Raw genomic sequence first — 72,089 nt, forward strand, 5'->3', positions numbered from 1 at the left:
AAGGAGGAATCAGACAACACTCTACTTATGTGACCACTTTCAGGGAGCTATAAACTTGAACTCCAAGATCCCTCTGTACATCAATATTGTTCAGGACACTGTCATTAACTGTATACTTTTCCTTAACATTTGACCTCCCCGAGTACAGCACTTCACACTTCCATGGATTAAACTCCACCTGCCATTTCTCTGCCCATATCTGCAACTAACAACCTTCCACACTATCCACACCTTCACCAATCTGTTATTTCCTTCACAGATGCTGCCAGACCTGCTGAGCTTTTCCAGCAACTTTGTTTTTGTTCACTGATCTTCGTCTCATCCGCAAACATACATACCCACACATCTCCATCTATATCCAAGTCATTTAGACATATCATAAGCAGCAGAGGACCCAGTACAGATCTGTACAGAACACCACTAGTCACAGAACCTCCAGCCTGAAAAACAACCCTCCACCATTTCCTGACGAAGGGTCACTGGATCCGAAACATTAACTCTGATTTTTTTTTCTATGCAGATGCTGCGACAGCCACTGAGATTCTCCAGAAATTTCTGTTTTTGTCCTTCCAGCATTACACTTTGTCTTCTGTGGACAAGCCAATTCTGAATCCATGTGTCCAAGTCACCGTGGATCTCATGCATCTGTACCTTCTGGGTGAGCCCAGCATGAGGGACCTTGTTGAAAGCCTCACTAAAATCCATGTAGACAATACACACTGCTCTACCTTCATCAATCACCTTTATCACCTCCTCGCAAAATTCAACCAAGTTAACAAGACATGACATGCACTGCAGAAAGCCATGCTGACCGTCCCTAACTGTCCATGTTTATTCAAATGTGTGTAAATCCTATCCTAAGAATTATCTCCAAGAGCTTCCCAACCACTGACGTGAGACTCACCAGGCGGTATGTTCCTGGATTATCCCTATTTGTCTTGAAGAGAGGAACAACATTAATCCTCACCAGTCCCTTGGGACCTCTCCAGTGGCGAGCGAGGACGCAAAGATATTGGTCAAGACTCTAGCGATCTCCTCTCTAAACTCTCTCAACAACTTGCGGTAGATGCCATTGGATCTGGAGACTTATCCACTTTAATGCTCTTGAAAAGGCCCAACATCACTTCTTTCTTCATCTCAAAATGCCTGAGCATATTATCATGCTCCACAAAATGCTCACTATCATAGAATCCCTACATTGTGGAAACACTCCCTTTGGCCCAACAAGCCCACACTGACCCTCAAAGCATTTCACCCAGATCCATCCTCCGATAACTCACCTAACCTACATGTCCCTGAGCACTATGGGCAATTTAACATGGCCAATCCATCTCGGCTGCACATCATTAGACTGTAGGAGGAAAGCAGAGCACTCAGAGGAAACCTGCACTGACACGGGGAGTACATGCAAAGTACACACAGACAATTGTTCAGGGGTGAAATCAAACGTGTTCCACACACACTCCATCACACATACACTCTCCATCTCTCTCACACACACACATACTCTCCATCTCTCTCTCTCTCTCTCACTCACACACACACACTCCATCTCTCTCTCTCTAACACACGCACACCCTCCATCTCTCTCTCTCACACACACACACAGACACACACTCCATCACACATACACTCTCCATCTCTCTCTCTCTCACACACACACACACAGACACACACTCCATCACACATACACTCTCCATCTCTCTCTCACACACACACAGACACACACTCCATCACACATACACTCTCCATCTCTCTCTCTCTCACACACACAGACACACGCACACCCTCCATCTCTCTCCAACACACACACATGGTACTGTGAGGCAGCAGTGGTAACCACTGAGCCACCGTGCCACACTGCCCTCCATATCCTTCTCCTGCATGAAGTACTCATTTATGTTATCACCTACATCCTCCACCTCCCATCACAAGTTCCCTCCTTTATCCTTGAGTGGCCCTACCTTCTCCCGATTTTTTTAAATGTATGTATAGAACGCCTTAGCATTCCGCTTCAACTTCCAGCAGAGATACCGCCAGGGATACTAGACTGCTGTCTGATCTCCAACAGCAGGCAGGAGGAGCACACCACTGCCCTAACTGCTAGCTCAACCTCTTTTCACTGAGAAAAAGAATCCTACCATGCTCGGCTTATTCACTGACACCCAGTATTCACCTGAGGCTGCACGAATACTAACTGAACTTAAAATGTAATCTTTACAAACTGACCAAATACTCTGTCGGCTACAACAAACCTCCTAACAGCCTGTCTGAATATCTCTCTCCACTTTCTTTTGGTTTTAGGTGGGAAGGATGGAAACACTGCAGGAATGTATGGAGCTTACGTCTCCCAGCATGCTTCTCAGCAAAGTCTCTCTGGTGTCCTCTATTGCTATCTTCTATCTGTGTCTCTTTCTGTCTGTCTGTCTCTCTCTCTCTCATGCAATCTGTCTCTCCATTGATGCTGTCACACATACTGACTTCTCTCTCAGACGATTTTCGTTCTTGTTTCAGAATTCCAGGATATGTGGTTGTCATTTTTCCCATCAAGGGGGACATTCTGGCTGCCTCAAATGTCAAACCGACCGCTTCCTTAGCTGGGAGCACAGTGAGTGACTCAGAGGTTGGGTGCCTGAGTTCTTCTCAGTTATTGATTCGTGGGAGGCAAAGGGCAGGTTTGGGTTTAAAGGACATGGTCACAGCCAAATGAAAGGGACCAGGTGGACGGGCGGTGGGTGAAGACTCGTGATAACTTCACCCCTGGTGTTACCCAGACTCCTGCATTTGACAGGTGACGGCTGTGACCAGAGCTTCCCCCTTGCCACAACCATCTTCGGTTTGGAAGCATGGGACATCGCATTGGGAAGCCAAGTGTGCCACTGTCTTGTGAATTATCGAGGAGAAGCTGCTAATGGGGAAGAGGAGATTAGATCACAATGGTTCCCAGATCCAAACCCTAACCAATGCATCAAAAAAGAAACCCAAGGCAAAATCAGACAGGGATTCAGCCATTTGGACCCTCTCAAACCAACCACATCATTCAATTGGATCATAATCGATCTTGCTCGGGGGGTCTCGACCAGAGAGATGCTGAGAGCTTGAGAAGCTGTGAGATGGAGACCCAGTTTCTGAATCAGGCATCTCCCACCGTGACCGAATTCCAGATTTCAACCCAAGTATGAACGGATCAATTAAATAGAGGAACTGTGGGGATATGATGTGGGAAAATGGAGTTGCAGTGGTAAGCGAATGCTCCAGTGGCATGGGATCAAATCTCAACATGGGCTTTAGAATGGAATTTGAAGGCAGTGCATAAATCTGCAATATAAACCAAGCCTTAACAACGATGACTGTTCAACTAATCATTGATTGGTATAAAATCTAAACCGGGTTCACTCATATCCCTGCAGGAAAAGAAATCTGCTATTGGTCCTTGGTTTGGCCTACATGTGACCCCAGACTGCCCACTCTGCGATGAACGGACATTTTTCTCTTAATCCCAGTGACATGTGTCAGTGGAATTCTTTCCCTGGGATAGCAGTTGTTTGAGGAGGGGAGAGACAAAAGTCATGATCTGGCCAAAACTTGGAGAAAACTCAAGGAGTATCATAGAGGGGTGCAGCACAGGAAAAGACCATTCAGCCCATTGTGTCTGTGCTGCTGTGAGTTCCAGGCAGTGAGTTCCAAATCCCCATCATCCTCTGGGTGAAAACATTTTTCTTCACATTTCCTAAAAAACCTTGTGCACATTCTCTTAAATGTTTGCACTCCACACACCCTGGTACTTGATCCTTCCATCAAGAGAAAATGTTTCTTCCAATCTCCCCTATCTCTACCCTGCACTATTTGATACAGCTTAATCATGTACCCTCTCAATATCCTCTGTCCTATGGAAAACAACCTCAATCTGTCTTCAATAACTGGATCTGTCTATCCCAGGCAAAATCCTGGTAAATCTCCTTTACACCTTCTCTAGGGCAATCACATCCCTCCTATAATGTGTATTATGGGACTGCTACTCTTGCTGTGTGTCCCTGAACAATGTTTTTTCACAATTCTACCATAACCTCCCTGCCCTTAAACTCAATGCCTTAGCAAACAAAACCAAGTCTATTGTATGCCTTGTTAACCACTTCATCTCCTTCTCCCATTCTCTAAATAGACTGAAGGACATGCACGCAAGCTCCGTCTGATTCTCAGCGCTTCACAGCATCCCACCATCCATCCCGTGTTTCCTTGCCTGTCCTTCTGCCCAAGTGCAACACTCCACACCGACTAGATAGAGCAAGTGTTCTGAAGGCTGTAGTGGAGAAACTACCAGGAGCCGCGGAGAATTCTTCAGGAAGTTAAACTTTTATTTGTAAACCAAAGCTGTGACAATCAGAAAATGGTTTCCCGATTGCCCCCGAATCCCGGGGTCCATTATTCTTTACACTTTTTAGTTATCATACTTTCTTCAAAGATTATCAGCATAACCAGTTGTTATCTCTCCAAAGCTATGCAGCAGATCAATTATGTTAGCTCGTGTTATCTCTCTAAAGCTATTCGTCTTCTGAACCACTTTCTGCTAAAGCAGTTCTCTACTTTCTGCCACAGTGGTTTTCTACTTTTTAGACTTAACCTATTCCATCCTGATCATCTCCTGCCACAATGGTCTTCTACTTTGTACCTAATCTATAAGACAGTTACTAAGTCCAATGATATTAACTGGTAAACAACTTATTTCACCACACTCAGATCACTTTTTTATCTTACGACAGAGAGCCACTGCACCTGCACTTGAAGGTCAGTTAGAGCGGTTAGTACTCCTCTATCTTATCAGGTTACTGCTGTATTCTGAAAGGCGCATTGTCTACTATCTTCCTTTGCAGCAGTCTGAGGGTTAGTGATTTATGTAGCTCTAGCAGAATTAATAAAGTTTGCAGCCTAGAAGCCATTTTGTTGCTAAATTACAACGAGAAGCCATCTTGTGCCTTGTTCCAAGTTTCTTATTTATTACTACATCTGCCACAATGGTCCTTTGCCTCGGGTTGACCCCATTACATCATGCTAGTCCTTAGTTCGATGTTACATGCTTTAATTAACCTAATTAAGCTGCTGTTAATAGCTAACCTAGGTGTCCTTCCTTTGTTTTACACTCCCTTGAACTATGCTCAAGCACTTCATTCTGTTAAGGTACAGCATTCCATTGACTATTGTAACACTCCATAAATCAGTACATCATCCTGCTGTAAGATTTAACCCTTCATCTGCCCCTATAATTTTAATTTCCATCAAGGCCAGCTTCAGAGTTCATGGATCTCAGTGACCAGACCTGCACAGTGCACACCAGCAAATTCCCAGACAGTGTCTCTCTACTGAGGAAGGCCATGACCCCTGTGGAGGATTGAGACACCTGCCGCGTGTGCCCTTGACAGAATATCACACACCCAAATAATGGATGGATCCTAAAAATTGGAGCTATTAAGGATGGAATCCACAAAAGCACTTGAATCTGACCGCTCGACACAAATGTCAATCATGCAGCAAAAAATATCAGCCTGTTGTCTATTGCAGAGCTCTGACATGCAGAGAGATCTCAGAGTCGTAGTGCTTCAGACCAGAAGACATAGCAGCAGAAATTAGGCCATTCAGCCCACATCGAGTCTGCTCCACAATTCAATTATGCCTGACAAGTTTCTCAATCCCATTTTCCAGCTTTCTCTCTGTACCCCTTGATGCCCTTGACAATCAAGAACATATCGAACTGCCTTAAATATGGTCAATGATTCACGATTCTCTGTATGAAAAAGTTTCTCCTTATTTCTGTTTTAAAGGAGCTTCCCTTTACTCTCAGGCTGTGCCCTCAGATGCAAGGTTTTCCTGCCAATGCCAACATCCTCCGAACGTTAACTCTCTCCAGGCTGTTCAGTATTCTGAAGTTCCAATTAGGACGCCTCTTATCCTTCGAAACTCCACCCAGTACAGACACAGAGTGCTCAAATGTTCTCATATGTTTAACCTTTCATTCATGGAATCATTCTCGTGAACCTCCTCTGGACCGTCTCCAAGCCTGATACATCCTTCTTGAGGTATGAGGCCCAAAATTGCACACAATACTCTCCATGTGCTCTGACCAGACCTTTATAAAGCCTCAGAGATACATCCCTGCTTTTGTATTCTAGTCCTCTCTAAATAAATGCTAAAATTGTATTTGCTTTCCTAACTACCGACCGAACATGCAAGTTCACCTTAAGAAACTCCCACGTCCTTTTGCACTTTAGATTTCTGAATTTTCTCCCCATTTAGAACTGCCTATGCCCCTATTCTTGCTACCAAAGTGTACAGGCTCACACTTTGCCATGTTGTATTCCATCTGCCAATTCTTTGGCCACTCTCCAAACCTGTCAATCCTTCAGCAGCTTTCCCTCCCCTTCAATACTACCTGTTGTTCTTCCTGTCTTTATATCATCAGCAAACGTTGCCAGAATGCCCTCAGTTCCTTCATCTGAATCAATACTGTATAAAGTGAAAGGCTGTGGTCCCTGCACTGACCCTTATGGAATACAACTTGCTGCTGGCTGCCATCCTGAGAAAGACCCTTTTATCCCACTCCCTGCTTTCTGCCAGATAACCAATCTGCTCTCCATGCTATCACCTTGCCTCTAACACCATGGGCCAGTGTTGCGTGACTTGTGTTCATCCTAGTTCAACACTGGCAACTCTACGTCATGTTCAAAATGAACAGGAGAAGTTTGAAATAGAAGTTGAATTTGAGAAAATGTGAAGTTGTTCTCTTTGGAAGTGACAGCAACAGAACAGAGTATTATTTTAAGGAGAAAGACTGTAGATGGCTTGAATACAAGGGGACTTGCGGGGACATGTGCACAAAATGCAGAAAGCTAGCAGGTAATCATAACAACTAATGGAATGTTGGCCTTTACTTCAAGAGGGTTGAAGCATTAGAGGAGGGAAGTCTTTTCTGCAAATGTGAAAGCTGCTGCTGAGATAAGAAGAGATAACATTTCATTGGAGGCAGATCAGAAATGTTCACAAGGATGATCCAAGTGTAGAAGAATTGGCTATGGAGCAAAGATTAAACAGATTGCGACTGTGCTCACTGGAATTTAGAGGAATGAGAGACAATCACATGAAGAGTGTTGACAGTGTAATGCACAGAGAATGTTACCCCTCACGGGAGAGTCCAAGAATAAAGGGCTTGGTCTCATAATGAAGGGGTACCAATTGAAGACTGAGATGAGGGGAAATTTCTTCTCTCAGAGGGTGGTGTTTCTTTGGTACTCATTGTCACAGAGAGCTGTGGGGGCTGAACCCTTGTGTATATTTAATGCTGAAATAGCTTTTAGTACATATGGGAATCAAGGTATGAGAATCAAGGCAGGACAGTGGATATGTAGTATCAGAGATAATGGGAACTGCAGATGCTGGAGAATTCCAAGATAATAAAATGTGAGGCTGGATGAACACAGCAGGCCAAGCAGCATCTCAGGAGCACAAGGGTCTCGGCCCGAAACGTCAGCTTTTGTGCTCCTGAGATGCTGCTTGGCCTGCTGTGTTCATCCAGCCTCACATTTTATTATCTTACAGTGGATATGTATACAGGTTTGGCCCCATTACCTAATGTTGAGGGAGACTGAAGTATCTGGAGTTAGATGAATTCAGTCATATTCAAGAAAATTCCAAAATGCTTAAACGATCGACAGTAAGTGCAGGAAGGATATTTCTCTGGCCCTGTGGGTGAGTACCGGAGAACCTTCTCAGAATAAAGGACGATCCATTTAGGACTGCGATGAGGAGGAACCTCTTCACTGAGAGGATGATGAATTTTTGAAATGCTGTGCCCCAGGCAACTTGTGGAAACTCCACCATCAAGGCAGAGATTGGTAGATTTCAAGTTACTGATGACATCAAAGCACATGGAAATGTACATGAATGGCCATGATTTGGAACTGCGGAGATGGTTTGATAAGGGTGGAGGTGTGGTGGGGTAGGTTCTGTGCTGAAGGAGGCTAAACAGACTAGACATCTCCTTGCCGTCTGAACAACTGCTCACCACTTTATTTTCATCAGCTCACCCAGTGTGTCATGCTTCAGGCTTCCCCTGTCACCTTACACTATGGCTTTCAATTCATGCTCTGACCTGAAATTACATGGTCCATTCACTCCCTCTCTTAAACAGAGATCAACATTTGTCATGCTCAGACTCTAGCCACAAATCCCATTTTACAGCCTGTACATTCATTAATGACATCACTTTTTCCTCAGCTAACCTCTGAAATCACCTGGGTAATTACATCGTGTTTCTCCGGCACACAGGAGACAGGATGGAAAGAGTAACTGTTTGTTTAATAACTGTCACTAATGTGAGTCCCCATGGATCCTAATTGTGTTGCTGCAGGGTGTACTACATCTACTTAGAAGGAGCATTGATCAATTTGACCTCTCAGAGTCAGTGGGAGAGACAGCCGTGACACTGACAGAGATCTGGGACACCAGTGAGAGAGAGAGAGAGAGAGAGAGAGGACAGATCACAGTTTACAACCGGAGAGTAATAGATTAGAATGATGCAACAATGTATTGGAATCTGGCAATGATGGATTGGAACAATACAACACTGGATCTGAATCTAAGAACAAATGAATGGAATGTTACAACAACAGATTGGAATGTTTTGTCAATGGTTGAAAATGTGAGAACAGTCGATGGGAATGGGAAAACATTGGGAAGGGGTTTCATTGAGATGTTGAATTCTCTTTCTGCTACTTTTGATCGGAAGCCACTGAAAATCCGCATTCTAATGGTCCTTCGGATTGTGCAATTCATTTATTATCCAATTCTCGCAATTGTTGCTGTGCCTGGTAAGTCTTTTGTATTTCTATAAATTGTGGTGTTTTGCTGCTTTTATTTTCCTTCCTCTGTCTTGTTCATTCTGCCAACCGTAGATAAGGGCGTTACTGTGCTTGAAATTTACTCTCCCATCTTTACTGCTTCTTGCTTTTGTTAGGTCCAGCTGTTAGATCTGTAACCCTGGCTACCTTGGTGTCTTTCTGAGTGTTCACTGACTCAGTATCCATTCCTCCACTACCTCATCTCTATTCATTCAAGGTATTTGATCGATTAATACTAGAATCCTTGCTTGCATTGACAAACACCATTGTTTGACAATTGGTTCCATCATGTGTTTACATGAGGGCAGCATCTCTTAGATCTTACCCATTTCCAAAATTCATTTACAGTCAATTCAAGCTACATTTCTGTGATTTCCATTGTGGGGCATAATGTATTGTAACAGTCATGAACAAATCAGTTCAAAGCAATTTTTACCTCATCTTATATTTCCATTACATGGTCAATTTATGCAATAACAATCGTTGCATCCACCAAATAAACTGAACACTGATGCAAACTTCTGTGACAGGAACGGATGGAAAATGCCATTTGTACATCTCAATCAATAAAACTGGTAACATTGTTCCAAGCACAAACTATAACTTCATTGTTTGCTTTCCTCACAGCCAACGTAATAACAATTGTGATCCTGTCCCAGGAAAAGTGTGGTCTCTCCCGATGTGTCTCTCACTACCTGGTAGCCATGGCAATAGCAGATCTCCTAGTCATTATCTTTGAGCTCATATTGCGACACATTCCATTTGTCTATTTGGAAGAGCATCATTTCTTAGAAGGTATCCCTGTGTGTAATATCCACGCTGTCCTGCTATATGCAGCCACTGACTGTTCTGTCTGGTTCACCGTCACTTTCACCTTTGATCGATTTGTTGCTATTTGTTGCCCAAATCTGAGAAGTAAATATTGCAAAGTGAAAACAACAGCCATGGTTCTGGCAACAGTGACTGGATTGAGCTGTGTGAAGAACATTTTTTGGTATTTTCTGTTTACTCATCGATATTATATCAGGAGCAGACCCTGGTTTTGTTGGGTGAAAAATGAACTGAAATTTTCTCCAGTCTGGGGAGCAATTGAGTTCTGTCATTACGTCCTAACACCAGGAGTTGCCTTTATTCTCATTCTGCTTTTCAATGTTTTAACGGTTAGACACATTGCAGTGACCAGCAGATCCCGCAGGAGACTCCATCAGCAGAGCAACAGAAAGAGTGCCAAAGACCCAGTGTTGAAGAGTCGAAAGAATTCCATCATTTTATTGTTTCTTATCTCAGGGAATTTCATTCTATTGTGGTCAGTATCAATGGTGTATTCCATCAATTGGAGAATGAAACATTTGGGATATGAGTCAGTCTATCTGCCTCTGTTTGTAATGGATCTGGGCTACATGCTGCAGATGCTGAGTTGCTGCACAAACACTGTGATTTATGTCATCACGCATCCTAAGTTCAGAGAGCATTGGAAGAATATTGTGCACTATCCCTTTAGGTTCAGTAACAGACATACGACTCATGAGTGAACACAACATAAGGAAATGTCGTCTAGTTTGTGGGTGATAAACACGGTACTGACCTTTGACTTTTAAACAGAGACAGTAGGAACTGCTGATGCTGAAGAATCTGAGATAACACGGTGTGAAGCCGGATGAACACAGCAGGCCAAGCAGCATTAGAGGGGCAGGAAAGCTTGACATTTCGGGTCAGGACCCTTCTTCACACTGTGTTATCTCACTATCTACTTAGGTGACCACTTTCAGGGAGCTATAAATTTGAACTCCAAGAAGCCTCTGTACATCAATACTGTTCAGGACTCTGTCATTAACTGGAGAGTTTTCCTTCACATTTGATCTCCCAAAGTACAGCACCTCACACTTACATGGATTAAACACCACCTGCCATTTCTCTGCCCATTTCTGCAACTAACAACCTCCCACACTATCCAAAATTTCACCAATCTGTTCTTCCCTTCATAGATGATGCCAGACCTGCTGAACTTTTCCAGCAATTTTGTTTATGTTCACCATCGTTGTCTCATCCACCAACTTACATACCCACGCACCTTCATCGACATCATAAACAGCAGAGGACCCAGGACACATGCGTACAGAACACCGTTAGTCATAGAGCGTCCAGCCTGAAAAACAACCCTCCACCATTCCCTGATGAAGGGTCACTGGATCCGAAACATTAACTCTGATTATTTTCTTCACAGATGCTGTGAGACCCTCTGACCTTTTCCAAAAGCTTCTGTTTCTTTTCCTCCACAAATTCGCAATCCACGTGGCCAAGTCACCGTGGATCCCATGCATCTGTACCTTCTGGGTGAGCGTACCATGAGGGACTTTGTTGAAAGCCTCACTAAAATCCATGTAGACAATATACACTGCTCTACCTTCATCAATCACCTTTGTCACCTCCTCGCAAAATTCAACCAAGTTAACAAGACATGACATGCATTGCAGAAAGCCATGCTGACCGTCCCTAACAGGCCATGATTTTCCAAATGCGTGTAAATCCTATCCTAAGAATTATCTCCAAGAGCTTCCAAACCACCGACGTGAGACTCACCGGTCTGTATATTCCTGGATTATCCCTATTTGCCTTGAACAGAGGAACAACATTAATTTCCTCACCAGTCCTTTGGGACCTCTCCAGTGGCTAGCGAGGACATAAAGATCTTGGTCAAGGCCCCAGCAATCTCCGCTTTAAACTCTCTCAACAACTTGGGGTCGATGCCATCGGGACTGGAGACTTATCCACCTGAATACTCTTCAATAGCCCGAACATCTATTCTTCCATCATCTCAAAATGCCCAAGCATATTAGCATGATCCACACAAAGCTCACTATCATAGAATCCCCACATTGTGGAAACAGGCCCTTTGGCCCAACAAGTCCACAACAAACCATAAAGAATCCCACCCAGATCTACCTCCCTGTCACTCACCTAACCTACATGTCCCTGTGCTCTATGGGCAATTTAGCATGGCCAATCCATCTCGTCTGCACATCATTGGGCTGTGGGAGAAACACTCAGAGGAAAGACACACTGACAGTGGAAGAATGTGCAAACTACACACCGACATTCACCTGGGGTGGAATCAAACCTGGGCCCCTGGTGCTGTGAGGCAGCAGTGGTAACCAATGAACCACCGTGCCTCACTGCCCTCCATATCCTTCTCCTGCATGAAGTTCTCATTTATGTTATCACCACATCATCTACCTCGCAGCACAAGTTCCCTTCTTTACCCTTTAGTGGCCCTACCTTCTCCCGAGTTATATTTTTTGTAATGAATGTATAGAGTGCCTCAGCATTCCACTTCAACTTCTGCAGAGATCCTGTCAGGGACACTAGATTGCTCCCTGAGCTCCGACATCAGGCAGGAGGAGCACACCCTTTACACTAAGAAAAAGAATCTTACATTGCTCGCCTGGTTCACTGAAGCCCAGTATTCACCTGAGGCTGCACTAATACAAACTTAACTGAAAATGTGATCTTTACAAACTGACGTGGTACCCTTTGGGCTGCAACTAGGTTCCTGACAGCCTGTCTCAATATCTCTCTCCACTTCCTTTTGGTTTCAGGAGGGAACGATGGAAACACAAAGGAATGTTTGGGACTTACCAGGACTTGACACCGGGTTCTTCCTTCACTCCATTGATCAATTATGGTGACTGTGCTAACGTCTCCCAGCAAGCTTCTCATCGAAGTCCCTCTAGTATCCTCTATTGCCATCTTCCGTCTGTATCTCTTTCTGTCTGTCTCTCACTCTCTCTGTCTCTCTCTATCTCTCTCGTGCAACCTCTCTCTCCATTGATGCTGTAACACAGACTGACTTCTCTCTCAGACAATCTCCGTTCTTGTTTCAGATTTCAAGGATATGTGGATTTCATTTTTTCCATCAAGCGGGACATTCTGGCTGCGTCAAATGACAAACCCAGCCCTTCCTTAACTGTGAGCACAGTGGGTGACTCAGAGCTTGGGTGCCTGAGTTCTTCTCAGTTGTTGGCTCGTGGTAGGAAAAGGACAGATTTGGGTTAAAAGGACGTTGTCACGGCCAAATGAAAGGGACCAGGTGGACGGGCAGTGGGTGAAGACTCGTGATAAGTTCACCCCTGGTGTTACCCAGACTCCCGTTTAACAGCAATCGTTTGTGGTGCCACAAACTTCTCTGCTGCTGCTGCTGCTATTTTCCTGTGAGAGGCTGTCCCCAACAACAGTGTCCAAAATAATTTACTTTTTTGAGAGGGGCAGAGCCACAGAAGACTCATGTACTGCCTGACAACCTCTCCTGGTGGTCACCCATTCACCTGCCTGAACCTGTGTAATACTGATGCCATTAACCGTCACCCTGCCAATTTAACACTTTCACCCCAGGACCAGTCTTATCCTTATTTGTAACTATCTTAAAACTTGTGGAATTATGATCATTGCTCGAAAATGCCTCCCCACTGAAACTTTGCTCATGCCTCAAGACAAAGTCCAGCACTGCCCCTCCCCTAGTTGTATGATCTATATAGAACATAGAACAGCACAGCATAGTACTGTCCTTCGGCCCAGGATGTACCAAACTTTTACCCCAAGCATAAGGTCTACTTAACCTCCACACCTTCCCAATACGATCATCCACATGCCTATTTAATAGCTGCTTAAATGCCCCTATTGAGGCCGACTCCACTACCCGCTCTGGCAATGCATTCCATACCCCTACCACTCTCTGAGTAAAGAACCTGTCTCTGACATCTCCCCTGTATCTACCTGCACTCACTTTAAAAGGATACCCCCTCGTAATAGCTACCTCCACTCTAAGAAAATGCCTCTGGCTGTCCCCTGTATCTTTTCCTCCGATCATTTTGTACACCTTTATCAAGTCACCTCTCATCTTTCATCATTCTAACGAGAAAGGCTCTAGCTGTCTCAACCCTTCCTCGTAAGACCTTCCCTCCATTCCAGGTAACATCCTGGTGAATCTCATCTGCACCTTTTCCAATGTTTCCACTTCTTTCTTGTAATGAAGCCAACAGAACTGGACACAATACTCCAGATGTGGCCGAACCAGGGTTTTGTATAGCTGGAACGTAATTTCACAGCTCTTCACCTCAATTACTCTGTTAATGGAAGCTAAAACACCACACACCTTCTTAACAACTCTATCCAACTGGGTGGCAGCTTTCCTGGTATTGTTCCAAGAATCGTTCCTGGCTGCACCAAACAAATTCTACCCCATCTAAGAACCTGGCACTAGGGACGTCACCTTAAATCTTGGTGAAAGCGTCACTCCAGTGAAAGGCTGCAGAATTCTGACAGACCCTTTGGCACACATCATCAAGGTGCCAAGTGCTGTAATGGAGTTAACTGTATTCCCCGGCAGCCACCAGTGCTCTGTTGATGACTGTCACGGAGGAATGCGTGGTTTACTGAGTCTGCCTGAATTCATGTTTTATTCAAACCATTGCCTCAAGGCACAAGCTCAGAGGCTACCAGACCCTTTTATTCAAATGGGAGAAGACGAGAGGATTCTTTTTTGTCAATATCACTGAGATTTCAGTGCCAAGCTGTATGCGTAGCTGGATTGCAGATCATCTGACAAATTTGGAGAAATGTAACAGCACATCATAAGCATTCCAGTTTATAAAGCAGCTACTCAGCACACTGTCTTTCCCCATGGCAAACAAGCCGTTTCATAGTGGCAACAAGGTGCAGAACTGAATGAAAACAGCAGGTCAACAGCATCAGAGGAGCAGGAAAACTGATGTTTCGGGTCAAGACCCTTCGTCTTTAAATGGGGGAGGGGAAGGGGATTCTGAAATAAATTTCAAGGGGGAGGCGGATAGAAGGTGGACAAAGGAGAAGATAGATGGAGAGGAAACAGACAGGTCAAAGAGGTGAAGGTGGAGCCAGTAAAGGTAAGTGTAGGTGGGGAATTAGGGAGGGAATAGATCAGCCCAGGGAGAACGGACAGGTCAAGGAAGTGGGATGTTGCTGGAAGGTAGAAGGTGGGGGTGGGGCTTGCAGTGGGTTGAGTGGATAGGTGGGAGGAAGGACAGGTTAGAGAGGCGGGGATGAGCTGGGCCAGCTTTGGGATGCGGCTGAGGAAGGGGTGATTTTGAAGCATGTGAAGTCCACATTGATACCATTGGGCTGCAGGGTTCCCAAGTGAAATATGAGATTCTGTTCCTGCAAAACTCAGGCAACATTGGTGCGAGTGGTCCCTCCGGAAAGCAGATCAGGGTGGGGAAAATGTCTTCGGTATTGGAGTCAGACTGCAGATGGTGGAGTGCCAGAAGATGATGCATTGGATCTGGAGGTTGGTGAGGTGGTACGTGAGGGTGAGGGTGATTCTCTTTTGTTGTTATTGCATGTAGTGGGTGTGAGGGATGAGTTGCGGGAAATGCAAGAGATACGGTCAAGGGAGCTTTCAAACACTGTGGAGGGGAAGTTGTGGCCCTTTTGAAACAGGATTTCTGGGATGTCAGGGAGTGAAATGCCTCATCTCAGGAGCAGATGCAGCAGAGGCAAAGGAATTGGGAATAGGGGATGGCACTTTTGCAGGAAGGTGGGTGAGAGGAGGTGTATTCTAGTTAGATGTGAGAATCGGTAGGCTTGAAATGGATATCGGTTTCCAGGCGGTTGCCTGAGATGAAAACAGAGAGGTCAAGGAAGGAGAGAGAGGTATCAGAGATGGTCCAGGTGAACTTAAGGTTGGGGTGGAAGGTGTTAGTGAAGTGAATGAACTGTTTGAGTTTCCTGTGGGAGCACGTGACTGCACTGATGCAGTCATGGATGTAACGGAGGAAGAGGTGGTAGATAGGGCCAGTGCAGCTTCAGAAGAGGGATTGTTCCACGTATCCTACAAAGAGGCAGGTAGACTGAACCCATGCAGGTACCCATGGCCACCCCCTTTGTCTGTAGGAAGTGGGAGGAATTGAAGGAGAAGTTGTGAAAGGTGAGGACAAGTTCAGCTAAGCAGATGAGGGTGTCAATGGAAGGAGACTGGTCCATATCATAGTGGTGTTCCTGAGCTGTGTCATAAAGCCATACAAAGCAAAAAAGGCCCTTCAGTCCATCAAGTCTGCCCTGACACCATTAACAATAAAGCTGATTAATCCCTGATTGAACTTTGCTGGTATCCTTGAGTGTTATGATATTTCAAGTGCTAATCCAAATATTTTTACAGGTTGTAAGGTTTTCGGCCTCCACTACTTTTCCAGGCAGTTCATTGAGGATTCCAATCACCCTCAGTGAAAAAGCTTTTTCTCAAGTCCTCTCTGAATCTTACCCTAAAACTATGCCCCCTCTCAATTGACCTCCTCAATCAAGAGGAGAAGCTGGTCTCCATTCACTCTGTTAATGGCCTCATCATCCCTCAGTTATGTGACCCCTTCGGTCTTCTCTGCTTTACAGAAAACAATGCAAGCCTATCTAACCTCTCTTTGTAGCTCACTCTCTCCATCCGAAGCAACATCCTGGTGAATCTCCTTTGTAACCCCTGTATTAAATCTTCCTGCAGTGAGGAGACTAGAAATGCACCAATTCTCCAGTTGTGGCCTGATCAATGCTCTGTACAACTCTTAACATTACCTCCTTGCTCTTGTACTCAGTGCTACATCTAATTAAAGCAAGTGTCCCATCTGCTTTCTTAACTATCGCATTGTCGTACTCTGCTGACTTCATGGGTATAATTCGGATATAAGTACCTGAAAATCCTTCTGTTTCTCTAAGCTACTCAGATTCCTGCCATTCATTAAATACTCTCTCAATTTCCTGTTTCTTCCAAATTGAATCACCTTGCACTTATCAAGGTTAAATACAAACTGCCACTTCTCTGCCTATCTGACCAACCCTTCTAAAACATCCTGCACATTACTACCATCTTCTTCACAATTAACCACCCAACCAATGTTGGTGTCATATGCAAACTTGCTTAACATAGTCATAAACTATACAGATGAAAGTGTGGGAGGAATGTTAACAAATAATAAGGGCCCCAGTCCTGATCCTTGTGGTACACTGCTGAACATCAACCTCCAGTCAGCCTTCTTGAAAAGCCTTCTTCCTCTCCCCTTTGTGTCCCATGACTAAGCCAGTTTCTGATCTATCTCACTAGGTTTCCCTGAATGCCATGCGCTTCCATCTTCTTAATCAGTTTCCCCTGTTGGACCTTGTCAAAGGCTTTGCTAAAATCTGTATGAAACTAACTCAACTGAACTTCCCACATCCATACACTTGATCACATTTATGAAAGGCTCCAACAAATTTGTTTGGCACAACCAACTCACCAGGCTGTAATTTCCTGATTCACCTTGAACACCCTTCTTGACAGAAAGGATCACATTATCCATCCTCCAGGCCTCTGGTACTTCCCACTGTGGGCAGAGAGCATTTACAAATTTGTCTGAGTCCTGACAATTTCCTGTTGTAAAACCCACAGCAATGTGAGCTGCTGTTCATCCAGTCTTGGCTGGGTGTTGTCCTCATTTTGGGGGAAAGAAGAGCAACAGTGACTCTTTAGTCGGAGAGCAGCCAGGTGTTTCTGTGGTCAAAGTCATGACTCCAGTAAACTCTATTGCCTCCCTAGTACCAGGCTGGGGATGTCATTGAACTACTTCAGGGCATCCTGAAAGGATAGGGTGATGAGTTTGAGTTCACGGTACATTTTGGTAACAATGTGGTACCAGTCATGTGGGCAGCATGAGGAATGAGGCCTGGTATCAAGTATTCGGGGAGCTAGGCAGTAGTTTAAAAAGCAGGACCTCAATGATCAGAATCTTCAGATGACTCCTGGTGCCACATGCTTCTGGGTATTGAAATAGGAAAGTAGGACTGATATGGCTTGAGAATCGGTGCAAGATGGGAGGGCTTTAGCTGCCTGGATCTCTGGGAGTGTTTTTGGGGACGTGAGACATGTCTGTATGTCACTATTGCTCTTTTTTTTTCTTCCTCCTTGCTGTACACTCAAACTGCTTGTGCTGCCAAAAGCTTGGCTCTGACCGCACTCCTCAGAGGTATCAGCACTCATATCATTCCAAAATGGAATACTGGTTAGTTATTGGCATCCCAGGAACTCCTGCACTACCTGCCTGTTCCCTCTGGACTGTCTGGTGGTTACCCTTTCCCTTCTTTCCTCTAGTCCCTTGATCCTCAGTGTGACAATCTCTCTAAATGTGCTCCCCACTTAGCTCTCAGCCTCAAGGGTGTGCTACATTGTCTCCAAACCTGTTTAAGGTCTGAAACCCAAACTCCAGCTTCAACAGCTGGGAGCACTTCCTGCATATGGGGCCATCTGTGACACTGGCAGCATCAATGTGAGAAGCTACATATTCTATTTGTTTGTCCTCTTCTGATATGTCTTAAATTTACAATTAACTCCTTCGGCTGGAATTATTCAATGTGCCGCTGAGTACTTTCTACCCTGGTTCGCTGTCATCTAAGTTCCCACTATTCTAAAAATTAAGAGTTTGCACCTTATAAATTCTTAGTTAATCAGGTGCACTTTGCTTGGCTCAGCGGTATTAATCCTAACCAGACAGAAGGTTTTCAACTCCTCTGTCATTGGGAAAGGGTTAACTATGTGGAAATTCCCACTGCTCTAAATCTGTTGGGACATGATGGGGTTAACCAGTAATTGTCAGGTGACCAGTTTGCACCAATCTGGAGCCTTTCCCACTTGCTGAACTGATGATATCCATTGCACCTGTTCTGCAGATTCTCTGGATGTTCCTGTAACGGTATAACAACAGCAGCCAGAGCTTCCCTCCAGGGATGGAGGTTAGTTTTGGACTGGGGTGGGCAAGGTCAGAAATCATGTGACACCAGGTTATCTGTGTTGGTTCACTGCTCTGTCATATATCTGTGTCAGTTCACTGGTCTGTCACATAGCTGTGGAGGCTCACCCCTTAATCACATATCTGTGTGGGTTCACCGCTTTGTCACATATCTGTGTAGGCTTACCACTCTGTCACATATCTGTGTGTGTTCACTGCTCTGTCACATAGCAGTGCACGTCCTATGCTCCTTCACACAGCTGTGCTGGCTCACAGGTGGTTCACATAGATGTGCAGTTTTACTGCTATGCCACAGAGCAGTCAGTGCAGGTTCACTATCTGTCCCACCACTGTGCAGGTTCACTGCTTGTCCCCACCGCTGTGTAGGCCCACTGCTATGCAGGTCCGTTGCTCCATCACTCAACTGTGCAAATTCACTGTTTGTTTCTTTTCTGTGTGATTTGTGGGCAGCATAAATTTAGAAAGGAGACACACTGAATATCATCATTGAAACTGATGGATGGTCATTTATAAATCACTTTTCTTAACGTTGTTCCAAAGTGTTGTACGGGTACTTGAGCTATTCTGAAGTTTATTCAGTGATATTGAGTGAATGGGGAGGTGTAATTTCAAAGACAGAGAGTGTTATAAACCCAGATATAGAAATATGAAAGCATAGAAAATAGCTGCAGGGTGAGGCCATTCAGGCCCTTTGAGCCTGCAGCACCATTCAATACAGTCATGGCTGATCATGCAATCTCCATATCTCATTCCACCCTCTCCCCATACCCCTGGATACTGTTAGCCTCAAAGGACAGCACGGTAGCTCGCGCTGCTGCCTCAAAGCGCCCAGGGGCCCAAGTTTGATCACAGCCTCGGGCGACTGTCTGTGTGGAGTTTGTACATTCTCCCCATGTCTGTGTGGGTTTCCTCTGGATGCTCCGGTTTCCTCCCACAGCTCAAAGATGTGCAGTTCAAGTGGATTGGCCATGCTGAATTGCACATCGTGATCATGGATGTGTAGATTAGGTGGGGAACAGGGGGATGGGTTTGGGTGGGATGCTCTGAGGGTTGGTGTGGAATTGTTGGGCTGAAGGGCCTGTTTCTGCACAATAAGAATACTGTGACACATCCAGCTCCCTCTTGAATCTATCGAATGAAATGTCCCCAACTGCTGCCTGAAACATCCCGGGAGAAAAGTCCACAGGTTCAAAATTCACTGAGTGAAGAAATTCTTCCACGTCTCAGTCCTGAATGGCTTACTTCTTATTCTTTGACTGTTGTGGACTTCCCCAACATTGGGAACATACTTCCTGATTCTAACCTATCCAGTCCCATCATGATTTTATTTGTTTTTATAATATCCTTCCTCATTCTTCTACATTCCAATGAATCCAGAAATGCTTCAGAGTTGACACTGTGACACACACAATGCAGTACAGCAGCAGATGGAAGACAATAATTCTCTGGTCACATAGAGGAAGATTTGTACCTATATGCCTGTCCTAGAAGTTTATGTTGAGGACAATCTTAAGGGAGCTTTACTCTGTATCCAACTTACTTTGCTTCAGTTAGATTCTAGTATGTAATTCACTCCTGGGTATCTGTGAGTCTGTGCAAAAAACACCCTGAAACTTTCAATTTGATTCCAGTCCATAGCTCACTCTTGAGTGTCTGTTATTTGACATATAAACCACACTAAAACCCTCAATTAGATTCTAATGTGTACACTTCTGAGTACCAGTTATTCTGTATGTAAACCACCCCAAAAACCTTCATACATTTTCATTATGTAAATCGCTTCCAGCTATCTGTACATAGTCCACCCTGGAACTCTCGAATATATTCCAGTCTGGAACTCACTCTCCATTTTTGGTTATTGTGAATCTACCTGTTACTCTGGTAGCTGTTACTCTGAATGTAAATTAACCTAAACCCCTTGATCACATTTCAGAATGTAACTCACTCCCACTAAATGTAACGCTTGATGAATTTTATACTTGAGCAGGAAGTGAAAAAGCTGCAGTTTAATTTGCCACATTATGTTTCTCCAGTAAGATTAGTTTATTCGAGAGCAGCGACTCAATAAGTCGTTCTCAATATTACCTTCTCAAGGTCGAATAGGAATGAGGATGACGTCCAAATGTTCTTGTGTTTCTCTGTCTCCCTTGGTCAGTGTGTATCTGTCTGTCTCTCTCTTTCAACCTGGAATATCTGTACGTTGCCGCATTAATTCATTTGTCTTTTTGAGTTAATTCATGGTGTCCATGTCCCCTGTACAATCACAGTCAAACTTCCCCACTTCCCTCATCCAATTGCTCCTGGCAACCCATCAGTTGTCATCTATTATTTGGTGACACAGTCAGTAATGATGAATAACTTAAAAGATACCAGACTCAATGCATAAATGAAACATGGCCGAGGACACAGACGCAGACACACAAAGACACTCACACTCAACTGAGAGGCTCCTGCATTATGCTCCACGTGAGAATCACATGCCGTGTTTGGAAGCAGGTGTGGGATTAGGATGACTGTTCATGTGGGTAATTAGAATCCAGAATCTGCTCAGGAATCAGAGCAGGACAGACAGAAGTAAACAAAAAACTTAGGGTCGAATTTCGGCCGTAGTTCTGTTTTTGTGGAGAATTTTGAATTGTTGTTATTTTGACCCTGTCTGTCACAGTCGAAAATTTTGAATGCGTGTGTCTAAGTGTGAGTATGTGTGCCTGCATGTGTGTGTATCTCGTGAGGATGGGGTCAGAAGGACATTGTTGAGAGTGAGTGTAAATCTGTATCTCTCCTCAGATTACATCAGCCCTTTAAAATTATGACTGGGACATTATTGAGGGAGATTTATTCTGCATCAAATGCAATGCTTTATATTTCCTTGGAGAGTTTGATGGGGGCAGTTTAGAGGGAGCTCTACTCTGATTCTGCAAGCATGTTGGACCTGTCCTTGGAGAGTTCAATGGGGACAGAGTAGAGAGCTTTACTCTCGATTGAACCCCTCCATACCTGTCCTTGATGTGTTTCATGAGGTTAGTGTAGGGGAATCTTTATTTTAGAACAGGCAAAGAACAAAGAGAAATGAAGCACAGGAACAGGCCCTTTGGCCCTCTAAGTGGCACCCTTCCTTACCAAAACTGTGTTCACTTACGGGATCTGTAACCCTCTATTCCTTTCCTGTTCATGTATTTGTCCAAGTGCTTCTTGAAATCTGCTATTGTGTCTGCTTCCGCCATCTCCTCCGGCAGTGTGTTTGAGGCACTCATCTTGCTTGATGTGAGAAACTTGCTTCGTACTTCTCTTTGAAACTTGCCCGCTAGCATCTTGAGCCTGTGTCCCCCTCGTAATTGACCCTTCCACCCTGGGAAAAGAAACCTCATAATTTCCACAACAGGAGTCGACCATTCTGATCTCAAGTGTGTTTTGTCCTTCGATGGGATCACGGCTGATCTGTGATCCTACTCCACATAACTTCCTTACGCCCATATCCCATTATTACCTTTGCTGAACAAAAATTTACATCAGATTTAAAACTAAAAAGTGATCCATCAAAAACTGCTGCTTGTGAAACATCCACCACGTTTTGTGAGTCCATTGAGGCAATATGAGTAGAGCTCAAAAATAAGAGAGGTGCAGTCACCCTGATATGATTATCCTGTAGGCCCTCCAACAGCCACTGAAAGACTGAGGAACAAATATGTGAGCAGATTGTGAAAAGAAGCAGTAAATTCAGGGGTTGTTACTGTGGGTGGCCTTAACTTCCCCAGTATTGACTGGGGCTCTGTCAGAGCAAGGCAATACAGAATTTGTGAGGTGCATCCAAGAGGGTTTCTTGAAACAGTATGAGGATAGTCTAAGGAGAGGAGTGGCCATACTGGACCTTGTATTGGCTAACGAGCCTGGCCATGTGGCTGACCTCTCGGTGGAAGAGCATTTTGGAAACAGCTGCTTATGTTTAAATATAGCTACAAACAGTCAATGCCTGTTCTGAGGAAGGGTCACCGGACCCAAAACGTTAACTCTGACTTTTACTTCACGGATGCTGCCAGATCTGCTGAGCTCCCAGCAACTTCTGTTTTTGTTCTGATCGACAGCATCCGCAGTTCTTTCAGTTTTTATTCAGGATAAGTCAGGGCCTTGCAGGAAGGGACTAATTTGGGGAATGTCATATCCCTGTAAACTAAACTTTCCAAATGACCATCCAATGACCTCTCGAGTGCTTCAATTGAACCCATATCCACCACATGTAAAAGCAAGCATAAGGAGGTCATGGATCAGTTATAAAGGGCAGTGATGTGACTGCATCTGGAGTACTGTGTACAGTACTGGTTCCCATACTTACAGAAATATGTTAATACACTGGGAACAGTTCAGAGAAGGTCTACTGGACTAAGACCGAGAACGAGTGGATGGCCTTTTGATGAAAAGCTGGACAGGGCTGAGCCTGTGTTCTCAAGAGTTTAGAACAGTCAGAGGCAAGTAAATTGAAATATACAGGATCCTGAGGGAATGTGACTGGATGGATAGGAAAAGGATGTTTCCTCTTGTCAAGAGAATCTAGAACTAGGGGTGACAGCATTTAAAAATGATGGCGCGCACATTTACAGCAGAGCAGAGGTGAGGAAATAGTTATATTTTCTTGGGCACCTGTGAGACTTTGGAATTCCTATCCTCAAAATCGAGCCAATGCAGAATATATAAATATTTGTAAGGCAGAGGTAGAGTCTTGATGATCAAGGGGATGATCGATGATCGGGAATATGCAGGAGTATAGCTTTGAAGTTTGATTCAGATTGGCTCTGATAAGGTTAGAGAAGAAACATCACAGAACAGACATATTGCGGTGTGGAATACAAACCAAAAACACCTCTGTGCAAACTTCAACAGTATTAAAATCTTCCGAAATACGATCCATCCACTCACCAAGATTACTTTCCAAAAAAAATAGTTTTATTCACATTTAATTAAACATCATCAGCCGAACAGGGCTTAGCGATGATCACACCAAAACTGGATGAATTTGGAGCTGACAATCATTTCTGAATGACGTTTTTCCACAAGCCCTATCCTGTTCAGTTATTTTGTACAGTGGTCACAACAGCTCACAATCTAATACACTGCCATGATTCGCCAACTCGGCTCAATCAGCCTGATTTTCGGGGCAAACGATTTTGCCCTTCTCCGAAATTCATGGCAGCTTTATTGATTAAAAAGATACCTAAAACCACAAGAGCACATAAAAGCCCAGGTTGTAAAATGTGGCCCTTGAGTGCATTCCTGCTGGTGAGGCTGTGAACTGTTGCCATCAGGAGGCAGCTTGTGCAAAGGATTCATTTCCAAAAGCTAACGTACAGTTAGAAAAAAACAAAATTAAACCAATATTCTGGGCTCTGTGCCTGATGTGACAGTCTCTAATCTGCAGCCCAAAGCTAGAGAAGACCATCAGAGCAGAAGTAGGCGTTTTTAACCGTCTGGTCTGCTCCATCATTCAATACAATCCAAGGCTGATTTGATAATTCTCCGAGGAAGGATGTTCTGACGATTGAGGGAGTGCACTGATCCCTTGGATGGCAGGATTGATGTATGATGAGAGGCTTGATTGGTGAGGATTATATTTACTGGCGTTTTGAAGAATGAGGGAGCCATCTCACAGAAACCCATCATTCTAACTGGACGAGACAGGGTAAACACAGGAAGGATGTTTCTGATTACCGGGGGGGGGGAGGTGACCAGAGCCAGGGGGATCACAGTCTAATGGTATGGGGTTGGTCTCACTATGATCCTGTACTGCCCCACATAATACGTGTTCTCCTCAGAACCTTGCTTTCTGTTATCCTGATGTACACGATTTCTGAACACAGAAGCTGTTTAAGCGAGGGAGTGAATGGACCATGTATTTGCAGGTCAGTGCATAAATTGAAAGCCATTGCGTAAGATGACAGGGGAAGCCTGAAGCATGACACACCGGGTGAGCTGATGAAAATGAAGTGGTGAGCAGTTGTTCAGACGGCAAGGAGATGTCTGGCCTGTTTAGCCTCCTTCAGCTGACAGCACAGAACATACCGCACTACACTTCCACTCTCATCAAACCATCTACGCAGTTCCAAATCATGGCCATTCATGTACATTTCCATGTGCCGTGATGTCATTAGTAACTTGAAATCTACCAATCTCTGCCTTGATGGTAGAGCTTCCATATGTTGTCTGGGGCACAATGTTTTGAAAATTCATCATCCTCTCAATGAAGAGATTTCTCCTCATCTCAGTCCTAAATGGATTGTCCTTTATTCTGAGAAGATTCTTGCATACTCACCCACAGGGCCAGAGAAATATCCTTCCTGCACTTACTGTCAATCCCTTTAAGCATTTTGGAATTTCCTTGGATATTACTGAATTCATCTAACTCCAGATATTCCGGTCTCCCTCATGATTAAGTAAGGGGGCCAAACCTGCAGACACATCCACTCTCCTGTCTTTACTCTGATGCCTTGGTTCCGCTATTTACTGAAAAGCCCCCACAGCTCTCTGTGACGAAGAGTTCCAAAGACTCACGACTCTCTGAGAGAAGAAATTTCTCCTCATCTCAATCTTCACTTGGCCCTCCTTCATTCTGTGACAAGTGCCTTTTATTCTGAGACTCTCCCGTTAGGGGAAATATTCTCTGTACAGCACTCTGTTAACACTCTTCACGTGATTGCCTCTCGTTCCTCTAAACTCCAGTGAGTACAGTAGTAATCTGTTTAATCCTTGCTGCACAGCCAATTCTTCCATACTGGGATCATCCTTGTGAACATTTCTGATCTGGCTCCAATGAAATGTTACAACTTCTTATCTCAGCAGCATTTTTCACTTTTGCAGAAAGACTTCCCTCCTCTTATACTCCAACCCCCTTGAAGTTCTGCCAACATTGCATTAGCTTTCATGATTATCTGCTAGCTTTTTACAGCAGTGAGCGGCAGGAGCTGGGCGGCAGTGAGTTCGGAGCAGAGAGGATGTTGGGAAGCTAAGTGATTGCTCTTTAAGCACTTACCTCAAAGCCAGTTGTCCTTTTTACTACAGAGAGCAGCAGGAGCTGGGCAGACTGCAGGGAATCTACTGTTCATAAAAAAGTGAGGTCTGGAATCTGAGCTTCTAACTCTGCGCCACATCTGGGAGGGGTAGAGTTACCTGTTTCAGGAGGCATTCACACCCGGTAGATTAAGTAATTCAAATTCACTAAGTGTGCAGGGACAACAGGGTCCAACAGTGTGACTGTAAGTGAGGCAGATAGGGGGATTCTGAGCTGAGGAGTGTAGGAGCATCAGCCCTTGGCCTTGTCCAACAGGTATGAGATTCTTGCTCCCTGTACGGATGAGGGAAAGGGCTGTGGACAGGATGAGACAACTGACCACGGCATCATGGTGCAGAAGGCCATTCAAGAGGTGGGGAGCAAAATGACAAGTAGCTGTTACAGGGGATTATGCAATTAGGGGGACAAATGGTATGCCATGCAAGCCAGATCGGGAGTCCCGCACAATGTGTTGCCTGCCCGGTGCCAGGGTGCAGGACATCTCCAACCGGCTTGAAAGGATATTGAAACAGGAGCGGGAGGACCCAGTCGTTGTGGTCCACGTTGGGACTAACAACATCGGCAAAGCTAGGGTAGAGGGCCTGTTCAGGGATTATCGAGCGCTGGGAAGGAAATTGAAGTACAGGTCCTCAAGGGTCATAATCTCCGGATTACTGCACGAGCCACGTGCGTATTGACGTACGGATAAGAAAGTTATGAGAGTAAACACGTGGCTAAGGGAGTGATGTGGGAAAGAGGGATTCCATTTCATGGGGCATTGGCAGCAGTTTTGAAACCGGGGGGATCTGTACCGTTGGGACGGTCTCCACCTGAACCAATCTGGAACCAGTGTTCTAGCGAAAAGGATAAATAGGGTGGTCAGTAGGGCTTTAAACTTCTGAGTCAGGGGGAAGGGAAAACGAAAGCGACAGGGAGTATGGAGTTAAATGGAAAGATAAGCAACAGGATAGCATGTGCACAGGTGGGTTTCAGCTCCAGGCAGGCGAGGAATGCAGCAAAAAGGAAGGATAACTGAGGACGTCTTATGATCTCCAATATCTCTAATAATGATAAGAAAGTTAGCATTAAGGCACTTTACCTAAATGCTTGTAGTATTCGTAACAAAGTAGATGAAATAATGACACGAAAGATCTTGAATGATTATGATGTGGTCGGCATCACAGAGACATGGTTTCAGGGGTTTCAGGACTGGCAGTTAAACTTGAAGGGATTTACAACTTATCAAAAAGACAGGGAGGTGGGCAGAGCGGATGGGGTTGCCTTGTTAGTTAAGAATGAAACTAAATCTACAGCACTGAATGACATAGGGTCAGATGTTGTGGAGTCTGTGTGGGTGGAGTTGTGGAACCACAAAGGCAAAAAAACCATAATGAGAGTTATGTACAGACCTCCTAACAGTGATCAGGACCGGGGCGCAAGATGCACCGGGAAATGGATAGGGCATGTCAGAAAGGGATGGTCACGGTGATCATGGGGGACTTCAATATGCAGGTGGACTTGGTGAATAATATTGCCGGTGGATGCAAAGAAAGGGAATTCATGGAATGTTTACAGGATGGCTTTTTGGAACAGCTTGTGATGGAGCCCACAAGGGAGCAGGCATTTCTGAACTTAGTGCAATGTAATGAGCCAGACTTTATAAAAGATCTTAAAGTAAGGGAACACTTAGGAGGCAGCAATCATAATATGGTAGAGTTCAGTCTGTAGTTTGAAAGAGAGAAGGCAAAATCGGATGTAATGGTGTTACAGTTAAATAAAGGTAATTACAGGGGCATGAGAGAGGAACTGATGAAAATCAACTGGAAGCAGAGCCTAGCGGGGAAGACAGTAGAGCAACAATGGCAGGAGTTTCTGGGTGTAATTGAGGACACAGTACAGAGGTTCATCCCAAAGGAAAGGAAGATTATCCAGGGGGGGGATTAGACAGCCATGGCTGACAAAGAAAGTCAGGAAATGTATCAAAGAAAAAGAGACAGCCTATAAAGTGGCCAAGAGCACTGGGAAATCAGAAGATTGGGAAGGCTAAAAAAACAAACAGAGGAGAACAAAGAGAGAAATAAGGAAGGAAAGGATCAAATATGAAGGTAGGCTAGCCAGTAATATTAGAAATGATAGTAAAAGTTTCTTTCAATACATGAGAAAAAAACGAGAGGCAAAAGTAGACACTGGGCCGCTCCAAATTGATGCTGGAAAGCTAGTGATGGGAGATAAGGAAATAGCTGAAGAACTTAATTACTTTACCTCGGTCTTTATGAAAATCTCGACGTCCGACAGGGTCTCTCGGTTCCACAGTCAGTCAATGAACACTGGCAATCGGTCTGGCTGTTTAAGACATTACTCTTTATTTCTTCATACAGCCGGCTACAGATCATCCGGAAACACAGAAGTTGAGCACTTCTGTATTCCTGGGAGGAGCTGCACACCACAGGCTAATACAAAGACATTTTTATACTTTTCTTAAAGCAGGGTACATGGCGTGATCGCACAGTACATTCAAACAATTACCAATCAATACATGATATTGCTTCATTGACAGTTACTTGGATGATCCCTGGAATTGTAGACCTAACATACGATGAATGGCTGAGGATCCTGGAATTGTATTCATTAGAGTTTAGAAGGTTGAGGGGAGATCTAATAGAAACTTACAAGATAATGCATGTCTTAGAAAGGGTGGATGCTGGGAAGTTGTTTCCATTAGGCTGGGAGACGAGGACCCGTGGGCACAGCCTGAGAATTAGAGGGGGTCAATTTAGAAAGGAAATGAGGAGACATTTCTTCAGCCAGAGAGTGGTGGGCCTGTGGAGTTCATTGCCACGGAGCACAGTGGAGGCTGGGACGTTACGTGTCTTCAAGGCTGAGATTGATAAATTCTTGATCTCGCAAGGAATTAAGGGCTACGGGGAGAGTTCGGGTAAGTGGAGTTGACATGCCCATCAGCCATGATTAAATGGCAGAGTGGACCCGATGGGCTAAATGGCCTTACTTCCACTCCTATGTCTTATGGTCTTCTGGTCTCTGTGTGTTTTGTGTACATGTCCCCGCAAGTCCCCTTGTATTCAAAATTTCTGCAGTCTTTCTCCATTAAAATAATACTCTGTTCTGTTGCTCTTGCTTCCAAACAGAACAACTTCACATTTTCTCACATTCAACTTCTATTTCAACTTTTTCCTGTTCATTTTGATCAGGATGTAGAGTTGCCAGTGTTGAACTGGGATAGACAGAGTCAAAAGTCACACAACACCAGCTTATCCTGCAACAGGTTTGTAAATAAGCTGATGTCTTCAAATAAACCTGTTGGATTGTAACCTGGTGTCGCGTGATTTTTGATTTTGACTAATAAACAGGATGGTAATAGCAGACTTCCCAGATAGTTCAATCTGATATGTTGAGCTGTGGTGAGGATTTTTCTTACAATGCATTGTGTCCCCTATGATAATTGTTCATTTTTGATGGTTGGATGAGAATCTGAAACTTGGATACAGGCACAAGATGGCTTCTTGGTGCAAGTTAGCAAAACAATGGCTTCTAGCCTAGAAACTGTAAATTTTGCTAGAGCTGCTCTTTTAGCCTGGGAACTCTGAGTTTTGCTGGAGCTGCACAAATAATGCAGTAATAACAAGATAATGCAGGACAAACCATTCTAGCTGACCTTCAGTAGCAAATGTTATGGTGCTGAATGGCAAGACAAAAAGTAACCTAAGCATTGTGACATAACTTGTTTACTAGTTAATACTATTGGATTAGGTAACTGTCAATGAAGCAATATCATGTATTGATTGGTAATTGCTTGAATACATTATGCGATCATGCCATGTACCCTGCTTTAAGAAAAGTATAAAAATGTCTTTGTATTAAGTTGTGTGTGCACCTCCTCGGAGGAACACCGAAGTGCTCAACTTCTGTGTTTTCAGGACGATCTGTACCCGGCTGAATGAAGAAATAAAGAGTGAAGTCTTAAACAGCCAGACCGACTGCAAGTGTTCATTGACTGAGCGCAGAATCGAGAGACCCCACCGGGGGTCAAGATTTACAAGACACTGTAGAAGATTCTATGCAATGCAAAACCAGGTTGAGCGAGAGATGTGAGACGGCAAGGTATGGTGCTGGATGCACACAGCAGGCCAAGCAACATCAGAGGAGCAGGAAAGCTGACATTTCAGGTCTGGATCCTTCTGAAGAAAAATGGATGAGCTTTCTGAATACTTGTAACTGCATGTGAAAATGCAGCAAGTGGTTTCATCAAGGGGAGGTCATGACTGACAAATCTTTTAAAATTCTTTGAGGAGTTAACAAGCAGGGTAGACCAAGGAGAGCCAGTTGATGTTATCTCCCTGGAATTCAAGAAGAACTTTGATAAGATGCTGCGCAGGAGGCTGCTGAGTAAAACCAGGGCCCATGGTGTTCGAGGCAAGGTGATAGTATGGAGAGAAGATTGGCTATCTGGCAGAAAGCAGGGAATGGGATAAAATTGTCTTTCTCAGGATGGCAGACACTCGCAAGTTGCATTCCACAAGGGTCAGTGCAGGGACCGCAGCCTTTCACTTTATACATTATTGATTCAGATGAAGGAACTGAGGGCATTCTGGCAAAATTTGCTGATGATATAAAGACAGGAAGAGGAACAGGTAGTATTGAAGTGGAGGGGAAGCTGCTGAAGGTTTGACAGGTTTGGTGAGTGGGCAAAGAAGTAGCAGATGGAATACAACATGGGAAGTTGTGAGGCTGTACACTTTGGTCGGACGAATAGTGGCATAGACAGTTCTAAATGGGGAGAATATTCAGAAATCTAAGGTGCAAAAGGACGTGGGAGTCTCTTCAGGTGAACTTGCATGTTCAGTCGGTAGTTAGGAAGGTAAATACAATTTTCGCATTTATTTGGAGAGGACTGGAATATAAAAGCAGGGATATATCTCTGAGGCTTTATAAAGGTCTAGTCAGACCACATTGTGAGCAATTTTGAGCCTCATACCTCAGGAAGGATGTATCAGGCCTGGAGAGCTTCCAGAGGAGGTTCATGTGAATGATTCCAGGAATGAAAGGCTTAACATACGAGAATGTTTGAGCACTCTGTGTCTATACTCGGTAGAGTTGAGAAGAATAAAGGGCATCCTAATTGGAACTTAAGGAATGCTGAACAGCCTGGAGAGAGTGGACGTTGGGAGGATGTTTCCATTGGCAGGAAAACCTTGGATCTGAGGGCACAGCCTTAGAGTAAAGGGAAGAGCCTTTAAAATGGAGATAAGGATAAACTTTTTCATAATGAGATTTGTGAATCATTGACCATATTTAAGATAGAGTTAGATATGTTCTTGATTGTCAAGGGGATCAAGGGTTACCGAGAGATTGTTGGAAAATGGGTTTGAGAATCTTATCAGCCATATTAAATGGTGGAGCAGACTCAATGGGCTGAAAGGTCTAATTTCTGCTCCTATGTCTGATGGTCTTATGCGTGAAGTCTCCTGGATCTCTCTGCATCTCAGAGCTCTGCAACCTCTCACTATTGAGACAAAATTCTGTTATTTTTGCTGCATAATCCGACATTTGTGCAGAGCAGTCAGATTCAAGTGCGGTTGTGGATTCCAACCTTTAAAAACTCCCATTATTCAGCATCCATCCACTATTTGAGTGTGTGATATTCTGTCAAAGGCATACATGGCAGTTGCCTCAATCCTCCACAGGGATCATGGTCTTCCTCAGTAGAGAGACGCTGTCTGGGAGTTTGCTGGTGTGCACAGTACAGGTCTGGTCAGTGAGACCCATGAACTCTGAAGCTGACCTTAAGAGTGTTGAGTGTGGAGTGTTGCAATTGTGCAGGAGGACAGGGAAGGAAGCACATGATGGATGGTTGGCCAGGGTGCAGCACTGAGAATTGGAGGGAGCTTGGGTGCGGGTCAATCAGCCTATTTATTGAGTAGGATAAAGAGAAGAAGTAGTTAACAAGGGATACTTTGCACAGGGTTTTTTTTTGCCAAGGCATTGAGTTTAGGGGCAGGGAGGTAATGGTAGAATTGTGAAAAAGCATTGTTCAGGGACACACAGCAAGAGTATGCAGTCCCGTAATACACATTATAGGAGGAATGTGATTGCACTAGTGAAGGTGTGAAGGAGATTTTGCAGGATTCTGCCTGGGATAGACAGATCCAGTTATTGAAGACAGATTTGGGTTGTTTTCCACAGGACAGAGGATATTGAGAGGGTACTTGATTAAGATGTATAAATTAATGCTCGGCAGAGATAGGGGAGATTGAAAGAAACATTTCCCCTTGATGGAAAGATCAAGTACCAGGGTGTGTGGGGTGCAAACATTTGAGAGAATGTGCCGGAGGTTTCGAGGGAATATGGAGAAAAATGTTTTCACCCAGACGGTGGTGGGGATCTGAAACTCACTGCCTGTAAGAAGCCCTAATACAAAAGAAGAATTATTTAGATATGCACTCACAATGTCAAGCTTTGGGCGAAGTCCTGGGGAGTGGGTTTAGAATGGTGAGGTGGTTTGTTTCTCAGCAGCACAGACACAATGGGCTGAAAGGTCTTTTCCTGTACTGTACACCTCTATGACACTGATCGCCTCCTTGTGTTTTCTCCAAGTTTTGTTGGATCATGACTTTTGTCTCTCCCCTCCCCAAACAACTGTTATCCCTGGGAAGAAATTCCACAGACTCATGTCGCTGGGATTAAGAGAAAAATTCCCACTCACACCAGAGTGGGCAGTCTGGGGTCACATGTAGGTCAAACCGAGGAACAATAGCATATTTCCTTGCCTGCAAGGATATGAGTGAACCCAATTTGGAATTTACACCAATTAATGGACTGTTGAGCAGATTTGTTAATGAGATTTGGTATATATTGCAGATTTATGAAGTGGTTTCAAATTCCATTCCAAAGGCCATGTTGAAATTTGATCCCATACCACTGGAGCATTCACTTATCACTGCAACCCCATTCTCCCACATCACATCCCCAGAGTTCCTCTATTTGATTGATCAGTTCATACTTGGGTTGAAACCTGGAATCCGGTCACGGTGGGAGGTGCCTGAGTCCCCATCTCACAGCTACTCAAGCTCTCAGCATTCTCTGGTCGAGACCCCATTGGAGAACAATTACACACTCATTGAATAATGGGGTAGGTTTGAGATAGGCCAATTGGCTGAATCCTTCTGTGATTTCACCCCAGGTTTCATTTTTCATGCATTGGTTACGGTTTGGATTTGGGATCCATTGTGAGCTTATCTCCTTTTCCCCATTCGCAGCTTCTCCTCAATAATGGACATGATATGTCCAGTTCTGGGAAAGGTATAGATAGAGGGGACAGCCAAAGAATTTTTCTTAGAGTGGAGGTAGCTATTCCAAGGGGGCATAGTTTTAAAGTGAGTGGAGGTAGATATTGGGGAGATACCAGATGTAAGTTGTTTACTCTGACAGTGGTTAGGGCTTGGAATGTATTGCTCGAGCGGGTCGTGGAGTCAGCATCATTGGGGGCACTTAAGCACTTATTAGATAAGCATTTGGATGATCGTATAATGAAGGGGTTGAGGTTAGATCGACTTCGGATTAGGGTTAAAGTTCAGCACACCATCGTGGGCCGAAGTGCCTGTACTGTGCTGTATTGTCCTATGTTCTACATAGATTGGACAACGAGGGAAGGGCCTGTCCTGGACCTCGTCTTTCGGAATGAGCAAAGTTTCAGTGGGGAGGGATTTTTGAGCAATGATCATAATTCCACAAGTTTTAAGATAGTTACAAATGAAGATAAGACCGATCCTGGGGTGAAAGTGTGAAATTGGCGGAGTGAAGGTTAATGACATCAGCATTAAACAGGTTCAGGCAGGTGAATGGGTGACCGCCAGGAGAGGCATGTAGGCAGTACATGAGTCTTCTGTGGCTCTGCCCCTCTCAAAAAAGTATACTATTTTGGACACTGTTGTGGGTGATTGCCTCTCACAGGAAAATAGCAGCAGCAGCAGCAGAGAGGTCTGTGGCACCACAAACGACTGCTGTTAAGCAGGAGGCTGGGTAACACCAGGGGTGAACTTATCACGAGTCTTCCCCCATGGCCCGTCCACCTGGTCCCTTTCATTTGGCCGTGACAATGCCCCTTAAACCCAAATCTGCCCGGAGAGATAGACTGTGTGTGAGAGAGAGAGAGATGGCGAGCAAGAGGGAGACAGACAGAAGAAGAGACAGGTGGAAGACGGCAATAGCGGACACCAGAGAGAATTCGCAGAGGGGTCTGCTGGGAGAAGTCAGCACAGTCACCACAATTGATCAATGGAGTGAAGTACGAACCCGGTCTCAAGTAATGGTAAGCCCCAAACATTCCTATAGTGTTTCCATCCTTCCCTCCTCAAACCAAAAGCAAGTGGAGACATATTGAGACAGGCTGTTAGGAAGTTGTTGTAGCCCAGAGGGTATTTGGTCACTTGGTAAAGATTACATTTCAAGTTAAGTTAGTATTAGTGTCGCCGCAGGTGAATACTGGGCTTCAGTGAATAAGGCAAGCAAGGTGATATTCTTTTTCTTAGTGTAAAGGGGCTGAGATAGCAGTTATGGCAGTGGTGCACTCCTCCTGCCTTATGTCGGAGATCAGAGAGCAATCTAGTGTCCCTGACAGGATCTCTGCAGGAAGTATAAGAGGAATTTTAAGGCACCCAATACATTCATTAAAAAAAAAGCACAACTCAGGAGAAGGTAGAGTCACTCAATGATAAAGGAGGGATCTTGTGCTGGGAAGTTGAGGATGTAGGTGATAACATAAATGAGTACTTCATGCAGGAGAAGAATATGGAGGGCAGTGTGGCACGGTAGCTCAGTGGTTACCACTGCTGCCTCACAGTACCAGGCACCCAGGTTTGATTCCAACCTAGGCAACTGCGTGAGGTATGCACATTCTCCCTGTGTCTGTGCAGGTTTCCTCTGAGTGCTCCGTTTTCCTCCCACAGTCCAATAATGTGCAGGCCAAATGGATTGGCCATGTTAAATTGCCCTTGTACTCAGGGACATGTAGGTTAAGTGGGTTAAAGGAGGTTGGATCTGGGTAGGACGCTTTGAGGGTCGGTGTGGACTTGTTGGGCCAAAGGGCTTATTTACACAACGTAGGGATTCTATGATAGTGAGCTTTTTGTAGAGCATGCTAATATGCTCGGGCATTTTATCATGAAGAAAGTAGTGATGTTCGGCCTTTTGAATAGTATTGAGGTGGATAAGTTCCTAGACCCGATGCCATCTACCCCAAGTTGTTGAGAGAGGTTAAAGAGGAGATTGCTGGGGCCTTCATCAAGATCTTTGAGCCCTCGCTAGCCACTGGAGAGGTCCCAAGGGACTGGTGAGGAGTTAATGTTGTTCCTCTCTTCAACACAAAGAGGGATAATCCAAGAACATACCGCCCGGTGAGTCTCACGTCGGTGGTTGGGACGTTCTTGGAGATAATTCTTAGGATAGGATTTACACACATTTAGAAAAACATGGCCAGTTAGGGATGGTCAGCATGGCTTTCTGCAGTGTATGTCATGTCTTATTAACTTGGTGAATTTTGTGAGGAGGTGACAAAGGTGATTGATGAGGGTAGAGCAGTGTGTATTGTCTACATGGATTTTAGTGAGGCTTTCGACAAGGTCCCTCATACTGGGCTCATCCAGAAGATACAGATGCATGGGATCCACGGTGACTTGGCCATGTGGATTCCGAATTGACTTGTCGACATAAGACAGAAGATAGTGGTGGAAGAACAAAAAACAGAAGTTTCTGGAAAAGCTCAGAGGGTCTCGTAGCATCTGTGATGAAAAGGTCAGAGTTAATGTTTCGGATCTAGTGACGCTTCGTCAGGGAATGGAGGGTTGTTTTTCAGGCTGGAGGTTCTGTGACTAGTGGTGTTCTGTACTGGGTCCTCTGCTGTTTATGATATGTCTAAATTACGTGGATGTGGATGGAGATGTGTGGGTCCGTAAGTTTGTGAACAAAAACAAAGTTGCTAGGAAAGCTCAGCAGGTCTGGCAGCATATGTGAAGGAAATAAGGTGTGGACAGTGTAGAAGGTTGTTAGTTGCAGATATGGGTGGAGAAATGGCAGGTGGAGTTTAATCCATGCAAGTGTGAGGTGCTGTACTCGGGGAGATCAAATGTTAAGGAAAAGTATACAGTTAATGACAGAGACCTGAACAGGATTGATGTACAGAGCGATCTTGTAGTTCAAGTTTATAGCTCCCTGAAGGTGATCACATCAGTAGACAGAGTTGTCTGATTTCTTCTTAAACATTTTGCAGACAACTACGACTGGAATGTCATGAATGAATTTGCACAGGTGTCCCACAGTACCAAAGCGAGTAAATCAATATGAACACAAGTCAGTAACAAAGTAAAACATTCACAATTTATCAGGAACATAACTACAGGAATTATCAGTGCGAAACATACTATCTCTTCTGATTACATTATTTCCAGAGTTCCTTGTAAATTTACACATTCACTTTTTCCGTGGCTCTGTCTCTGGGTCTGCAAAGCTGCTTTCTCCCTCTCTCCCTCTCTCTTGATGCTCAGCTGGTCTCTGCCTCTTTGCATTCTGGTCTTCTCGGTGGGCCTCAGGCGATTACAAGAACGATTCCAAGAGAGTGGTCTGCAGGTGAGCTCTGTTTTTGTACAATTTAAATGTGATTCGAGAACTTTCTGTATTTCTCACCAGTCAGGGTGAGAACCCTAACCAATTTGAATCAAAATCAATCATTTTGATGGCATGCTGCTGTCAGGTTTCTTTGTGCAGCATGACCCGGTGCCTTTCTGTCTGGGCTGCCTTTTGTTGAGTGGATAATTTGTTGGGGGTGTCTGTGCAGACTGACTGTTACCTTGCTGCTGTGTTTGCACTGTGTCTGGTGTGTGGGTTTTGTGATTTCAGAGTTTCACTTGGCCAATGTACCCAGCATTCCTTGCTGCTCAGTTGGCAATCTGTATTTTTGCAACCAGGAGACTGCTACAACAGGATAATAAAGAATAGATGTGGCATGACTGCCTTTGTTGGTCTGGGAATTACGTACAACAGTCAGGATGTCACGTTGTAACTTTATCAGACTTTGGTTCAGCAGCACTTAAGAGTATTGTGTTCACTTCTGGTTACCACATTACAGAAAGGATGTGCAGGTTTTGGAGAGAGTGCAGAAGAGGTTTACCAGAATGCTGCCTGGATTAGAGAACATGAGATATAAGAAAAGGCGACAAAAACTCAGTTCTTGTCTCTGGAGCCGCAGAGTCTGATGGGAGATTTGACACAAGCCAATAAATTGATGAAATTCAAGAGATGAGAGCCAGAATCTTTTTCCCAGAATTGAAATGACTAAAATTAGGGCCATTTATGGTGAGATTGGGGATTATTCAAAAGAAATGTGAGAGTCAGGATTTTAACACCAAATGTAAGGAGTGTGGAATGCCAATGGGCCCGTTCCATGCTGTACGGTTCTATGTTCCAAGACATGTAAAAAAAATCAATGTTTTGTGTCCAGTTACCCTTCATCAGACTGGTTATTGTTTCTGTTTTACATTCAGAAAGTGGTGTTTCAGTTGGATTTGTGTGTGTGTGTGTGTGTGTGTGTGTGTGTGTGTGTGTGTGGGGGGGGGGGGGGGTGGGGGGAGAGGGAGAGGGAGAGGATATTGACCCATTACCATACAGATGGCACAGCTCTCAAGCAAGGGCCAGCCACTGCTCTGGTGCCCTTGCTTTGCCAAGAGAGCCTCTTTTTATCTCCTCTCAGCTGGCACAGCTCTCAAGCAAGGGCCAGCCACTGCTCTGGTGCCCTTGCTTTGCCAAGAAAGCCTCTTTTTATCTCCTCTCCTGACCTCAGAGGGGAGTCATCCGCTGGGGTGGGGTTGTCATGCGGAAGATTAGAGGAAAACTTTGTAGTAACTTTAGTTTACAGTTGGGTAGAGTGTGGGTATTTCAACTACAGGTGGGCACTCGAGCAAGATTTGGGGGTAAGGGATCATGGTGGGAACGTGCTTGTACCAGTAATTTTTTGAATCTAAACTTGGCTGGGGATGGGGAGGGTGACATGTAAAGTGCCTTCCATACCCCTTTACCATTCCATAGAGATGTCACAGGGATTGCAAACTCCTGTTTACAATTGGCACTGTTCCAATTGATTCTGGCCAGTGAGCATTCTGGTGGTGGCTATCTCTTGATTTCAAAGTAGGAGAGAGACTGTTAACATCTTGAGCCCAGTGACCCTTCTATTTTGGGATTGCTGCCAATAAGCCTTGTCTCGAGGAGGTTTTGCTTTCCCAAGTACAGTGCCTGCTGCCACCTGTGCTGATTTGATGGTGTAAGTCTCCTGCTAACATTTATCATCACTTTTTCTCAGCCGGTTTCATCAACATACCATTCAGAAGTCTTATTTTTGACCACAGAACCATCTATCTACTCCCCTTACAATCAAGCCCCCTGTGACTATAGACCTTCCACACTTTTTCCTGCCCTTCTGTACAGCAGAGCCAGCCACGGTGCCATGAACCTGGCGACTGCTGCCTTCCCCCAGTGAGCCATCTCCCCCAACAGTATCCAAAATGGTATACCTGTTTTGGAGAGAGATGACTGCCTTTTAGTCACATATTCCCTTTCTCCCTCAGCAATCCTAATCTGAAGTGTGACCAATCTGTAAACGTGCTATCCATGACTTCTTCAGCATCGCCGATGCTCCAAAGTGAGCCCATCCACAGCTCCAGAGCTGTCATACAGTCTGACAAGAGCTGCAGCTGGACACACTTCCTGCACAATTAGGAGCCAGAGACATCAGCCGCGTCCCTGAGCTCCCACTTTGAGCAAGAGGAGCATAACACGGGTCTGGGATCTCGCGCCATTTTTACTCTTTAGCTTAACTTAGCCCTGCTACAATATCAAATAATAGATAAATGAAATGAAAAATTTTTTACCAATCACTCTACTTACCAGCACACAATAAAAAAAGAAAAAGAAAAGCCTTACCTTCTCAACACACTATACGTCTGCTTAGGTTCTCACACACATCCTCTACCTCCCAGCACAAGATCCCTTCTTTACCCTTGAGTCGCCCAACCTTCTCCCAAGCTATGTTCTTTTTTTTCATGGATGTATAGAGTGCCTTAGAATTCTGCCTACACTTCCTGCAGAGATATCATCAGGGACACTAGATTGCTCTCTGATCTCCCACATCAGGCTGGAGGAGCACACCACTGCCCTCACTGCTATCTCAGCCCCTTTACATTAAGAAAAAGAATCTGACCTTGCTTGTCTTATTCACTGACGCCCCGTATTGAACTGAGGCCGCAATAACACCAACTTAATTTAAAATATAATCTTTACAAACAGACAAAACACCCTCTGAGCTATAACAAACTTCCCAAAAGCCTGTCTCAACATCTCTCTCCACTTTCTTTTGGTTTGAGGAGGGAAGGATGGAAACACGTCAGGAATGTTTGGGGCTTACCATTCCTTGACACCAGGTTCTTCCCTCACTCCATTGATCAATTGTGGTGACTGTGTTGATGTCTCCCAGCATGCTCCTCTGTGCAGTCTCTCTGGTGTCCTCTATTGCCATCTGTCAGTCTGTCTATATATCTCTCTGTCTCTCTCTGTCTCGTTCAGTCTCTCGCACAATCTCTCTCTCTATTGATGCTGTCAGTCATACTGACATTGCTCTCAGACGATTTCCGTTCTTGTTGCAGAATTGCAGGATGCGTGGTTCTCATTTTTCCCAGCAAGGGACATTCTGGCTGCCTGAAATGACAAACCCACCCCTTCCTTAACTGTGAGCACAGAAGGTGGCTCAGAGCTTGGGTGCCTGAGTTCTTCTCAGTTGTTGGCTCGTGGTAGGCAAAGGGCAGATTTGGGTTTAAGGGACGTTGTCACGGCCAAATGAAAGGGACCAGGTGGACGGGCGGTGGGTGAATACTCGTGATAAGTTCACCCGTGGTGTTACCCAGCCTCCTGCATCTGACAGGTGACGGCTGTGACCAGAGCTTCCTCCTTTGCCACTATCATCTGCAGTTTGGCACATCGCATTGGGAAGCCCAGTGTGCCATCATCTTGTGCATTATCGAGGAGAAGCTGCTAACGGTGAAGAAGAGATCAGCTCACAATGGATCCCAGATTCACACCCTAACCAATGCATCAAAAAAGAAACCTGGGGTGAAATGAGAGATGGATTCAGCCATTTGGCCCCTCTCAAACGTACCGCATTATTCAATTGGATCATAATCAATCTCCCTCGGGGGTCTTGACCAGAGAGACGCTGAGAGCTTGAAAAGCTGTTAGATGGGGACTTAGTTTCTGAATCAGTCATCTCCCACCGTGACCGAATTCCAGCTTTCAACCCAAGTATAAAAGGATCAATCAAATAGAGGAACTCTGCGGATGAGATGTGGGAGAATGGGGTCATGGTCATAAGTGAATGCCCCAGTTGCATGGGATCAAATCTCAACATGGCCTTTGGAATGGAATTTGAAGCCAGTTCATAAATCTGCAATATAAACCAAGTCTCATTAACGATGACTGTTCAACTAATCATTGATTAAAACCCAAATCAGGTTCGCTCATGTACTTGCAGGAAAGGAAATCTGCTCTTGTTACTTGGTTTGGCCTGAATGTGACTCCAGACTGCTCACTCTGGGATGAGTGGGGAGTTTTCTCTTCATCCCAGGGACATGTGACTGTGGAATTCCTTCCCTGGGATAGTAGTTGTTTGGGGAGGGGAGAGACAAAAGTCATGATCTAACCAAAACTTGGAGAAAACTCAAGGAGGCGATCAGTGTCAGAGAGGTGTACAGGGCAGGAGAAGACCTTTCAGCCCATTGTGTCTGTGCTGCTGAGAAACAAACCACCTCACCATTCTAAACCCACTCCCCAGGACTTAGCCCAAGGCCTGACATTGTGAGTACATATCTAAATAATTCTTCTTTTATATTAGGGCTTCTGTCTCTCCCACTCTTGCAGGCAGTGAGTTTCAGATCCCAACCACCCTCTGGGTGAAAATATTTTACTTCACATTCCCTCAAAACCTCCTGCACATTCTCTTAAATGTTTGCACCTCACACACCCTGGTACTTGATCCTTCCATCAAGAGGAAATGTTTCTTCCAATCACCCTATCTCTGCCCTGCATTATTTTATACATCTTAATCATGTACCCGCTCAATACCCTGTCCTCTGGAAAACAACCCCAATCTTTCTTCCGTCACTTGATCTGTCTATCCCAGGCAAAATCTTGGTAAATCTCCTGGCCTCAGCGATGTCGAGATCAGTGCGCCATACGACAACTGCACCTCCCTTGTCTGCGGATGTTCTGATGAGGCTGGAATTGGAGCGGAGGGAGTGAAGTTCTGCACATTCTGTGGGGGAGAGGTTGGAGTGGGTGAGAGGGTTGGAGAGGTTGAGGTGATTGATGTCTCGACGGCAGTTAGAGATGCAGAGGTCAAGGGAGGGTAGGGGGCCTTAGGGTGGTATCCAGGAGGAGGGTGTATGTGGGAAGCAGGAGAGGTGGTCATGAGAAGGGAGGGTTAGGCTCACGGTCAAAGAGGTAAGCGTGGAGATGTAGTCGGTCGAAAAACTGCTCAATGTCCAAACATGACCGGCATTCATTGATGTGCGGGTGGAGGTGGACAAAGGTGAGCCCATTACTGGGAGCTGACCGTTTGTCCTCAGTGAGGAGGAGGTCTGGGGGGATGGTGAAGAGTCGGCAGGGCTGGGTGCTGCTGTCTCCTCTGGCGCTGCTGGCTGTGGAGGCGGTGGGCGGAGTGACATCGGCATCGGCTGTGGGTGGAGTTGTGTTGGCAGTGATGGGCGGAATTGTGTTGCTGTTGGCAATGGGCGGAGTTGCATCAGTGTGGCAGTAAGCAGAGTTGCATCAGCGTCGGCGGTGAGCGGGGTTGCTTCGGCATTGGTGGTGAGCGGAGTTGTGTCGGCGGTGGGCGGCACAGGGTAGGAGGCAGCAGCAGCAGCGGTGACAGTAGGTGTGTCCTCAGTGTCTGTGGCCTTGGCCTCAGGAATGGAGGGGGTGGCAACAGCAGCGGTGTCGATGGCATTCGCTGTCCTGGAAGTGGTGTACCCTGCAGCGGAGGATGTGTCGTTATCCCTGAGTTCTCCAACAGTGGCCAATGGTGGTGGGCACATTGTGGGGAAGGTTCTGGGAAGAGTTGGGGTTTTAGGACGTAGGCACCAGTAAGTTTACTGTACCTACAGATTTTTGTGTCCAATAAAGCTGAGTATAATTGTGAGTTCAGGTTGTGGATCCTATGAAGAATAAAAGACCGGAGAGGTCCTTTGCAGGTCTGGAAGAGGGAGGCTCTGAGCTGGGGTAGACTTGATTTTAGTGCCAGGAGATGCCAGCGCACACCTACGCTCAGTTCACACTAAACAACTGCACCTCCCAGTCACGAACCTTTTCAACTCCCCCTCCCATTCCGCAGACGACATGTCCATCCTGGGCCTCCTGCAGTGCCACAATAATGCTACCCGAAGGTTGCAGGAACAGCAACACATATTCCCCTTAGGAACCCTGCAGCCCAATGGTATCAATATGGACTTCACAAGCATCAAAATCTCCCCTCCCCCTGCCATGTCCCAAAACCAGCCCAGCTCGTCCCCGCCTCCCTAACCCAGGCAAAATCCTGTCTGCCTTACCACCTATCCCCTCCTCCCACCTCAGGGCCCACCCCCGTCTCCTACCAGCTAAACTCATCCCACCCCCTTGACCTGTCTGTCCTCCCTGGACTGAACTATCTCATCCCTACCTCCCCACCTACACTCATCTTTACTGGCTCCATTCCCGCCTCTTTGACCGGTCTGTCTCCTCTCCACCTATCTTCCACTCTATCCATCTTGTATCCGCCACCTCCTCTCCCTATTTATTTCAGATTCTCCTTTCCCACCCCATTTCTGAAGAAGGGTCTCGGCCCAAAACATCAGCCTTCCTGCTCCTCTGATGTTGCCTGGCCTGCTGTGTTCATCCAGCTGTACACCTTGTTAGCTCAAAGGGTACAGGTTCTTTGCTCCTTGAAAATAGTCACAGTTAGACAGTGTGGTGAGGATGGCTTGCACTTGTGAGCTTTCATTGGTTAGAGCATTGATTTTCAGATTTGGGATGTCTTGTTGCAAAAGCTGTACAATACGTGAGTGTGGCCACATTTGGATGATTCCATGTAGATCTTTTCACTTTACTGTGGAAAGAATGCTGATCAAAGTTTGAGTTACAAGAAGTATTGAATTGGTTGGGACTTCTTTCATTGGAGCTGAGGAGACCCATGGGTGACCGTATCAATGATTTTAAAATCATGAGTGACATAGATGGGGTAGATAACTGAAAGGAAAGTCAAAAACTTCAGAAGCTTGTGTTTATTGGAAGAGGAGTGTGATACAGAGGGTCGAGTAGCCCAGGGTATTTTTTACACACAAAAGTTGTTGAGTTCCTGGAATGGACTGTCAGAGGTAGTGGAGAAGGCAGAAAATAAAGACTTCAGATGCTGGAAACCAAAGTCGATAGGTGTGAGACTGGAAAAGCACAGCAGGTCAGACAGCATTAGTGGAGTAGGAATGTCAATGTTTTGGGTCAAATCCTTTCGGCAGGACTTGGGAGGAGGAGAGGAGCCCAGAAATAAATAAAGAGAGGAGGGTGGGGCTGGGGTAGGGTCGGGGAGATGATGATAGGTGGATGCAGGGTGGGGGTTTATTATGATTGGTCCATGGGAAGGCAGGAGAGGAGAGTTGAGTAGGAAGATCAGCTGCTTAGGGCAGGTCAGGGAGGTCAGGATGAGGGGGAGGGCTAGACGTGCGATAAGGCTGGGAGTGGATGGACTTTGAAGATGGTGAAGTCAATATTGAGGCCAATGGGCCGGAAGCTCCCAAGATGAAATATCAGGTGTTGTTCGTCCAGTTTACATTTGAGATCAGTCTGACAGTGAAGGATGAAAAACTGAGGACAGGTCGCTTAGCGTGGGTATCGTGCAGTGAGAAATGAATAACTGGTAATGTAGTTCTGGGTGACCCCTTTGGGATGTGACTGTAGGGATTAAGAGTGATGTTGTTGATTCTGAGACTGGAATCCTGAATAGGAAGAAGGGAAAATCCAATGGTTTACAGTGTGAGTTGGCTCGGGTGGTTTGAGAAATGGTCCAGCAAAGAATGATGGTGGATAGGCAATGGCAGACATTCCAAGGTAGAATAGGTGAACTGCAAAAATGATATGTCCCTATCTGGAACAAGAATGCAAGGAGAAGACGGACAAATCATTGTTGAAAAGGAAAGTTAGCGATAGCATTTGATGCAAAATGAAGGCAGATAACTTAGAGAGAAAAATAATAGATCTGAGGATTGGGAACAATTTAGAAGTCAACAAACATTGACCAAGGTTTTGATTAATAAGGCGCGGGGGGGTGGGGGGGTGATTACAGTCTGACAGCAAAATTGCAGGGAACCTAAGAACAGACTTTCTATTCGTATGTAAAGAGTAAAAGTTTGCTGAAAAGTAATGGAGTTTGCGCCCAGTTATAGTAGTTGAAGGAGGAGCTGTCAACCTTTTTGGACTGAGACGAGGAGATTTTTCTTTATCCGGACAGTGGTGAGTCTGTGGAATTCACTACCACAGATAGTTGTTGTAACAGAAAAAATATATGTTTTGGAGGTAAATATATCACTTGATCCAAAAGGGATCAAGTGATGTGGAGACAGGGCAGCATTAAGCCATTGAACTCAATGATCAGCCAGGATCGAATGAATGGCGGAGCAGGCTCAAGGTGCCAAATGGCCATTTTCTGTTTTGACTTTCTCAGTTTCACCAAGGTACTGCTTCCATACATTTGGGCAGAGGATACAAGATTGGTGAAAGGGAAATCTTGTTCCAGACTCCACAAGATAGCTCAGTAAAGGAGAACCAGCAAATGAGGGAACCAAATGGAAAGTGTTCAATAAGTTGCCAAATAAAATGCTGCTGCTCAAGATAAGAATCTGCGGTGTTGGGGCTTTTGTGCTAGCATTTATAGAGTATTGTCTAAATAACAAGAAAAACTCAGTAGAAATGTGTGATTTTCAAATTGTCAAACTGTAACCACTAGGCTACCAAGGCGACATCACCCTTCACATGTTAAGTGATTGGATGGAAGATACTACATAGCTGAATTAACTTTAGATACAAAGTTAAGTCTCATAATGGGGAACTGTAGCGAGACAACACAGAGAGAGCACTGAGTACAAGTTTCATGTCAGATAATGAGATGCTGGTAGGGGTTGCAATCTGTCAGCTGAGGGGAATGCAGAAAGGGGATGTTCCAGGGAGCCAATACATCTAAAGAGCAGCTTCCTGGAACCCTCCAGAAGTGACCCCTGTCTCTGAGTTAGAATTCTACTTGCAAAACAGTAAATTGCGGTGACACTCAGATGACCACAAGTTGACAACCTTGTCTCAGCACCCTTCCCATTCCCTGACCCAAGCCCAGTACCAGTTCATCAGCGGATAATGATTGACAGATAACAGTCAAAACTGCATCTCTCCTGGTTCTGGTTGAGCTGCACCCTCTTGTGATGCTGGAGAAATTGTTTCTCCACCCATTTTGATTGTTAGCCTTCGTGCATTTCCATCTTGATGAGGGAAGAAACTTTGTATCTCCTTTTGACAACACAGATTTAGAGAACGCCCCAAACCTGATGAAAAGTTTCACCTCAAGGGAGTAGCTATGTCAGGGGCAGAGTCACATGAAGTGGGTAGTTATTTTGGGGGTAATGTGGGTCAGGAGCATCGTTGTATCAGGGTATTGGCATGTCAGGGATTAGTCATGTCAGGAATCGCTGTATCAGAAAGGTGGCCATATCAGGGTCCTGCATGTATAATATATAGCCATCCAAAGGGCTCATTGTGTCAGGGAGAAGTCATGTCAGGGGTATTTATGGTCGAGGTATTCATGTCAGTGGGTATCTTGTCAATGGATAGGCATGTTGCGGAATAGTCGTGTCAGGATGTAGTCGTGATGGGAATAGTAATGTAAGTGGGTCTTCATGTTAGGGCAGTCGTGTTAGTGGGCAGTCACTTCCGGGGTGGTCATCACATGGACAGTTGGTTAGTTGTGATGGTGAAGCTCTGTTGGGTGAGTAGTCATCTCGGGGGACAGTCATGTTGGGGGCAGCCATGACGGGGGCAGTCATGTCAGGGAGTAGAGATGTTGCGGGCAGTAATGTCAAGGGAAGTCATGTCTGGGGCAGTTGTGTCAGGAAAGAGTCATGCTCAGGGTTAATCGTGTTGTGACTGAGTAGTCATGTTAGGATGCAGTTGTGTCAAGTGACAGTCATGCTGGGCATAACTGTGTCAGGGACTAGCTGTGTTGGGAGTCGTTATGTCAAGTCGTGATGGGAGGGAGGGCAGCTGGTAAGTCAGTGGGTCATTGCGTAAGATTTGGCAGAGCAGACCAGTAATTGGATCAGTGAGGAATGGGAGTCAGTCATTTCTGGGGCCAGTGCCAGTTGGGTCAATTCAGGCAGAGAGAACCTGTGGAGCAGAGTCATGGGAGTCATCAAGGGTGTGTGGGGTTCAGTCAAGCCAAAGTCTGGGAGGACATCGGTGGCCAGTTTTCCAGCTCCCCAGGTATTAGAACGTGACTCCCTGTAACATTCTGCTTGCTGACCATTGCAACCCTCCCCAGGTAAAGAAATAGCAGGGGTCAAGTTCAGCCATGAAATTGATCCTTTACTTGAAATCATTGAATGACCGGAGTGCATAAACAGCCAAGTGGAAGGGTCATGCAAACAGCCCAGAACGTACCCTTACATAACAGTCCCCAATCTGTCACACACAACCCAAACAAAACAAAATATCAATAAATCACATTCCTCGTCTGCAACTGAAGGCAGGAGTCAATTGCACAAGTGAGCCCGGATTAACAAGCTAACAGCACTGAGATCCTCCATGATGTAACTCCTTCCTGAGGGGTTGGTCCCATGCCTGGAGTAGGGCTGGAAACATAGACTAGGTGCAGGAGTCAGCCATTCAGCCCTTCGAGCCTGCACCACCATTCAATATGATCATGGCTGCTCATGCAATTTTATTATCCCACTCCTGCGTTCTCTCCGTGTCCATTGATCTCTTCAGCTGCAAGGGCCACGACTCGCTCAACCTTGAGTATATCTAACAAACTGGCCACAACAGCTTTCCGTGGGAGAGAATTCCACAGGTTCATAACTTTTTGAGTGAAGAAATTATTCCTCATCTCAGTCCAAAATGGCTTTAACCTTATTCTTAGACTGTGACCGCTTGTTCTGAAATTTCCCACCATTGGGAACATCTTCCCGCATCCAGCCTGTCCAGTCCTACCAGGACATTATACATTTCTCTGAGACTCCCCCCACCATTCTTCTAAATCCAGTGAATATTGGCCCAGGTGATCTAGTTTTTCCACGTGTGCAGGTCCTGCCATCCCGGGAATCAGTGCAGTGAGCCTACACTGGACTCCTTCAATTGCAAGAATGTCCATCCTCAGACTAGGAGACCGAAAGTGAACACAATACTCGAGGTGTGGCCTCACCAAGGCCCTCTATAACTGCAGCAAGACATCCTTACTCCGATACTCAAATCCTCTCACTATGAAGGACAACATGCCATTAGCTTTCCTCACTGCTTGCTGTACCTTTATTGCCAGCCTTCAGCGACTGTTCCACCATGGCAGCCAGGTCTCGTTGCCCCTTAACGTTTCCTGAACTGCCACCATTCAGATAATAATGTCTTCCTGCTTTTGTGAGCAAAGTGTCTAACCTCACATTTATCCACATTGTATTGCATTTGCCAAGTATTTGCCCATTGAGCCAGTCTGTTCCTGTCACCCTGCAGCCTCTTAGCATCTTCCTCAAAGCACATACTGCCATCCAGCTTAGAGTCGCAGTGTGGAAGGGGGATTGCTCCTTGCTCCATGCCTCCTGTTTGGAGCAGTTTTATTGCTGGAACACCAGCTGCTGTGCCAGCCCAAAACACTCAAACTGTATCCACACATGACCACAACACATGATATTTCACTGTGTGTGATGTGAGTGTTTTTTGTTATGAGAGACCGAGAGATGAGGTTGTTGCTTCTGACAAAAAAAATTGTCGGAGCTGCTTGGGACAACCCCCTGACAAACGCCATTGCATCTTTCTGCAGACTTCCTTTGCAAAGGCACTTTCCAGCAGAAGAAGATGTGTGACAGTCTCTCTCTCACCACCACCCTCCCACTAGTCGACCAAACACACACGCACAGACACACACACACACACACACACACACACACACACACACACACACACACCCTGCTTTATGAGGCAGCATGTGGGGGTGAAGATAGACCAGGTACACAACAAGTACACACCCGCTCCTTTTCCTACAGGGTCTCAAGGACACCGAGTGTTAACCACTTCCTGGTGGGCTATGGTCAAAGGAGTTTATGTTTGCAACATCCTCCTGAAAGGACAGGTGATAAGGAATAGTCCAATGATTGGAGCATTCCGCAGAGCTAAAGCCAGTCCTATCCTTTGCAATGCTGAGGACAAGGAGAACCTCAGTACGTGGTGACATCCCAAGGGTCTATACACAGCGTGATGCTGACACATATCAGGATGAGGGCGACATTGGATACATTCTTCGCCCAGCTTATCCAGAGTTTTGTGAAGCTCCAGATGAAGTCAAAGATAACTTGGATGATTGCAATAGTGCAGTTTCAAGGAATGGGCCAGACCTGTGCCACACACAACAGACAGAGGCCCTCACAGCTGATGACCAGGCTTTTACCCAAAAAGGAGACTGAGCAGTGCTCCCAAAGGACCAGTTTCTGCTTCACCTTGGCAATGTGCTCCTCGCAAGTTTTTGCACATGTGCTGACCTCTCTGAACCATACTCCCAGTTCCTTCAGGTCATGTGTCCTGATGGCGAAGGTGTTACAGGATCAGTCAGCCCAGGTCCCAAAAAAATGATCCCGCTCTTGCCTCAATTTCCCTTGGCTCCCGAGGCTGGTTTGAACTGGCTGCACTTGCTCATGAGTCTGCCCACTGACAGCGGGTCCACACAGACAACATCAACCTTCATCCAAGTTCAGGTAGGTTTTGACCTACAGGCCTCCACTGTTTGGAATAGTGATCCCTCTCAGGATCACAGCCTTCCTGATGGACCCAACAAAAGGATCTGTGCAACACACTAACAAGCCCGGAATGAGTGGACAGCCCTGTGTGACTCTGGATCTGATAGGGAAGCTGATTCCCACCCATTAAGAATGTGCGAACGATGTTGGTGTAGAGCAGTAAGACCCGGTTTCAGATTCCATTCCCAAAGCCCAATTTGGAGAGCACATCCCACCTTTGGTGTGCAATATCCTGCCAATGCCTTCTCCTGGTCCAGGCTGATGGGGCAGGTGTGCACCCATCCATCCTGCATGGAGGCGATCATATCCCTGAGGAGCATGAGGCACAGGATTTGTCAGAGTGAATCATAAATCCTAGAAAAGAACTGACTCAGTTGGCGATAACCTTAGATTCGATTTTATATTCAGTAGTGAAATTGGTTTCCGGTTTCTAATTTCCTCGTGGCTGCATGGGGACCATAGCTGATAACTGACAATTCAAAAGGCTTACCTTGCCCCAAATATGAGAGGGGCATCATGTCATCTTGGCGTCTGGTCTGCAGCCACAGATGCCTGTGGTGAAATATGAGTGAGAGTGGTTGGAGAGGATTTACTTTAAATCGGCCGGGCGTGGGAAGCTATGCAGGGAGTCATGGGAAGTAGAGTCAAGGCAAAGAGAAAAAGACAAAATGATGAATAAGAGGCACGATAGGCAGAGGGACAGAATGAAACAAGGACACAGTAAAAAATAATGGGAAGTGGTCAAGGAATGTTCAAAAGACGAGCCTTAAGGCATTCAAAATGAAGGTGGATGAATCAATCACAATAACAGCTGTGATCTCATTGGTATTATAAAAACATGGCTGGAAGGGGCCCAGACATGATAAATGACCATTCAATTATATTCAGTATTTGGGAAGGACAGCCAAAATGGAAAAGGTAGTGGAGTTGAATCACTGGTGAGAAACAATACAAACACAATATTGGGCCAACTTATCTGGTGAGACAATGTACAATGTCGGTAAAATTGAGAGATATCAGGGTGATCCTGAGTCCAATGGGTAAAATTGAGAGATGTCAAGGGGCAAAAGACATTGATAGCTCAACCACCAAGGTGCAGTGGTCATTTTGGGAATGGTATTAAATAGAAAACTACAACTGCATGCAGTAAAGGAATAGTTGTAATCATGGGTGGCATTAATCTGTATGTACTTTGGGAAAATAAAATTCATCACATTCGTGTTCCCAGGATGATTTTCAGGACCAATACATTGATGAAAATATTGATGACCCGCTTAGCCTGGGTGTTATGTAGTGAGAAAGGAACAATTGGTAATGTAGTTCTGGGGGACTCCTTCGGGATACGACAATAAGGATTGAGAGTGAAATTGTTGATTCTGAGACAAGAGTCCTGAATCCTGAGAAGGGAGACTATGATGGTATATGGTGTGAGTTGGCTATGATGGATTGGGCAATGTTACAGAAAGGAATGGCAGTGGATAGGCAATGGTGAACATTTAAGGAGTGAAGTGGTGAACTACAAAAATGGTATATCCCTGTCTGGAACAAGATGAAAAAAGAGGAGTAAGTCATGGCTTAAAAGGGAAAGTAGTGATAGTATGAGATGCAAAATGGTGGCCTCCAAATTGATGAGAAAAACAATAGACCGAAGTGTTGGGAAAATTTAGAAGTCAGCAAAAGTGGAGCTAAAGGGTGATTATGAAGTGGGGAACAGTGTATGAGAGTAAGATTACTGAGAACCTAACAGCTGATGTAGAATTTTCTAGCAGTGTGTAAAGAGAAAAGTTTTGAGGACCTCTCTCATGCATACTGAATGGACCCCCACTTGCTTTCAGCAGAAATCCATCAGGAAAAGCTATCTGCGGAAGGAATGCAGCGAGTTAAACTGGAATTTTCTAAAGTCTATCCATCTGAGGAGCAGCTACCTGGAGCCCACAACAAGCAGGCCAACCCCACCTCTGAGTTAGAATCCTACTTGCAAAATAGTAAGCTCAGGAAGGTGAGGGTGATTGCAAACTGCTGTAACACCCAAATGAGCACCTTATTAGGGCACCTTCCCCAATCCCTGACCTGAGCCTGCTGGCAGGTCATCAGTGGATGAAGGTGAACAGGTAGCAGTCAAAGCTGTATCTCTTCTTGCGCCTGGCCGAGCAGCACCTTCTTATGGTGCTGGAGAAATTGTTGCTCTATCCCTTTGGATTGTTGGCCTTCTTGCGTTTCAGTCCTTTGGTCAACACAAATTTAGCGAATGTGCCAAACATGACGAAAAGTTACACCTCAAGGAAGTAGTTCTGTCAGGTAGGAAGAGATAGGAAGTGGGTAGTTATTGCAGGGGTAATATGTGTTAGGAGCATCGTTGTGTCAGGGAAGTTGTTGTGTCAGGGACTCGTCCTGTCAGAGTCAGGCGTAGTTGTGCCAGAGGGATAGATGTAATCAGGGAGCTCATATCATGGACAGTCATGTAATGGGATTGGTTGGTGATGTCAGGGGACAGACATGTCGACGAATAGTTGTGTCAGGATGCAGACATGTTTGGGACAGCAATGTCAGGGGGCAGTCGTGTCAGGAGTGTTCATCATGTGGGTGGGATTCATGACGGGGGGTCAGTCCTGTTGGGGAATTGTCAGTTTAGGGGTTAGTTGTGATGCTGTAGCCGTGTTGAGGGTTTGTTATGTCAGAATGGCATTCGTGTTGGGGAGTAGTCATGTCAGGGGCAGTTGCGTTTGGGGACAGACATGTTAGGCAGAGCTGTGACAGTACAGTCCTTTCGGGGGAGAGTGGTGTCGGGGGGAAATCCATGCCAGAGGTGGTTATGTTAGGGCACAGTGGTGTCAATGTGCAGATGTGTCACTGGGGAGGGGCAGATCTGTCAAGTGGTAGCTGTGTCCGGGCATATTCGCTTCAGGGAGTGATATTGCCACAGAGCAGTTGTGTTTGGGGTGAGTGCGTCAGGGGACAGTTGTGTCCAGGATGAGTGTTTCAGTGGGCAGTTATGTTAGGAGGCAAGTGTGTCCGGGCTTAGTGTGTCAGGGGGTAGCTGTGACGGATTAGGCTTGTCAGGAAGGAGTCCTGTCAGGGGGAGTTTGGTTTGGGTTTAGACATGACGTAGGGTGGAGCTGCTCCCAAGTCAGGAGTGGGGCTGGAAGCGGGACTGCTCCTCGCTCTTTGCCTCCTGTTTGGATCGGTTTTATTCCTGGAACACCAGCCGCTGTTAGAGCCCAAAACATACAAAGTTTACAGCAGTTACAGCCCAAATATCCCCCATCCATTGCCACTGTACGTGGGATTTCAACTCTACTCTTTATAAAGAGAGATTGTGTGTGAGAGTGTGTGTGTTTCCGGAAAGAGCCTGAGAGATGAAGAGGTAACACAGCGTGGAGCTGGAGAAACACGGCAGGTCAGGGAACAGGAAAGGCAACGTTTCTGCCTGAAACTGTCTTCAGTGTGGACCTGACCCAAAACGTTTACTTTCCTGCTTGTCTGATGCTGCCTGATCTGCTGTATTCCTCCAGCTCCACACTGTGCTATCTCTGACTTCAGCATCTGCAGTTCTTGCTATCCCTGAAAGATGAAATTGTTGATTCAACAAAAAGAAAATCATTGCATCTTCATCTTTTTTGAAACTTCCTTCAAGACAGAGGGTCAAAAAGCTGGGTACAGCTGGAAATTGGAGCCCTCACTCGATAATGTGCGTATGTAACTGTAACGCAGTACTGACTCATTTCAGCTCCTCCCTGTTAAAACTGCAATCCTGCTCACCAACAACAGCTTTGAAGTAGACTTTTGGCAGATTATCTTAAGTCTCTTTAAATCCACTACTGTGTGAGTCTTGATCACTACAAAGCTTCCATTTCACATTCTACTATCGAATGATCATCGAACATTGCATTGTTGGAACTGAGCACTGCAGGGCGCACATTATTAACAGGGTCACCATGGATCGGAATGAATCTCACTGCATCTTTTCCGACTCAGAGATTCAGACAGTTGTCTCGCAAACTGCTTTGAAAATGTCATACCCTTTATGAATTGGCTCTGACGAAGGACTCACTCAAAGTCAAACAGAGATGGATGAAACGAAAACAGAAATTACTAGAAAAGCTCAGCAAGTCTGGCAGCATCTATGAAGAGAAAATCAGAGGGAATTTCTGAGGAATTGTCACCGGACCCAAAATGTTCAATTTGATTTTCGCAACACAGATTCTAGCCAGAACTGCTGAGCGTTTCCAGCAACATTTTTCATTCCTGATTTACAGCATCTACAGTTCTTTTGGTTTCTAGAGATAGATGAAACCGGCTGAGAAAAAGTGATGATAAATGTTCGCAGGAGACCGACACCATCAAACCAGCACAGGTGGCAGCAGGCACTGTACTTGGGAAAGCAAAACCTCCTCAAGACAAGGCTTATTGACAGCAATCCCAAAAATAGAAGGGTCACTGGACTGAAGATGTTAACTCATTTGACTCTCTCCTACTTTGAAATCAAGAGGTAGCCACCATCAGAATGCTCTCTGGCCAGAATCAATTACAACAGTGCTAATTGCAAATAGGAGACTGCAATCCCTTTGACAGCTCTATGGAATCATGAAGGAGTATGGAAGGCACTTTACATGTCACCCTCCCCATCCCCAGCCAAGTTGAGATTCAAAAATTTACACTGAACTGGGACAAACATGTGCCACCATCCCTTTCCCCCTGTTCTTGCCTGAGTGCCCACCTGTGGTTGAAATACCCATAATTTCCCCAACTGTAAATTCAAGTCGCTGCACAATCTTCCCCCTATCTTCCACATTACACCCCCACCCCAGTGGATGACTCCCCTCTGAGGTCAGGAGAGGAGACAAAAAGAGGTTCCCTTGGCAAAGCAATGGCACTAGAGCAGTGGCTGATACTTCCTTGAGACTGCTCTGCCATCTCTGTATATTCATGAGTCAATATCCTCACTCTGTCTCTCTCTTTCTCTCTCTCTTTCACACACATACACATCACACTTAAACACTTTCTGAATCCAAAACTGAGGGTAACTGGACACAAAACATTGACTCTTTCTGACTGTCATGGAACATAGAACTGTACAGCATGGATTGGGCATTCCACACACCCAACATGTGGTGTTGCAATCCTGACCCTGACATTTCCTTTGAACAATCCCCTGCTCACCTTAAATGCATGGCCCTAATTTTAGTCGTTTCAATTCTGGGAAAAGAAATTCTGGCTGTCATCTCATGTATCTGATTAATTTACAGACTTGAGTCAAATCTCTCCGCTGCTCCGGAGACAAGAACTGAGTTTTTCCAGCCTTTCCTTATGTCTCATACACTCTAATCCAGGCAGCATTCTGGGAAACCTCTTCTGCACCCTCTCCAAAACCTGCACATCCTTTCTGTAATGCAGTGACCAGAATGGAACACAATACGTGAAGTACTGCCCAGCCAAAGTCTGATAAAGCTGCAACATGACATCCTGACTGTTGTACTCAATTCCCAGACCAACAAAGGCAATCATGCCACACCCATTCTTTGTTCCCCGAAAGTAGCAGCTTCCTGGGTGCAGAAACACAGTTGGCCAACTTGGCTGACCATGAAGAAATGCTGGGTACATTGGCCAAGTGAAACTCTGAAATCACAAAACCCACACACCAGATGCAGTGCAAACACAGCAGCAAGGTAACAGGCAGTCTGCACAGACACCCCCAACAACTTATCCACTAAACAAAAGGCAGCCCAGACAGAAAGGCACCGGGTCATGCTCCACAAAGAAACCTGACAGCAGCATGCCATCAAAATGATTGAATTTGTTTCAAACGATGAAGGGTTCTCACCCTGCTTGGTGAAAAATACAGAAAGTTCCGGAAATGCAATTAAAATGTATAAAAACAGAGTTCACCTGCTGACCACTCTGTTGGAATTGTTCTTGTAATAGCCTGATGCCCACCGAGAAGACCAGAATGCAAAGAGGCAGAGACCAGCTGACCATCAGGAGAGAGGGAGAGAGGGAGAAAGCAGCTTTGCAGAGCCAGAGACAGAGCCACGGAATAAGTGACGGTGTAAATTTACAAGAGACTCTGGAAATATTGTAAGCATAAGAGATAGTATGTTTCATATTGATAATTCCTGTAATTTTGTTCCTGATAAATTGTGAATGTTTTACTTTGTTACTGACTTGTGCTCATATTGATTTACTCGCTTTGGTACTGTGGGACACCTGTGCAAATTCATTCATAACATTCCAGTCGTAGTTGTCTGCAATATGTTTAAGGAGGAATCAGACAACACGATCTACTTGTGTGACCACTTTCAGGGAGCTATAAACTTGAACTCCAAAATCCCTCTGTACATCAATACTGTTCAGGTCTCTGTCATTAACTGTGTACTTTTCCTTAGCATTTGATCTCCCAAAGTACAGCACCTCATACTTACATGAATTAAACACCAATCTATTTTTTTCTACACAGATGCTGCGAGACCCTCTGAGCTTTCCCAGAAACTTCTGTTTTTGTTCCTCCACCACTATCCTCTGTCTTCTGTGGACAAACCAATTCTGAATCCACGTGGCCAAGTCACCATGGATCCCATGCATCTGTATCTTCTGGTTGAGCCCAGAATGAGGGGCTTTGTCAAAAGTCTTACTAAAATCCATGTGGACAATATCCACTGCTCTACCCTCATCAATCACCTTTGTCACCTCCTCACAAAATTCAACCAAGTTAATAAGATATGACTTGGACTGCAGAAAGCCATGCTGACCATCCCTTATTAGCCATGTTTTTCCAAATATGTGTAAATCCTATCCTAAGAATTATCTCCAAGAGCTTCCCAACCACCGACGTGAGACTCACCGGTCTGTATGTTCCTGGATTATCTCTATTTGTCTTGAAGAGAGGAACAACATTAACTCCTCACCAGTCCCTTGGGACCTTTCCAGTGGCTAGTGAGGACACGAAGATATTGGTCAAAGCCCCAGAAATCTTCTCGTTAAACTCTCTCAACAACTTGGGGTAGATGCCATTGGGTCTGGAGACTTATCGACCTTCACACTCCTCAAAAGGCTTCAAAACATCACTTTTTCCTTCATCTCAAAAGGCTCGAGCATATTAGCATACTCCACACAAAGCTCACTATCATAGATCATAGAATCCCTACAGTGTGGAAACAGGCCCTTGGCCCAACAAGTCCACACTGACCTTTAAAGCATCCCACCCAGATCTATCCCAATATAACCCAATGAGTCTACATGTCCCTGCGCACTATGGCCAACACATCTCGCGTGGGCATCTTTGGACTGTGGGAGGAAAGCACAATACCGTGAGGAAACCCACGCTGATACGGGGACAATGTGAAAACGCCGCGCAGGCAGGGGTGGAATTGAACTGAGGTACCGTGAGGCAGTAATGGTAACCACTGAGCCACCGTGCTGCACTACCCGCTTTATCCTTATCCTTGTTTTGTTATCATTCACACCCTCTACTTCCAGGCACATGTTCCCTCCTTTACCCCTGAGTGGGCATACCTTCTCCTGAGTTCTGTTCTTTTTATAATGTCTGTTTTTGTGCCTTAGTATTCCACCTACACTTCCTGCAGAGGTAACTTCAGGGTCACTAGATTGCTCTCTGATCTCCGACATCAGGCAGGAGGAGCACACCACTGCCCCAACCAGTAGCTCAGCCCCTTTACACTAAGAAAAAGAATCTTCCCTTGCTCGCCTTATTCATTGAAGCCCAGTATTGACCTGAGGCCGCACTAATGCTAACATCACTTAAAATGTAATCTTTATAAAGTGACCATACCCTCTGGGCTGCAAAAAACTTCCTAACAGCTCGTCTCAACATCTCTCTCCACTCTCTTTTGGTTTGAGGAGGGAAGGATGGAAACATTACAGGAATATTTGGGGCTTACCATTACTTGAGACTGGGTTCTTCCTTCACTCCATTGATCAATTGTGGTAACTGTGCTGACATCTCCCAGAATGCTCCTCAGCGTAATCTCTCTGGTGTCCTCTATTGCCATCTTCCATTTGTCTCTCTTTCTGTCTCTCTCTCTCCCTCTCTCACACAATCTCTCTCTCCACTGATGCTGTCACACATACTGACTTCACTCTCAGATGATTTCCATTCTTGATTCAGACTTCCACGATACTTGGTTCTCATTTTTCCCGTCAAGGGGGACATTCTGGCTGCCTCAAATGACCCCTTTGAAGAGTCTAGGCCTGAAACGTCAGCTTTTGTGCTCCTGAGATGCTGCTTGTCCTGCTGTGTTCATCCAGCTTCACACTTTATTATCTTGGATTCTCCAGCATCTGCAGTTCCCATTATCTCTGATACGTTGCACTTGGTTTTGTTTGCCAAAGCATTGTGTTTAAGAGCAGGGAGGTTATGGTAGAACAGTGAAAAAACATTGTTCGGGGACACACAGGAAGAGTATGCAGTCCCGTCATGCACATTATAGGAGGGATGTGATTGCACCAGAGAAGGTTAAAGGAGATTGACCAGGATTCTGCATGGGATAGACAGATCCAATTATTGAAGACAGATTGGGGTTGTTTTCCATTGGACAGAGGATATTGAGTGGGCACATGATTAAAATGTATAAAACAATGCTGGGCAGAGATAAGGGAGATTGGAAGAAACATTTCCCCTTGATGGAAGGATCAAGTACCAGGGTGTGTGGGGTGCAAACATGTAAGAGAATGTGCAAGAGGTTTTGAGGGAATGTGGAGATCAATGTTTTCACCCAGAGGGTGGTGGGGATCTGAAACTCACTGCCTGCAAGTGTGGGAGAGACAGAAACCATAATACAAAAGAAGAATGATTTAGATATGCACTCACAATGTCAAGCCTTGGGCTGAGTCCTGGGGAGTGGGTTTAGAATGGGGAGGTGGTTTGTTTCTCAGCAGCACAGACACAATGGGCTGAAAGGTCTTTTCCTGCACTGTACACCTCTCTGACACTAATCGCCTCCTAGAGTTTTCTCCAAGATTTGGTTAGATCATGACTTGTGTCTCCCCTCCCCAAATAATTGCTATCCCAGGGAAGAAGTTCCACAGACACATGCCCCTGGATTTCAGAGAAAAGTCCCCATTTGTCCCAGAGTGGGCTGCCTGGAATCACATTCAGGCCAAACAGAGTAACAACAACAGATTTCCTTACCTGCAGGGGTAGAAGTGAACTCGATTTGGATTTTGCACCAATCAATGATTAGCTGAACAGTCGTCGTTACTGAGACTTGGTTTATATTGCAGATTTGATGAACTGGTTTCAAATTCCATTCCAAAGGCCACGTTGAAATTTGATCCCATGCCACTGGCTTATCCGCTTACCACTATGACCCTGTTTTCCCACATCACATCCCCAGAGTTCCTCTCTTTGATTGATCCGTTCACACTTGGGTTGAAAGCTGGAATTTGGTCATGCTGGGAGATGCCTGATTCAGAAACTGAGCCCCCATCTCACAGCTTCTCAAGCTCTCAGCATCTCTCTGGTCGAGACCCCCAGTGGAGATCGATTATGATCAGGTTGAATGATGAGGTAGATTTGAGAGGGGTCGAATGGCTGAATCCTTCTCTGATTTTGCCTTGAGTTTCTTGTTTGATGCATTGGTTCGGGTTTGGATCTGGGATCCATTGTGAGCTAATCTCCTCTTCCCTGTTAGCAGCTTGTCCTCGATAACACACGGCTTCGCAATGTGACATGCCATGCATCCAAACCAAAGATTATAGTTGGAAGGGGGAAGCTCTGGTCATAGCCGTCACCTGTCATATGCAGGAGGCTGGGTAACACCAGGAGTGAACTTATCACGAGTCTTCATCCACTGGCCGTCCACCTGGTCCCTTTCATTTGGCCGTGACAATGTCCTTTAAGCTCAAATCTGCCTTTTGCCTAACACGAGCCAACAACTGAGAAGAACTCGGGCACTCAACCTTCAAAGGGTCTAGGCCCGAAACGTCAGCTTTTGTGCTCCTGAGATGCTGCTTGGCCTGCTGTGTTCATTCAGCTTCACACTTTATTATCAAGTGTAGCGAATCCCTTGTTAACCACTTCATCTCCTTATTCCACTCTCGAAATAGACAGATGGACACAAACCCAAGCTCCCTCTAATTCTCAGAGCTGCAACGCGGCCAACCATCCATCAGTGTTTCCTTGCCTGTCCTCCTGCCCAAGTGCAATACTCCACATCTACCAGATTGAACAAATCTTCTGAAGGTCAGCTGCAGAGTCCGGGGATCTCACTGACCAGATCTGTACTATGCACACCAGCAAATTCCCAGACAGCGTCTCTCTACTGAGGAAGACCATGACCCCGTGGAGGATTGAGACACCTGCCGCGTGTGCCCTTGACAGAATATCACACACCCAAATAATGGATGGATGCTGAAAAATGGGAGTTTTAAGGATGGAATCCACAACTGCACTTGAATCTGACTTCTCTACTCAATCATGAAGCAAAAAATATCAGGATATTGTCTAAATAGTGAGAGGTTGCAGAGCTCTGAGATGCAGTGAGACCTGGGAATCTTTGTGCATCAGACCAGAAGACAGAGGAGCAGAAATTAGGCTATTCGGCCCACATTGAGTTGGCTCCACCATTTAATCATAGTTGATAAGTTTCTCAAACCCATTTTCCAGCTTTCTCTCTGTATCCCTTGATCCCCTTGACAATCAAGAACATGTACAATTCTGACCTAAATATGGTCAATGATTCATGAATCTCTGAAAAAAATGTTTCTCCTTATCTCTATTTTAAAGGTTCTTCCCTTTACTTGAAGGCGGTGCCCTCAGATCCAAGGTTTTCTTGCCAATGGAAACATCCTCCCAATGTCCATTCTCTGTTCAGTATTCCTAAAGTTCCAATTAGGACACCTCTTATCTTTTTAAACTCGATCGAGTACAGACACAGAGAGCTCAAATGTTCTCATACGTTAAGCCTTTCATTCGTGGAATCATTCTCGTGAGCCTCCTCTGGACCCTCTCCAGGCCTGAGACATCCTTCCTGAGTTATGAGACCCAAAATTCCTCGCAATACTCTTAAGGTGGCCTTTAAAAAGCCTCAGAGATACATCCCTGCTTTTATATTCTAGTTCTCTCCAAATAAATATTAAAATTGTATTTGCCTTCCTAACTACCGACCGAACGTGCAAGTTCACCTTGAGAGACTCCCAAGTCCTTTTGCACTTTAGACTTCTGAATTTTCTCCCCATTTAGAACTGTCTATGCCCCTAATCTTCCGACCAAAGTGTACAGACTCACACTTTCCCACCTAGTAGTCCATCTGCCACTTCTTTGCTCACTCTCCAAATCTGTCAATCTTTTAACAGCTTCCCCTCCTCTTCAATACTACCTGTTGCTCTTCCTGTCTTTATATCATCGGCAATTATTGCCAGAATGCCCTCAGTTCCTTCATCTGAATCAATACTGTATAAAGTGAAAGGTTGTGGTCCCTGCACTGACCCTGATGGAATCCAACTAGCTACTGGTTACCATCCTGAGAAAGACCCTTTCATCCCACTCTCTGCTTTCTGCCAGATAGCCAATCTTCTCAGAGATAATGGGAACTGCAGATGCTGGAGAATTCCAAGATAATAAAATGTGAGGCTGGATGAACACAGCAGGCCAACAGCATCTCAGGAGCACAAAAGCTGACGTTTCGGGCCTGGACCCTTCATCAGAGAGGGGGATGGGGAGAGGGAACTGGAATAAATAGGGAGAGAGGTGGAGGCAGACCGAAGATGGAGAGTAAAGAAGATAGGTGGAGAGAGTATAGGTGGGGAGGTAGGGAGGGATAGGTCAGTCCAGGGAAGACGGACAGGTCAAGGAGGTGGGATGAGGTTAGTAGGTAGATGGGGGTGCGGTTTGGGGTGGGAGGAAGGGATGGGTGAGAGGAAGAACCGGTTAGGGAGGCAGAGACAGGTTGAACTGGTATTGGGATGCAGTGGGTGGGGGGGAAGAGCTGGGCTGGTTGTGTGGTGCAGTGGGGGGAGGGGACGAACTGGGCTGGTTTAGGGATGCAGTAGGGGAAGGGGAGATTTTGAAACTGGTGAAGTCCACATTGATACCATTAGGCTGCAGGGTTCCCAGGCAGAATAGGAGTTGCTGTTCCTGCAACCTTCGGGTGGCATCATTGTGGCAGTGCAGGAGGCCCATGATGGACATGTCATCTAGAGAATGGGAGGGGGAGTGGAAATGGTTTGCGACTGGGAGGTGCAGTTGTTTGTTGCGAACTGAGCGGAGGTGTTCTGCAAAGCGGTCTCCAAGCCTCCGCTTGGTTTCCCCAATGTAGAGGAAGCCACAGAGGAACGCCCTTGACCGCGTCTCCCGTATTCCCCGCAACACATCCCTCACACCCCGCCCCCGCCACAACCGCCCTAAGAGGACCCCCTCGTTCTCACACACCACCCTACCAACCTCCGGATACAACGCATCATCCTCCAACACTTTCGCCATTTACAATCCGACCCCACCGCCCAAGACATTTTTTCATCCCCACCCCTGTCTGCTTTCCGGGGAGACCACTCTCTCCGTGACTCCCTTGTTCGCTCCACACTGCCCTCCAACCCCACCACACCCGGCACCTTCCCCTGCAACCGCAGGAAATGCTACACTTGCCCCCACACCTCCTCCCTCACCCCTATCCCAGGCCCCAAGATGACATTCCACATTAAGCAGAGGTTCACCTGCACATCTGCAAATGTGGTATACTGCATCCACTGTACCCGGCGTGGCTTCCTCTACATTGGGGAAACCAAGCGGATGCTTGGAGACCGCTTTGCAGAACACCTCCGCTCAGTTCGCAACAAACAACTGCACCTCCCAGTCGCAAACCATTTCCACTCCCCCTCCCATTCTCTAGATGACATGTCCATCATGGGCCTCCTGCACTGCCACAATGATGCCACCCGAAGGTTGCAGGAACAGCAACTCCTATTCCACCTGGGAACCCTGCAGCCTAATGGTATCAATGTGGACTTCACCAGTTTCAAAATCTCCCCTTCCCCTACTGCATCCCTAAACCAGCCCAGTTCGTCCCCTCCCCCCACTGCACCACACAACCAGCCCAGCTCTTCCCCCCCACCCACTGCATCCCAAAACCAGTCCAACCTGTCTCTGCCTCCCTAACCGGTTCTTCCTCTCACCCATCCCTTCCTCCCACCCCAAGCCGCACCCCCATCTACCTACTAACCTCATCCCACCTCCTTGACCCGTCTGTCTTCCCTGGACTGACCTATCCCCTCCCTACCTCCCCACCTATACTCTCTCCACCTATCTTCTTTACTCTCCATCTTCGGTCCGCCTCCCCCTCTCTCCCTATTTATTCCAGTTCCCTCTCCCCATGCCCCTTTCTGATGAAGGGTCCAGGCCCGAAACGTCAGCTTTTGTGCTCCTGAGATGCTGCTTGGCCTGCTGTGTTCATCCGGCCTCACATTTTATTAGCCAATCTTCTCTCCATGTTATCCCCTTGCCTCTCACACCATAGGCCCTTGTCTTCAACAGCAGGCTCCTGTGAAGCACCTGAGCAAAGGTCTTCTTGAATTCCAGGTAGAACAAAGAACTAAGAAAATTATAGAGCAGGAACAGGCCCTTCTGCCCTCCAAGCCTACTCAGATCGAGATCCTCTGTCTAAACCTGTCATCTATCTTCTAAGAGTCTGTATCCCTTTGCTCCCTGTCCATTCATGTACCTGTCCAGGTACATCATAAAAGACACTATCATGTCTGGGCCTACCACCTCCGCTGGCAAAGCGTTCCAGGCACCCACCACCCCCTGTGGAAAGAACTTTCCATGCGTATCTCCCACAAACTTTCCTCCCCTCAGCTTGTCCATACCCCTCATGATTTTGTAGACCTCAGTCAGTTCCCCCACAAATCTTCAACTTTCTCATGAAAATAATTCTAATCTAATCAGACTTTTTCCACAGCTTGCACCTTCTGTACCAGCAATATCCTGGTGAACCTCCTCTGCACCCTCTCCAAAGCATCCACATCCTTTTGGTAATGTGGCAACCAGAACTGTACACAGTACTCCAAATGTGGCCGAACCAAAGTTTTATACAACTGCAACATGACCTGTCAACTCTTGTACTCAATACCCATTCCGATGAAGAAAAGCATGCCATATGCCTTCTTGAGCACTCTATTGACCTGCCTTGCCACCTTCAGGGAACAATGGGCCTGAACCTGCAGATCTCGCTGTCCATCAATTTTCCTCAAGACTTTTCCATTTACTGTATAGTTCGGTAGATAACATCAATTGGCTCTCCTTGGTCTACCCTGCTTGTTCCCTCCTCAAAGAATTGTAAGAGATTTGTCAGGCATGACCTCCCTTGATTAAACCATTTGCTGTATTTTCCCACACACTTCCAAGTATTCGGAAAGCTCATCCATTTTTCTTCGGAAGGGTTCCGACCTGAAACGTTAGCTTTCCTGCTCCTCCAATGTTGTTTGGCCTGCTGTGCACATCCAGCTCTACACCTTGCTATGTCAAATCTCTCACCCAACCTGGTTTTGCATGGCATAGAATCTTCTGCTGAGGAAAAATGTCAAAAATGAACAATTATCACAATTAAAACAATGCATTGTCAGAGAAATCCTCACCACAGCTCAACATACTGGGTTGAGCTATCTGGGAAGTCTGCTGTCAGCAAACATTTTTATTAGTGAAATTCAAAAATCACACAACACCAGGTTATAATCCACCAGTTTTATTTGAAGAGATAAAGTTATTTATAAACGTGTTGCAGTATAAGCTGGTGTTGTGTGACTTGTGGCCTATCCATCCCAGGTTAACAGTGGCACCTGCATGTTCTGTATAAAATGAACTGCAAAAAGTTGAAATAGAAGTTGAATTCAAGAAAATGTGAAATTGTTCTGTTTGGAAGCGAGATCAACAGAACAGAGTATTATTTTAATGGAGGAAAACTGCAGAGAGTTTCAATACAAGGGGACTTGGTCGGGGGGGGGGCGCGGGCATGTACACTGAACACAGAAAGTGTCTTGTAATCATAAAAGCTAATGGAATGTTGGCCATCACCTCAAGGGAGTTGGAGTATTAAAGGAGGGAAGTCTTTCTGCAAATGTGAAAGGTGCTGCTGAGATCAGAAGAGATAATATTTCATTGGAGGCAGATCAGAAATGTTCACAAGGATGATCCCAGGATGGAAGAATTGGCTATGGAGCAGAGATTGAACAGATTATGACTGTACTCACTGGAGTTTTGAGGAAGAGAGGCAATCACATGAAGAGTGTTAAAGTGTAATGCATAGAGAATGTTACCCCTCACGGGAGAGTCGAAGATTAAAGGGCATTGTCTCAGAATGAAGGGGCACCAATTGAAGACTGAGATGAGGGTAAGTTTCTTCTCTCAGAGGGTCATGAGTCTTTGGAACTCATTATCACAGAGAGCTGTGGGGGCTGAGCCCTTGTGTGTATTTAAGGCTGAAATAGCTTTTAGGAAATAGGGGAATCAAGGCATCAGAGTAAAGGCAGGAGAGTGGACGTGTATACAGGTTTGGCCCCTTTACTTAATGATGAGGGAGACTGGAATATCTGGAGTTAAATGAAATCAGTAATATCCACGAAAATTCCAAAATGCTGAAATGGATTGACAGTAAGTGCAGGAAGGATATTTCTCTGGCCCTGTGGGTCAGTACCCTAGAAACTTCTCAGAATAAAGGACAATCCATTTCGGACTGAGATGAGGAGGAACCTCTTCACTGAGAGGGTAATGAATTATTGAAATGCTGTGCCCCAGACAACATGTGGAAGCTCTACCATCAAGGCAGAGATTGGTAGATTTCAAGTTACTAATGACATCATGGCACATGGAAATGTACATGAATGGCCATGATTTGGATCTGGGAGATGGTTTGATCAGGGTGGAGGTGTGGTGGAGTAGGTTCTATGCTGTCAGCTGAAGGAGATTAAACAGAGCAGGCATCTCCTTGCTGTCTGAACAACTGCTCACCACTTTATTTTCATCAGCTCACCCAGTGTGTCACGCTTCAGGCTTCCCCTGTCACCTTGCGCAATGGCTTTCAATTTATGCACTGACCTGTAATTACATGGTCTATTCACTCCCTCTCTGAAACAGACCTCAACATTTCGAAGCTCGGACTCCAGCCCCAAATCCCAATTTACAGCCTATACATTCATTAATGACATCACTCTTTCCTCAGCTGACCTCTGAAATCACCTGGGTAATTGCATCAGTTCACTCTGGCACAGAGGAGATAGGATGGAAAGAGTAACTGTTTGTTCAGTAACTGTCACTAATGTCGTCCCCATGGATCCTAATTGTGTTGCTGCAGGGTGTACTACATCTAATTATAAGGAGCATTGTTCAATTTTTCCTCTCATAGTGTCAGTGGGAGAGACAGCCGTGATACTAACAGAGATCTGGGACACCAGAGAGAGAGAGAGAGAGGAGGACAGATCAACGTTCACAACCGGGGAGTAACAGATTAAAATGATGCAACAATGTATTGGAATCTGGCAATGATGGATTGGAACAATACAACACTGGATTGGAATCTAAGAACAAACGATTGGAATGTTACAACAACAGATTGGAATGGTTTGACAATGGTTCAAAATGTGAGAACAGTCCATGGGAATGGTAAAACAATGGGAAGGGGTTTCATTGAGATGTTGAATTCTCTTTCTGATACTTTTGATCGGAAGCCACTAAAATATCGCATTCGAATGGTCCTTCGGATTATACAATTCATTTATTACCCGATTCTTGCTATTGTTGCAGTGCCTGGTAAGTCTTTTGCATTTCTATAAATTGTGGTATTTTGCTGCTCTTATTTTCTTTCCTCTGTCTTGTTCATGCTGCCAACCATTGATAAGGGCCTTAGCGCGCTTGAAATTTACTCTCATAGAACATAGAACATAGAACAGTACAGCACAGAACAGGCCCTTCAGCCCACAATGTTGTGCCGACCATTGATCCTCATGTATGCACCCTCAAATTTCTGTGACCATATACATGTTCAGCAGTCTCTTAAATGACCCCAATGACCTTGCTTCCACAACTGCTGCTGGCAACGCATTCCATGCTCTCACAACTCTCTGCGTAAAGAACCTGCCTCTGACATCCCCTCTATACCTTCCACCAACCAGCTTAAAACTATGACCCCTCGTGCTAGCCATTTCTGCCATGGGAAATAGTCTCTGGCTATCAACTCTATCTATGCCTCTCATTATCTTGTATACCTCAATTAGGTCCCCTCTCCTCCTCCTTTTCTCCAATGAAAAGAGACCGAGCTCAGTCAACCTCTCTTCATAAGATAAGCCCTCCAGTCCAGGCAGCATCCTGGTAAACCTCCTCTGAACCCTCTCCAAAGCATCCACATCTTTCCTATAATAGGGCGCCCAGAACTGGACGCAGTATTCCAAGTGCGGTCTAACCAAAGTTTTATAGAGCTGCAACAAGATCTCACGACTCTTAAACTCAATCCCCCTGTTAATGAAAGCCAAAACACCATATGCTTTCTTAACAACCCTGTCCACTTGGGTGGCCATTTTAAGGGATCTATGTATCTGCACACCAAGATCCCTCTGTTCCTCCACGCTGCCAAGAATCCTATCCTTAATCCTGTACTCAGCTTTCAAATTCGACCTTCCAAAATGCATCACCTCGCATTTATCCAGGTTGAACTCCATCTGCCACCTCTCAGCCCATCTCTGCATCCTGTCAATGTCCCGCTGCAGCCTACAACAGCCCTCTACACTGTCAACGACACCTCCGACCTTTGTGTCATCTGCAAACTTGCTGACCCATCCTTCAATCCCCTCGTCCAAGTCATTAATAAAAATTACAAACAGTAGAGGCCCAAGGACAGAGCCCTGTGGAACTCCACTCACCACTGACTTCCAGGCAGAATATTTTCCTTCTACAACCACTCGCTGTCTTCTGTTGGCCAGCCAATTCTGTATCCAAGCAGCTAAGTTCCCCTGTATCCCATTCCTCCTGACCTTCTGAATGAGCCTACCATGGGGAACCTTATCAAATGCCTTACTGAAGTCCATATACACCACATCCACAGCTCGACCCTCATCAACTTTTCTAGTCATCTTTACTGTTTCTTGCTTTCCTCAAATTCATGCTGATAGGACTATAATCCTGGCTATCTTGGTGTCTTACTGAGTGCTCTCTGACTCAGTATCCATTCCTCCACTGACCTCATGTTTCTACGGTTTAGGTATTTGATTGATAAATACGAGAAACGTTGCTTAAATTTTCAACAACCATTGTTTGCGATTGGTTGCATGGCGTGTTTACATGAGGATCGCTTTTCTTCAATCTTGCCCATTTACAAAATTCATTAACAAACAATTCAAGCTAAGTTTCTGTGATATTCATTTTGGGACAAATGTATTGCAACTGTGATGAACACATCAGTGAACAATAACTTTTATCGCATCTTATGATAAGGTTCCCCATGGTAGGCTCATTCAGAAGGTCAGGAGGAATGGGATACAGGGAAACTTAGCTGTCTGGATACAGAATTGGCTGGCCACCAGAAGGCAGCGAGTGGTAGTAGAAGGAAAATATTCTGCCTGGAGGTCAGTGGAGAGTGGTGTTCCACAGGGCTCTGTCCTTGGGCCTCTACTGTTTGTAATTTTTATTAGACTTGGATGAGGGGATTGAAGGAAGGGTCAGCAAGTTTGCAGACGACACAAAGGTTGGAGGTGTCGTTGACAGTATAGAGGGCTGTTGTAGGCTGCAGCGGGACATTGACAGGATGCAGAGATGGGCTAAGAGGTGGCAGATGGAGTTCAACCTGGATAAATGCGAGGTGATGCATTTTGGAAGGTCGAATTTGAAAGCTGAGTACAGGATTAAGGATAGGATTCTTGGCAGTGTGGAGGAACAGAGGGATCTTGGTGTGCAGATACATAGATCCCTTAAAATGGCCACCCAAGTGGACAGGGTTGTTAAGAAAGCATCTGGTGTTTTGGCTTTCATTAACAGGGGGATTGAGTTTAAGAGTCGTGAGATCTTGTTGCAGCTCTATAAAACTTTGGTTAGACTGCACTTGGAATACTGCGTCCAGTTCCGTCCGTCCTATTAAAGGAAAGATGTGGATGCTTTGGAGAGGGTTCAGAGGAGGTTTACCAGGATGCTGCCTGGACTGGAGGGCTTATCTTATGAAGAGAGGTTGACTGAGCTCGGTCTCTTTTCATTGGAGAAAAGGAGGAGGAGAGGGGACCTAATTGAGGTATACAAGATAATGAGAGGCATAGATAGAGTTGATAGCCAGAGACTATTTCCCAGGGCAGAAATGGGTAAAACGAAGGGTCATAGTTTTAAGCTGGTTGGAGGAAAGTATAGAGGGGATGTCAGAGGCGGGTTCTTTACACAGAGAGTTGTGAGAGCATGGAATGCGTTGCCAGCAGCAGTTGTGGAAGCAAGGTCATTGGGGTCATTTAAGAGACTGCTGGACATGCATATGGTCACAGAAATTTGAGGGTGCATACATGAGGATCAATGGTCAGCACAACATCGTGGGCTGAAGGTCCTGTTCTGTGCTGTACTGTTCTATGTTCTATGTTATATTTTCATTTCACGGTCTATTTATGGAATAACAGTCTTTGGATCCACCAAATAAAATTAACACTGATGCTAACATTTGTGACAGGAATGGATACAAATTGCCGTTTGTACATCTCAGTCAGCTCTCAATAAAACTGGCAAGATGGTTCCAAGCAGAAACTCTAACTGCATTGTTTGCTTTCCTCACAGCCAACATAGTAACAATTGTGATCCTGTCCCAGGAAAAGTGTGGTCTCTCCCGATGTGTCTCTCACTACCTGGTAGCCATGGCAATAGCAGATCTCCTGGTCATTATCTTTGACCTCATTTTGCGACGCATTCCATTTGTCTATTTGAAAGAGCATCATTTCTTAGAAGGTATCCCTGTGTGTAATATCCACGCTGTCCTGCTTTATGCAGCCACTGACTGTTCTGTCTGGTTCACCGTCACTTTCACCTTTGATCGATTTGTAGCCATTTGTTGCCCAAATCTGAGAAGTAAGTATTGCAATGTGAAAACAGCAGCCGTGGTTCTGACAACAGTGACTGGATTGAGCTGTTTGAAGAACATTTTCTGGTATTTTCTGTTTACAAATAAGTATCACGACAGCAGCAGAACCTGGTTTTGTTGGGTGACAAGGGATGTGAAATTTTCTCCAGTCTGGGCAGCAATTGAGTTCTGTCATTACACACTAACACCAGGAGTTGCCTTTATTCTCATTCTGCTTCTCAATGTATTAACGGTTAGACACATTGCAGTGACCAGCAGATCCCGCAGGAGACTCCACCATCAGAGCAACAGAAAGAGTGCCAAAGACCCAGAGATGAAGAGTCGAAAGAATTCCATCATTTTATTGTTTCTTATCTCAGGGAATTTCATTCTGTTATGGTCAGTATCAATGGTGTATTCCATAAATTGGAGAATGATATTTTTGGGATATGAGTCTGTTTCTCTGCCTCGTTTTGTAATGGAACTGGGCTACATGCTGCAGATGCTGAGTTGCTGCACAAACACTGTGATTTATGTCATCACACATCCTAAGTTCAGAGAGCATTTGAAGAATATCGTACACTATCCCTTTACTCCAATTGTGAAATGTATTAAACATTGAGACTGACGGAAGAATTACATCATCAGCAATCAATGTTGCACGTGTTTCTGTCTCATCCACAGTCCCGGTGCCTTATTAATAGACATCATCGAAAGAAGATGATATCTCCAGGACCTTTGATCTGTGATTTTTCCTGCCTAATTTGCCAGCCTGTGCGCCTGTGCCAGTACACTGTTCATCTGCATCTCAATCCAAGTGTGGGTGTGTGGCTGTGCATGTGTGGAAGCATCAGACAGATAGATAGAGGAGTAGGTTCAGTAACAGACACCCTACTCATGAGTGATCACAACATGATGAAATGCTGTCCAGTTTGAGGGTTATAAACATGGTACTGACGTTTGTCTTGAAACTTAATTGAAAGAAATACAAACCGGTGAAAGCACAGTTGGTTATGGATGTGAAACAGGATGTGAAATGCTTGCATCACAACTCAATAGCTTTAGACTTCGAAGGAGGCATTTCATACTTCTCAGATTGTATACTTTTTATTGACACAGACGTCAATGCGAACGGATTAGCATTCTCTACCAGCGGCAGATGTTAAGGATCGTTTCAGGGTGAATGAAACTGTTCAATGCTGTAAAGCTGACTGGTATAAGATTGGATTTCTTTGAACCGTTAATGGATGATTTTTTGAAAGAGAGGTAGAAAGTGGAATAAAAAATCTAAACCAACAAGAAGTTCTATTCCTGCAAAGGTAGATAAAAGGATATAGGTAGCGAAAGGAAATATTCATCCCTGAGTGAATGGAATTCAGAAATTGACAATGATAAAGTAGGGGATGGTACAGACATTGACCAAATATTTTCTATTTCTTTTTGTCGATGGTGGCATTAAAAATGCCCAAAATCACAGGAAATCAGGTTAGAACGAACAGGGACTGAAAATAATCCTTGTCGCTCAGTGACTGGGAAATGGGAAGAACTGATGATGCAGGAACTTAGAGATGACACAGTGTGGACCTGGAGGAACACAGCAGGTCAGGCAACATCAGAGGAGCAGGAAAGTTGACATTTTGGATCAGGGCCCTTCATCAGAACAGTGGAGGGGGAAGGAAGCTCAGAAATAAATGACATGGCCTGGGTTTGGGGGAAATTATTTGTGGTGGTGATAGGTGGATGCAGGAAGGAATTGTGCAGATTGGTCAATGGGAAGGATAAACATAATAGACCAAGTTGCAGGATGTACAGGTTAATCCCTGTTGGAAACGGAACGATTGTTCGGGGCCATGGATGGAATTGACTAAGAAGGTGTTGGGGGAAGTGTGGCATTTCCTGCATTTGCAGAGAAAGGTTTAGGGTGTCGTGGGGCTGTTGGGGAGTGTGGAACACCTAAAGGAGTCGTGGAGAGAGCAGCCCCTGCGGAAACAACTCAACTGCATCTCCTGCATTCCCTGCGCTTCTACCCTCATGCCCCTCCCCACAACAGCAACAAGGAAGGAGTCCTCCTGGTCCTCCCATTCCAACCTCGCAACATCTGAATCCAACAAATCCTCCACCTCTTTCACCACTTGCAAACAGACCCCACCACTAAAGAGATAGTTTCCTCTATCTGCTTTTCGGAGGAGCCGCTCTCTCCACTAATACCTCGTCCACTCCACACTCCCGACCCAGCAACCGCAGGAACTGCTACACCTCCCCCTACACCTCCGCTCTCACCCCCATCCAAGACACCAAACAATCATTCCAAATCTGCCAGGGATTCACCTGAACCTCCTCCTATCTGGTCTACTGCATCCGTTGCTCCCAATGTGGTCTCTTCTATGTGGAGAGGGCAAGTGCAAATTCAGGAAATGATTTGCAGAGCATTTGTGCTCTGTACACTCCAATCAACACCACCTTCCTGTTACCAGCCATTTCAACTACCCTCCCCACTCCCTTGGCAACATGCCCAATACCTTATATTGCAGTTGGGGATCTTACACCCTAATCGTCTCAACATAGAATTCACTGACTTCAATATCACACCATTCCTCATCTCACTCCATGTCTCACCCTCCCTCTTCTTCCCTTCTCTTTGTCCTGACACAACCATCTTCCTTCTCGCCTATCAGACCCACCCTTGCCATTGACCAATCTCCACAATCTCTGACCTGAAACCACCAATCACCAGCCCACCTACCTTCCCCCAACTCCATCCCCTCCCTCTCTATCTTTCTGATCTCCTTTCGGCCTCTCCAATCCCGATGATGGGTCCCAATCTGCAACGTTGACTTTCCTGCTTGTTTGATGCTCCTTGACCTGCTGCATTCCTCGAGGCCCACACTGCTTTGATATCATTATCATTCATGAAGGAATTGTACTGTATTGTAGTGTAGAACATGTGCTGCAAGGGTGTTGAGGCAAAGCAGGAGATTAAACTCAGCAATGATATTTTCTTGAGCAACCAATGCAGATAAAATGACCCAAATAACTCTGTCTGGGCCATTGGGCTGAGAATGGCAGATGTGAGATGTTATTGGGATAACATCCCATTGATTTTTATACTTCTATATTAAATTAAGAGAAACTGTCTCAAATAATGTTAAGTGAGGTGTATTTGTAAAGGTGTGAGACTTCTGAAGTACGTAACTTCTGTCTCTGACAAAGGGGCCAGGGCACTGACTTTGTTC

The 72,089-nt window shown here is 45.4% G+C and overlaps 1 protein-coding gene across 3 annotated transcripts; it reads left to right on the plus strand.

Annotated features, from left to right (window-relative positions):
- The first annotated feature begins 8,461 nt into the window (after positions 1-8,461).
- LOC132210851 (probable G-protein coupled receptor 139) lies at positions 8,462-54,918 on the plus strand. Of its 3 annotated transcripts, none has more exons than XR_009447023.1 (2): positions 8,462-8,858; positions 54,761-54,918. XR_009447023.1 is itself a non-coding variant. In XM_059653523.1 (2 exons), exons 1-2 carry the CDS (start codon positions 8,573-8,575, stop codon positions 10,418-10,420), a joined length of 1,191 nt encoding a protein of 396 aa, XP_059509506.1. In that variant the 5' UTR covers positions 8,462-8,572; the 3' UTR covers positions 10,421-15,992. The 3 variants fall into 3 exon arrangements, 1 of the variants encoding a protein (XP_059509506.1); XM_059653523.1 differs by lacking the exon at positions 54,761-54,918 and adding an exon at positions 9,516-15,992; XR_009447024.1 differs by lacking the exon at positions 8,462-8,858 and adding an exon at positions 18,579-18,668.
- The last annotated feature ends 17,171 nt before the right edge of the window (positions 54,919-72,089 follow it).

This window comes from Stegostoma tigrinum, chromosome 21, assembly GCF_030684315.1.
Source record: "Stegostoma tigrinum isolate sSteTig4 chromosome 21, sSteTig4.hap1, whole genome shotgun sequence".
Lineage (NCBI taxonomy): Eukaryota > Metazoa > Chordata > Chondrichthyes > Orectolobiformes > Stegostomatidae > Stegostoma > Stegostoma tigrinum.

Coding starts and splice junctions, on each gene's coding strand:
- LOC132210851 (XM_059653523.1), top strand. CDS start 8,573: ATGTATTGGAATCTGGCAATGATGGATTGGAACAATACAACACTGGAT. Junction 8,859..9,515: donor CGCAATTGTTGCTGTGCCTG/GTAAGTCTTTTG, acceptor CTTTCCTCACAG/CCAACGTAATAACAATTGTG.